Source organism: Erinaceus europaeus, chromosome 19 (genome assembly GCF_950295315.1).
Source record: "Erinaceus europaeus chromosome 19, mEriEur2.1, whole genome shotgun sequence".
NCBI lineage: Eukaryota > Metazoa > Chordata > Mammalia > Eulipotyphla > Erinaceidae > Erinaceus > Erinaceus europaeus.
In genome coordinates, this window is record NC_080180.1 from 960,426 (window position 1) to 1,029,217 (window position 68,792).

Genomic DNA, 68,792 nt, shown 5'->3' on the forward strand with positions numbered 1-68,792 from the left:
ACCGTCTTCCGCATGTGTAAAGATGTGAAGCGGGCCACGTGAGCTTGTCTGACAGTGTTTCTGACTGGACAGTCGACCCTTGGATCTCTTCCTGTCAAAGCCCTCAGGGCCCAGACTTGGGGTCGTCCCCCTCCCGCCCCCCCCCCCAGCTGCCCCGGGACAGGCCAGCCACCCGCTTCTCCCCTCCTGCCTTGGGGGCTTCACCCGCGAGCAGATGGCGGGCCCGCACGGGTCAGGGGCTGCGGCCCCGGGTGCGAGAACCTTGCCCACCACGGGGCTCGGGGCTCCGGACTCGATGGTAGGCTGCCAGCCCCCCGGGCGACCCCTGGGACCCGCGGCCGCGCCTGGCGGCGAACTCGGGTCGGATGCGGGCAGGTGGGGGCCGGGCCCGAGCGGAGTGACCGGGGCAGGGGCCGCCCGTCCAGGGAAGGACGGTAACGGGGGCGCGGGGCGGGGGCGCAGGGCTGGGGGAAGGCGGTAACCGGGGGCGCGGGGCCGGGGGAAGGTCGGTAACCGGGGCCGGGGGAAGGCGGTAACCGGGGCCGGGGGAAGGCGGTAACCGGGACCGGGGGAAGGCGGTAACCGGGACCGGGGGAAGGCGGTAACCGGGGCCGGGGGAAGGCGGTAACCGGGGCCGGGGGAAGGCGGTAACCGGGGGCGCGGGGCCGGGGGAAGGTCGGTAACCGGGGCCGGGGGCGCGGGGCCGCGGGGCCGGGGGAAGGCAGTAACCGGGGCCGGGGGAAGGACGGTAACCGGGGCCGGGGGAAGGACGGTAACCGGGGCCGGGGGAAGGACGGTAACCGGGGCCGGGGGAAGGACGGTAACCGGGGCCGGGGGAAGGCGGTAACCGGGGCCGGGGGAAGGCGGTAACCGGGGCCGGGGGAAGGCGGTAACCGGGGGCGCGGGGCCGGGGGAAGGTCGGTAACCGGGGGCGCGGGGCCGCGGGGCCGGGGGAAGGCAGTAACCGGGGCCGGGGGAAGGACGGTAATCGGGGCCCGGGGCGCAGGGCCGCGGTAGGACGGTAACCGGGGCCTAGGCCGCCCGCCGCTGGGAGCGGGGCCGGGAGAGCGGGGCGGCGGGGCGGCGGCGGAGGAGGCGGAGCCGGTTGCGCGCTGCGCCGCGTCCTTCCGCCCGGAGCCGAGAGCCCGCGCCCGCGCCCGCGCCCCGCCCGCCCGCGCCCGCGCCCCGCACCCGCGCCCCGCGGCCGGCTCGGCAGGGCGGCGGCGGCCCCGGCGGCCCCGGGCGGCGGCGGCGGAGGGATCCGCGGCGGCCATGGCGGCCCCGTGACGCCGCCGCCCCGCCCCGCCGCCGCCCTGCCCGGCGCGATGGAGAAGGCGCCCGAGCTGCTGCCCAAGGGCCGCGCGGCCGGCGGCGCCCGGAGCCCGGCGGGAGGGGCGGCCACCAACGGCGGGCGGGCGGCGAGCGAGCCCGACAGCGGCGGCAGCGACGACGAGCACGGTGCGGCCCTGCCCCGCCCGCCCCGCGACCCCCGCCCGCCGCGCCGCCCACTCAGCCCGTGTCCTGCCCTTGCGTTGCCTTGCAGATGTGGGGATGCGAGTCGGCGCGGAGTTCCAGGCGCGGGTCCCCGACTTCGACCCAGGTAGCTGCCGCGGCCTGCGCCCCTGCTCTGCCCCCCCCGCCTGCGCCCCTGCTCTGCCCCCCCGGCCTGCGCCCCTGCTCTGCCGCGGCCTGCACCCCTGCTCTGCCCCCCCCCCGGCCTGCGCCCCTGCTCTGCCCCCACCCGGCCTGCGCCCCTGCTCTGCCGCGGCCTGCGCCCCTGCTCTGCCCCCCCCCGGCCTGCACCCCTGCTCTGCCACCTCCCCCACCCGGCCTGCGCCCCTGCTCTGCCCCCCCCCGGCCTGCACCCCTGCTCTGCCGCGGCCTGCACCCCTGCTCTGCCCCCCCCCCGGCCTGCACCCCTGCTCTGCCCCCCCCCGGGCTGCACCCCTGCTCTGCCACCCTCCCCGCCTGCGCCCCTGCTCTGCCGCAGCCTGCACCCCTGCTCTGCCCACCCCCCCCCCGCCTGCGCCCCTGCTCTGCCGCGGCCTGCACCCCTGCTCTGCCCCCCCCCCCCGCCTGCGCCCCTGCTCTGCCGCGGCCTGCACCCCTGCTCTGCCCCCCCCCCCCGGCCTGCGCCCCTGCTCTGCCACCTCCCCCACCCGGCCTGCACCCCTGCTCTGCCCCCCCCCCGGCCTGCACCCCTGCTCTGCCGCGGCCTGCACCCCTGCTCTGCCCCCCCCCCCGGCTGCACCCCTGCTCTGCCACCCTCCCCGCCTGCACCCCTGCTCTGCCCCCCCCCCCCGCCTGCGCCCCTGCTCTGCCGCGGCCTGCACCCCTGCTCTGCCCACCCCCCCGGCCTGCGCCCCTGCTCTGCCCCCCCGGCCTGCACCCCTGCGCGGCCTGCACCCCTGCTCTGCCCCCCCCCCCCGGCCTGCACCCCTGCTCTGCCACCCTCCCCGCCTGCACCCCTGCTCTGCCCCCGGCCTGCACCCCGGCTCTGCCCGCCGGCCTGCAACCCTGCTCTGCCCCCCCCCCGGCCTGCACCCCTGCTCTGCCACCCCCCCCCCCGCCTGCACCCCTGATCTGCCCCCGGCCTGAACCCCTGCTCTGCCACCCCCTGGCCTGCACCCCTGCTCTGCCCCCCTCCCCGCCTGCACCCCTGCTTTGCCACTCCCCCGGCCTGCACCCCTGCTCTGCCCTCCACCCGGCCTGCACCCCTGCTCCTCCGGCCTGCACCCTGCGCCCCCGGCCTGCACCCAGCCCTGCATCCCTGCGCCCCCAGCCTGCACCCAGCCCTGCACCCCTGCCTCCCCCTCCTGCACCCCTGCCATTCCAGCCTGCGCCCTGCCCCCCACTGGACTGCGCCCTGCCCCCCACCGGACTGCGCCCTGCCCCCCACACTGCGCCCCCGGCCTCCACCCTGCCCCACCTAGCCTGCACCCTGCCCTGCACCCCTGCTGCCCCCTTCTGCACCCCTGCCCTCCCGGCCTGCACCCCTGCTCCCCCGACTTGCAAGGCCCCCGCCCGACCCTTCCTGCCCCGGCCTGTCCCCCCCCCCCCCAGTCTGCTGCTGCCCAGGCGATGGCGATGGCGGGCGGGCAAGGTGAACCGGGGGCCACCGCAGGGCCGAGGGAGGCGGTGCGGGCCGGGCTGAGCACCCAGTGACAGGGCTGGCGCTGGGCGGGGAGGGTGTGGGCGGGCGGGGCGGGCAGGGCTGCCTAGTGGCTGCTGCAGCGAGCAAGCCCGCGGGGGCGCAGAGGGCGCGGTGGGGGAGGCATCGGCTGGACGCCCGACCCCCGGCCCCCCTGGCACTCGGCCCCGCGGCCTCCCGGCCCCCTGACCACTCTGACCCCCGGTCCTCGGCCCCCGGGTGGCCACGATGCGGCTGCAGGAGCAGGTCGCCGGGAGGGCGGGGCCTGCGGAGCGACATTTTCTCGGCAGCTCCAGGCCAACTGGCTCTAGGGCCGGTCACTGGGCCGCAACCGCCGCCCACTGGGCCCGAACCCGACCCAGAGGCCCTGCCCTGCGCCCAGGAGCGACTCCAGGAGCCTCCCCGCCTCCCCCGGTTGGGGGAGGTCCTGCCAGGAATGGCTGCTGCCTATTAGCACGTCCTCCTGTCCTCTGAGGGACAGACCCAGTAGCTGTGCCCACTGAGGGTTTGAGGCTCCTGACCCTGAGTCACAGGGTGCTAGAGCTAAGTCCCTGTGAGAATCGGGTGCACAATCAGGTTTCTTACCCTGGGTCCCCTCTGGTTCAGAACCAAAGCCAAGTGCCTGGAGGGAGAGCCCACAGTGCTGTCAGCTACTATTAGAGTAAACAGCACTTCCAGTGTGCTTACTCAGACTGATACTCAGCCTGGACAGGGGTGTCAGAGTAAAGTGCACTTCCAGTGTGCCCACTCAGACTGATACTCAGCCAGGTCAGGGGTGTTAGAGTAAAGTGCACTTCCAGGTGCTCACAGACTGATACTCAAACAGGACAGGGGTCTTAGAGTAAAGTGCACTTCCAGGTGCTCACTGAGACTGATACTCAGCCGGGACAGCGGTGTTAAGAGTAAAGTGCAATTCCAGTGTGCTCACTTGACTGATCCTTAGCTGGGACAGGGGTGTTAGTGTAAACTGCACTCCCAGTGTGCTCACACAGACTGATACTGAGCCACAACAGGGGTGTTAGAGTAAACTGCACTTCCAGTGTGCTCACTCAGACTGATACTGAGCCGCGACAGGGGTGTTAGAGTAAACTGCACTCCCAGTTTGCTTACTCAGACGGATACTCAGCCAGGACAGGGGTGTTAGAGTAAAGGGCACTTCCAGGTGCTCACTCAGAATGATATTCAGCCGAGCCAGGGGTGTTAGAGCAAACTGCACTTCCAGTGTGCTCACTCAGACTGATACTCAGCCGTGACAGGAGTGTCAGAGTAAACTGCACTCCCAGTGTACTCACTCAGACTGATACTTAGCCGGGACAGGGGTTTTAGAGTAAAGTGCACTTCCAGTGTGCTCACTCAGACTGATACTCAGCCGGGACAGGGATCTTAGAGTAAAGTGCACTTCTAGTGTTCTCATTGAGACTGATGCTCAGCCGGGACAGGGGTGTTAGAGCAAACTGCACTCCCAGTGTGCTCACTCAGACTGATACTCAGCTGGGATAGGTGTGTTAGTGTAAACCACACTTCCAGTGTGCTCACTCAGACTGATACTCAGCTGGGATAGGTGTGTTAGTGTAAACCACACTTCCAGTGTGCTCACTCAGACTGATACTCAGCCGGACAGGGGTGTTAGAGCAAACTGCACTTCCAGGTGCTCACTCAGACTGATACTCAGCCTGTTCAGGGATGTTAGATTAAAGTGCACTTCCAGTGTGCTCACTCAGTCTGATACTCAGCTGGGACAGGGGTGTTAGAGCAAACTGCACTTCCAGTGTGCTCACTCAGTCTGGTACTCAGCCCGGACAGGGGTGTTAGAGTAAACCGCACTTCCAGGTGCTCACTCAGACTGATCCTCAGCTGAGACAGTGGTGTTAGACTGAACTGCAATCCCAGTGTGCTCACTCAGACTGATACTCAGCTGTCACAGGGGTGTTAGATTAAACTGCACTTCCAGGTGCGAACTCAGACTGATCCTCAGCCTGGACAGGGGTGTTAGAGTAAACTGCACTCCCAGTGTGCTCACTCAGAGTGATACTCAGCCAGACAGGGGTGTTAGAGTAAACTGCACTCCCAGTGTGCTCACTCAGACTGATCCTCTGCCGGGACAGGGGTGTTAGAGTAAACTGCACTTCTAGTGTGCTCACTCATATTGTTTTCGACAGGTTATGTTGTTTTCGCCGGGCTGGCTTCATGGGCGGGTAACTGACGACCAGGGACTCATGGTTGAGCTGTAGGCAGTATCTCTTTATTCATGCAGGACGCAGCACAATCTAAGATGAGCTAAGTTAAACTCAAAGTACAGTACAGTACAACTCACAATGCTGTCTTTATATATACTTGCCAAGTAGGGTGGAAACAGGATGTGACATAGAGAGGGTGGAGAGAAAAGTGACTGGCGAAAATCAGAGTGTGACAAGGAGGGGGTGGAGTAGGCGAGAATCCTATCACTGAACCACAAATGCCCTGGAGGGAGGGTGGTACTTGTTAACAGTGGTTATGTAAATAGAATGAAGTGGTTATGTAAATAGAATAGTGTTAAGCAGGGGGGATTTAAACCAAATGAAACAGAAGGGGTCTCATGCATACCAACAATTCCCCCTTTCTTTTTAACTAATGGCCATTGTGGGGTGAACAGAAACCTATATCGTACAGGCGTTTTCAAAAGAACTGGCATAAGACATGGAAAACAAAATAGGTGAGCAGCAATAATCAGTGTGATGCCAAGGGGAGCTTTTCTTGCCTCAAAGGGCAAGGCCTAGCAGGCGAAAGGGCATTTCTTGCCTCTGGGAACGCTTCATGCCTCTGGGGGCATCTCTTGCCTCAAAGGGCGTTTCCTGCCTCTGTGGGCATCTCTTGCCTCTTGGGGCGCTTCATGCCTCTGTGGGCATAACCTAATAAGGAGGGGGAGTTTTCTGCCTCTGGGGCAGAGCCTGCAGGCGACGGGACATGGCCTATAAAGTCCCAAGGCTCTGGCTGAAGTTAGTCTTTGAGAAACACAGCAGCGTGTACCAGTAAGTCCGATGGAAGTGTCAGTTCAAAGTAGATGACCACGGAAGAAAATGCCAAGGGATGAAACGCTGCATGTCTGTCTCGATGGGAAATGTCGGCCACCAGAATTCTGCTTTTCTGTAGAGTGTGAGCTTTGGAGTCTGTGAATCTATTTCTTCAGGTCGTGCCAGGTCTGATCATTGGTTTCCGGGGATGTGTTGTAGTCATTCCATCTTGTGGGCAATGTCAGAGAACAGGATCCAAATGGATTTCCAGGAATTCCATTTGAGTAGATGCTTTTTCATGTGAAGACTTTGACAGCTGAAATTCACTTACTTGTCAAACAAAACTTGTAGCAGATTAGAAGTTTACTATAATAGATAACTCCATTATAATTGGAAGTCCTTTCTAGTATCATTTCAAGGTTGTTAAAACAGTTTAAACTCAATAAAATGTGGAAAGGTAAACAGAAGAACCACGGTTAAAAGCCTCAGACATGAGAATAATTAACATAATCATTGCACTATCTGCCCCACCCATAACTCATACAGTTTTCAGGATTAAACGTTTCAGATTCATGTCAAGACGTAAAAGAGAAATCAAAGGAGGGAAAAAACAATTTTTTGGATTGTTTCTGGATGTCTCTAGAAATCATGGCTGCGCCCAGCATTTTTTTTTTTAAGTCAATGTCAAACAAAAATTCAGTCATTCAAATCATTCTCTTATGAAACGCAACTTGAGCCAGATTATCAAGATCTCACAATGTAGGATTAAGAATCCCCGGAGGACGTCCTAGTCCAAAAAGATCCTCGAAATTCCATTTAGGGTGCTTCTGACTGTTCCTGCTGGATTGCTTCAGGCACCCATTTTTAAAAGCGTCTTCCCATTGAAGAAAGAATCCAATCAGGAGAGTAGAACTAACCATGTGTCTCCATACTTGGGAACTACCAGGGTACTGGAGAATGCTCCTCTAACTAGTAGTCCTTCTCCATGGGAAACATGCAAGAAGAAGTCCAGAAAGTCCCAGGGGAAATCCCCATGCATATCCCAAGGTCTACGATCACGGTCATAAAGAACCAAACTGTGGCCCGGAGCAAAATGTAGTCCTTTTCCTCAGGAAACATGGGAGAGGGAATCCAGAAAGTCCAAGGAGAAATCTCCGTGCATCTCCCAAGCTCTATGATCCCGGTCATAAGAAACCAAAGTTCCCGGTCAGGGAAACAAAGTTTGGCCCAGAGCAAAATGTTCCAGAGATAGAGTAACTGTCTCATGATGAAACAGTAGAGGCTTTGGCAAACCTCTTCATAAGTAGAAGAGAAGACCATAGTGCATAGGTAGGCAGAGTCTTCACTTATCTGGGAGTTGCACAGGTCCGGTCCCTGTTCAGGCGCCATATGTTGTTTTCGACAGGTTATGTTGTTTTCACCGGGCTGGCTTCATGGGCGGGTAACAGACGACCAGGGACTCATGGTTGAGCTGTAGGCAGTATCTCTTTATTCATGCAGGACGCAGCACAATCTAAGACGAGCTAAGTTAAACTCAAAGTACAGTACAGTACAACTCAAAGTCACATAGACTTTACAGACTGTTGCCTTGAGGACTATACAATGCCAAATAGCCCCTCTGTTTGGTGGGTCATGCCTCCCGCCTCCCCCTCATTATGTACCCTTGCCCCTTTCCCCACCCAAGCAGGGAATGTTCCTTTACACACCAATCCTTCCCTTCACACCACACTGGCTTTTACTTCTCCCCTACTTGTCCCTTCCTATTTTGTTATATCATTTAGGCTTATGCCCAAAAGGTTTCTGCCCCATGATAGTCTACAGACTTTGTGCATCTTATGCAATTACTAGATAGAAAGATAGAAAAGATGTAGAGATATTGTGAAGAGATGGTTGAGCAGGCTGCGCTTAAACCTATGAGATGAGTCTCTCCAGGTAGGTCTCTCTCTCTAAAGAGGGGTTGAGCACAGGAGGACGCATAAATCTCACAAGGTTCGCAGCCATTTAAGCCTCCCATCCTCCACAAAGTCCTACATCTTCCCACCTGAGCATGGCATTCCTCTAAAACATTTAAGCCTGCTCCATTCCATTTTTCTTTACTGTGTCCATTTAGTTATAAAGGGATAGGAGGAGATGTTGCTGAGGAGTTATTCTGATGCAGTCTCCACCCCCAGGTTTTACTACGCCCCCGCGAAACCCTAGCATTGCCCCCTTCAACCAATCCTGGCCCTACACGTCACCCCTGGTTGTCGCCCAATAAAAAGCCCCTCACCCCCACCTCTCTCTCTGGGCTCTCAGCTCTCCCTCTCTGAGGTCTCGCTCCCTGCTCCCCCCCCCCCCGTGGTCGGCCATTGATGGCTGGCTCCACGTGGTCCGAACCAAACCCCCCCCATCCTATAATAAAGATTTGTGTACCCCTCTGCTCTGGACGTCCGCTCTCTTCTCCGCGGTGCAGCCCAACACCAGACCACCACAACAACACACTCAGACTGATACTCAGCCAGGACAGGGGTGTCAGGGTAAACTGCACTCCAGTGTGCTCACTCAGACTGATACTCAGCAAGAACAGGGGTATTAGAGTAAAGTGCACTTCCAGTCTGCTCACTAATACTGATACTCAGCCAGGACAGGGGTGTCAGATTAAAGTGACTCCCAGTCTGCTCTCTCAGACTGATACTCAGCCGGAACAGGGGTGTTAGAGTAAACTGCACTTCCAGTGTGCTCACTCAGACTGAGACTTAGCCGGGACAGGGGTGTTAGAGTAAACTGCACTTCCACTGTGCTCATTCAGACTGATACTCAGTGGGACAGGGGTGTTAGAGTAAACTGCATTTCCAGGGGCTCACTCAGACTGATCGTCAGCCGGGACACGGGTGTTAGAGTAGTGCACTCCCAGGGTGCAAACTCAGAGTGATACTAAGCCAGGACAGGGGTGTTAGAGTATACTGCACTTGCAGTGTACTCACTCAGACAGATACTCAGACTGGACTTGGGTGTTAAAGTAAACTGCACTTCTAGGTGCTCACTCAGACTGATACTCAGCCTGGATAGGGGTGTTAGAGCAAACTGCACTCACAGTGTGCTCACTCAGACTGATACTCAATGGGGACAGTGGTGTTAGAGTAAACAGCACTTCCAGTCTGCTCACTCAGACTGATACTCAGCCGGGACAGGGGTTTTAGAGTAAACTGCACTTCCAGTGTGCTCACTCAGACTGATACTCAGCCAGGACAGGGGTTTTAGAGTAAACTGCACTTCCGGTGTGCTCACTTGACTGATCCTCAGCCGGGACAGGGGTGTTAGTGTAAACTGCACTTCCAGTGTGCTCACACAGACTGATACTGAGCCGCAACAGGGGTGTTAGAGTAAACTGCACTTCCAGTGTGCTCACTCAGACTGATACTGAGCCGCGACAGGGGTGTTAGAGTAAACTGCACATCTTATGCTCACTCAGACTGATACTCAGCCGGGACAGGGGTGTTAGAGCAAACTGCACTCCCAGTGTGCTCACTCAGACTGATACTCAGCCTGGACAGGGGTGTTAGAGCAAACTGCACTTCCAGGTGCTCACTAAGACTGATCATCAGCCACAACAGGGGTGTTAGAGTAAACTGCACTTCTAGTTGCTCTCTCAGACTGATACTCAGCCAGGACAGGGGTGTTAGATTAAAGTGCACTCCCAGTGTGCTCACTCAGACTGATACTCAGCCAGCACAGGCGTGTTAGAGTAAACTGCACTTCCAGGTGCTCACTCAGACTGATCCTCAGCCGGGACAGGGGTGTTAGAGTAAACTGCACATCCAGGTGCTCACTCAGACTGATCCTCAGCCGGGACGGGGGTGTTAGAGTAAACTGCACATCCAGGTGCTCACTCAGACTGATCCTCAGCCGGGACAGGGGTGTTAGAGTAAAGGGAACTTCCAGGTGCTCACTCAGACTGATATTCAGCCGGGACTGGGGTTGTTAGAGTAAACTGCACTTCCAGTGTGCTCACTCAGACTGATCCTCAGCCGGGACAGGGGTGTTAGAGTAAACTGCACATCTTGTGCTCACTCAGACTGATCCTCAGCCGGGACAGGGGTGTTAGAGCAAACTGCACTCACAGTGTGCTCACTCAGACTGATACTCAGCCAGGACAGGGGTGTTAAAGTAAAGTGCACTCCCAGTGTGCTCACTCAGACTGATACTCAGCAAGAACAGGGGTGTTAGAGTAAAGAGCACTTCCAGGTGCTCACTCAGACTGATACTCAGGCTGGACAGGGGTGTTAGAGTAAACTGCACTCCCAGTGTGCTCACTCAGTTTGATACTCAGCTGTGACAGGGGTGTTAGAATAAACTGCACTCCCAGTGTGCTCACTCAGACTGATACTCAGCCGGGACAGGGGTGTTAGAGCAAACTGCACATCTTGTGCTCACTCAGACTGATACTCAGCCGGGACAGGGGTGTTAGAGCAAACTGCACTCCCAGTGTGCTCACTCAGACTGATACTCAGCCGGGACAGGGGTGTTAGAGCAAACTGCACTTCCAGTGTGCTCACTCAGACTGATACTCAGCCGGGACAGGGGTGTTAGAGTAAACTGCACTTCCAGTCTGCTCACTCAGACTGATACTCAGCTAGCCCGGGACTAGCTGAGCCCCACTCCCTCTCATCTCGGGCTGGACAGGGAAGGAAGCCCCAAGGAGTGTGCAGCAGCTCGCTGGGCTGTTTGACAAGACAGGCGTGAGCCCGCCGCCACTGCTGTCCCCATGCTGCATCCTGGAATGGACGTGGAGGGTGGCCCTGTCTTCCCCGAGGCCGCTCGCAGCCGGGTCCAGGTCTCCAGGGAGAAGCGCCCTGGGCAGTAGGGCTGCCCCGTGGTCCCTGCTTGTCTGCTTGGCTCTCAGATTCGAGAGGGGGAAGTGAGAGGCCCCAGGGCCAGGCCGCCCTCCCTTCAGAGAGCGTCGGCGCCCAGAGAGTGTCCGGGCTGTCTGGGTCTCTGCGGCTCCCTGGGCACAGTGACCTCGGTGAAGCCCAGCTTCTGTTTGTAAAGCGGTCCGGTTTACAGATCCCTCAAGCAGGGTCTATGAGCCCTTCTGTCAGCTGAGATGGTCTGGAGCGGAACCCATGTTTACAGGGCAACGGAGCTGTCATCCCGCACACCTGCCTCACTGAGCCAGTGGATCCACTCACCGAGCGGCAGGGGTGCCTCCCGGGGGGTGGGGTGTCGCATGTCAGGTGTCACAGGTCAGGTGCGGCAGGTCAGGTTTCGCAGGTCAGGTGTCACAGGCCAGGTGTCGCAGGTCAGGCGTGGCGGGGTGGCAGCCGCCACTGTCACCGCCCGCCCGGCGCCCTCCAGGGCCCTCGCCACCCGGCTCTGCGGCCTCCCCGACAGCGGCGCCACGTGCCCAGGAGCGCCGTGCGTAGCCAGAAGGCCGTGTGCGCGCTGGCGTCATGACGCGGAAGCGGGGCCAGTGCTGCGGGGCGCTGGGCGGGCGGGTCGAACCCGGGGCCCTGACTTGGGGTGAGTCCTGGGCGCCTGGCATGTCTGCTCCGTGTCAGTGCGAGCACTTCGCGTTCGGGGGACGGGCTGTGGGAGAGGAGGAGAGAGACAGAGGGAGAGAGAGAGACAGAAGGAGAGAGAGAGAGGGAGAGACAGAAGGAGAGAGAGAGACAGAGGGAGACAGAGGGAAAGAGATAGAAGGAGAGAGGGAGAGAGAGAGACAGAGGGAGAGAGAGAGACAGAAGGAGAGAGAGAGAGGGAGAGACAGAAGGAGAGAGAGAGACAGAGGGAGACAGAGGGAAAGAGATAGAAGGAGAGAGGGAGAGAGAGAGACAGAGGGAGAGAGAGAGACAGAAGGAGAGAGGGAGAGACAGAAGGAGAGAGGGAGAGAGAGAGACAGAGGGAGAGAGAGAGACAGAAGGAGAGAGGGAGAGAGAGAGACAGAGGGAGAGAGAGACAGAAGGAGAGAGGGAGAGAGAGACTGAAGGAGAGAGAGGGAGAGAGAGAGACAGAGGGAGAGAGAGACAGAAGGAGAGAGAGGGAGAGGGAGAGAGAGAGAGACATGGAGCTGTGCAGACCTGCCCTGCTCGTGGGGAGCGGCTGGAACCCAGGTCCTTGCTCCTGGCCGCTGTGCCTGCCTCCTCCCTGCCTGTCTCCTCCCTGCCTGCCTCCTCCCTGCCTGTCTCCTCCCTGCCTGTCTCCTCCCTGCCTGCCTCCTCCCTGCCTGCCTTCCATTCTTTCTTTCTGGGACAGGAAAAACCAGAGCTCCGCCTGGTGTGCCTGTGGTCTGCTGGCGCCATCCTGCCTCCAGAGCCCCTCCCCCTGCCCTGCCCGGCCCTGCCCTGCCCTGCCCTGCCCCTGCCCCTGCCCCTTCCCTTCCCTTCCCCTGCCCTGCTCTGCCCGGCCCTGCCCTGCCCCTGCCCCTGCCCTGCTCTGCCCGGCCCTGCCCTGCCCCTGCCCCTGCCCTGCTCTGCCTGGCCCTGCCCCTACCCTGCCCCTGCCCCTGCCCCTGCCCCTGCCCCTGCCCTGCCCGGCCCTGCCCCTGCCCAGCCCTGCCCTGCCCCTGCCCTGCCCCTGCCCCTGCCCTGCCCTGCCCCCAAGGCGCAGTCAATAAACGTGTAAGAGTCGCGGTGGCATGGCAGCTCTGCCGACTCTTAGGAACAAGGTCCTAGTAGTCTGAGGTAGTTTTTGAGATAGTTTTCATGCACTTTCCCCACAGAATTTTATAAAATTTATGCTCAAAATGCTTAACTGATCACTGCCACCATTAATAGGTGGTTTTGGAAACGTGAGCGTCTCTGTGAGTCTCTTCTCCTCTGACTTGTTCCAGCTAATGCATCATTGGTTAAAATGAGAATTTGGGTAACGTCGCGTATCTGTTAGATTCGGACTGCTTGAGAGACCTGCCTCCCCCCCTTTTCTTTTTCCTGCCTCCTTCTCTTTCTATGAAGAACTTTTCTGAAGGAGGTCAGAAATAGAACAAACACACATTAGACTACAGGGGGGTTCCTAGGTGAATAGTTTTGGAAGGAGAACACAAGAAAAGCCAAAGGCCTGAGCGTGGGCTCCATAAACCTTTCGTGGCCTGGAAAGTCTTTGTTCACTCCAGCTTGAAGTGAGTGATGTGTTTACTATCTAGCTCTGGATTTTCATTTTGAGCTCATTATTGGTGAGTACTCACATAGCAAAATTAAACTTTGTTCTCTACTTTTTTGGTTTCTCCAAGATCATGATAAAAACTCAGCACTGCTTGAAAGTTCTCCAAATAGCTTTTATGAGTTAAGGAGATCTAAAAGATCTTGAAGAGATTGGACTTAAAATCTTCATATCTTTCAGAAAGGCATGTTCAGTCATCTGTTCAGAATTGATGTGCCGCAATTAGTAATCTTTCTGATTGTGATAGTTTGCTAGACTTTAGCTTGCATCTTGATTCATGCAGAAGGCGGGATGTTTGTAAGGTTCGGATATTTTGTTGGTGAGTAACTTGGATTCTCAGCGTCATCTCTGCATTATATCATTTTGGGACAGCGCCTTTAAATATCATTACAGATAAGAGATCAATCTTCGATCCATGAACTTTATTTTGTAGACTACGATTTTTACAGTAGAAAAGGTGGACTGTCACAGTACACACAGCACCCTGGGAGGCACAGAAACGCTTAGCTAATGTGTCGCTTTCTCCCTTGTAGGGAGCAGTGAAGTCGGAATGGCCATTACAGAAAGGCCACTTCTGTCACTGTCCTCTTTTCAGGGCGCTGGTGGGAGGCATCAGCCACTTGAGTTCAAGCCTCGTCAGCCTGCACTTTTATTTTTAGTTGATTGATAAGGTCAGAGGAGGACAGATGACTGAGGAGCTTTTCCAGAGCAGGCTAAGAAGGGAACCGAGGAGGCGGCATCAGTGTGCAAGAGCCTGTGGTGACGGCCATGCCTCCGGCAGGCGGCTGCTTCTACACGTGATATCCAGTCTACGCGGAGTCACTGACTAGCTCTGCGGGCAGCCCTCGTCCTTCTTTTTAAAGATGAATCGAGTAGAGAGACCAATGGAGGGTGAGGACAGATAGCATAATGGTTATGCAAAGAGACTCTTGCCTGAGGCTCCAAAGTCCCAGATTCAGTCGTCCCCCACCACCCCCGAACCCCCATCTACCACCGTAAGCCAGAGCTGAGCAATGCTCTGGTTTAAACAGAGAGAGAGAGAGAGAGAGAGAGAGAGAGAGAGACACGGATGGAAAAGTTCTCCCAGGGTCACTTCAAGTCGAGCACTGGGGTTCATGGGGGAGTCTGGCTCTGTACTGGTCACATTCTTACCTGTTCTAAAGGTGACTGTCAGTCCCTCCGGGGCATAAGGTGATGGGGTTGAGTCAGGTGGAGTCCAGCTCAGAGGAAAGCACTGCAGTGCTGCATGGGGCTCCCGCTGTTCCCAGAAATGACAGGCCAGCACCCCAGCCACACCCCCAGTCAGCTTGGATGCCCGTTTCCGGCAGGTCAGGCCTCAGCTACAGTGGTGAGAATGTCTCACTGTGGAGATGACAAAAAGATTTAGAGACGATTAGTAGACCTTTTGGGCGGAAGGAATGAGATGCAAGGGAACATATTTGCAGGTGCCATAGAGAATTTGGACCCGGTAGAAAACTCCATGACAGTCCCCAAACTGTTAATCAGGATTGAAGTGGTCTTGAGCTTGCCCCGCCCAGCATGACAAAGAACGAGCCTGTGCGGAAGAGTGGAGCTCGGACATTCACAGAGCCAGGGCTCCTTACCAGCTCTGACAGTTGATTTGATGTCATGGTGATACTTTGACTGTTTTACTCCCATATTTTTATTCTACGCAAGTAAAACCTAAATCTAGCTCATTACTAAAGTTGTTTATTTATTTATTTACTCCCTTTTGTTGCCCTTGTTGTTGTTTTATTGTAGATATTCTTGTTGTCATCGTTGTTGGATAGGACAGACAGAAATGGAGAGAGGAGGGGAAGACAGAGAGGGGGAGAGAAAGACAGACACCTGCAGACCTGCTTCACCGCCTGTGAAGCGACTCCCCTGCAGGTGGGGAGCCGGGGGCTCGAACCGGGATCCTCACGCCGGTCCTTGCGCTTTGCGCCACGTGCGCTTAACCCGCTGTGCTACTGCCCGACTCCCAGTTGTTTTTTTGTAAGATTTTATTTATTTATTAGTGAGGAGGATAGGAGAGAGAAAGAACCAGACATCACTCCAGCACATGTGCTGCTGCCGGGGATTGAACTCAGGACCTCGTGCTTGAGAGTCCAAAGCTTCACCACTGTGCCACCTCCCCAGCTCCCAGTTACTAAAGTTTGAAAGACAGCTGAGGCTGTCCTTTCACTGACTATAAGTGTTCGCTCATCCACTCCAGCTTGCCTTTTCTGGAGTCCTCAGCTGCCGCTGTTGTCTTTGACTCCGCATGCTCCAGCTGCAGTGCAGTGGGTCTTGCTCCTCGGGTCTGGCTTCCTAATACTCTGGTAGTGTCTCTGCTTATCTCCCCAACCTGTTCTTCCAGGAAAGCACATAACTTTAAAAGCAGTTTCGGCTTCAGACTTGACTCACAGCATCGCTCCCTAACGTTTGTGGCTTGACTAGACTGGCGTGATGCGTGATGGAGCTTCCCCCGGTGCCGCAGTCTCTCCCACCCGGTGCTGGAGAGCAAACCAGACCCATGTACAGGGCAACAAGCATGAGTGTGAGCTACCTCTCCAGCCCCTCCCGGGCCCTGAAGCCAGGCTTTTGGCGACCCCTAGTCGGCAAAGCTCAGATCCATCCTCCTCTCAAGAAGTGAGCTCACACACTGGCTTGAGGAAGGCTGCTGGGAGTGGGTGAACGGGTCGGCACTTGACACGCTTCCTCCCTTCCCGCAGCCAGAACACGTGCAGCCGCCACGCACACCTGCTTTCCTCCCCTCTGTCTCCCTGTCCTTTGTGTCTCTGCTTTTCGTTTTCTCCGCCGAGTCTGTTCTAGAGTGAAAAGCAGAGCCACTTTGCTCTTACTGTCAGTGCTTGTAAAGTCCCTGGTACTCAGGACACTTCGTTCCCCTCCCCAGGTGCCACCAAGTACACAGACAAAGACAATGGAGGAATGCTCGTGTGGTCCCCTTACCACACCGTCCCCGATGCCAGACGTAAGTGTCCCGAGACGCTGCTTGTGCCGTGGTGTCTTGCGTTCTCATGACAAAAGAGTTTGTCTTTGTTTTTGCTTTGTTTGATGTAGCTTGTTGTGTCAGAATGTTTTTCCTGTTGAAAGACAGGAGGGTTGATCGTTCCAATTTGTGTCAGGCCCAGGAAGACTGAAAATCCTAGGATCTGATGGCATTGTTGCTTGGACCCCAAGCAGGGGAGGGAGTTACTATGTAGACGCTTGCACAGGCTTCCCTCACGTGTGGAGACGCACAGACATGCCTTCCGGCTTCAGAGAGCCCTCTCTCAGTGCCATTTCAAAGCGGAGAGGGCAAAGGACTGACTTCGGCAGCCACCACTCAGGCCGGCTTTCCCCTCCGAGTCTGGACGGAGACCTCCCGCATCGCCGGCCTTGCGCTTCTTGCCTCCTGGTAGGACTTTAGCGGACCTGACCCCAGGCGGCCACCAGATGTAAGAAGCGTGCAGGTAACAAAACTAAGATTCCCCTCCGTGCAATGACTTGATTTGTCCAGACAGGCCCGCGGGCACCAGCACACGGCTATCCCGGCGGCGGAGTCTGGCCACACCTGCTGGCACAGGGACAGAACCACGCGCTGGGCTCAGAGTCCTCCTGCTTGGTGGTGGTGGACTCCAGCTCGGGGCCTGTGCACCCACCACAGCCTCTGCCCACAGACAGACAGACAGACAGACAGACACGTGACCCAAGTCTGAAAGATTTACTTAGGTTAAAAACTTTGACTTTCAGATCCCTTGGATGAAAAACCAAAGGAGACTTAGAGCAGAAAGCGCAGGAACTGTTCCTTGGCCTGGGTCTGAGTGACCGGCTTCTCTGACTCAGATCTCACACAGACCCACCTCAGCAGGTCGCTGCCCGGCCGTGCGGCATCCTGTGGCACAGCAGTGAGACCAGGACAGCTGGCTCTGTCCGTGCGGTGTCCACGGCCTGTCTGGCTGAAGGCCCCGGGTGCTGCTTTTCAGTCCTGCTGTCCGCTGGGTTAGGCAGGGAGCACTTGAGCGTGTACACACGCACACACACATGCACACGTGCACACATGCACACACACACGTGCACACACACACACGCCAGTTTAATCAGAGTCTGGGTGGAGCCTGGACTCCACGTGCCCCGCATTCTGGCGCACAGCCCGTTGATAAGCACACTTCTTGGCAGCCATGTCATTTTGTGTTTATGGAACCAGACACTCCTGTCAGAGTAGCATCACACATCAGACCTCACATCTTCAGTGCTACGAATCCTAAGCAAAATAGAGTATTGGGGCTTTTTTCTTTTTTTTTGCACCAAAAGTCTGTGTCTTAGGAAAGCATACAGCATCCATGAGAAATAGTTGCTAGGATGATAGGATCACTGTCTAAGTAGCACATTTGTATATTAAGCTGCCATACTGATTCATAATGACAGATTCTTTTAAAATACTGGAAATATGACCAGTGCTATTCTAAATGTTTTATAAAGGGTGGGGGAGATAGCCTAATGGCTATGCAAAGAGACTTTCATGCTGGAGGCTCCAAAGTCCCAGGTTCAAGCCACCACACCATCATAAGTCAGAGCTAAGCAGTGGTCTGGTGGGGGGAAAAAAAATCTAAAAAGTTCTAAATGTGTTCTGAGTACATATTGGCATATTTAATCTTAAGAAGAAAGTGTCTTTTATCTCCGATTTGACTACAGAAACTAAGGACTAGAAAGGCCAAGGTATTTGCCTAAAATCAAAGAGTTAACCAGGCTGAGAACTGAGCTCAGTCAGGTCAGGCTACTGTTTCCGGATACAGTCCTGTGCATCTCTCTTATCTAGTAGGTAGAGAGCACTTAGGAAGCCTTCCCGCAGCAGCTGGGGCTGGGGGCTTGCACCCAGGCCTTTGTGCTGATGAGCCTTTGCCTGCAAGACCTGCCCCAGGATTCGAAATTTCTTTAATTTACTTTTTTTTTTTTTTGCCTCCAGGGTTATCGCTGGGGCTTGGTGCCTGCACCACAATTCCACTGCTCCTGGAGGCCATTTTTTCCCATTATATTGCCCTTGCTGTCATTATTATTATCGTTGCCATTGATGTGGTTTTTGGATAGGACAGAGAGAAATGGAGAAAGGAGGAGAAGACAGAGAGGGGGATAGAAAGACAGACACCTACAGACCTGCTTCACCGCCTGTGAAGTGACTCCCTGCAGGTGGGGAGCCGGGGGCTTAAGCTTCGCACCACGTGCACTTAACCCGTTATTCTACCCCCCGGCCCCCCTTTAATTTACTTTTATGAGCAAGAGATCAGACCCTGCTATTCAGTTGTGACTTGTGATGCTGAGGATTGAACCTGGGCCCTCGGGCTTACAAGTCCTATGTTCTGACGCTCTGGACTAGACTTCCTCCCTGACCTTGGGATCAGAACTGTCTGTCAGCCACCACTTTTCAAAGAAACTTGTGTGTGCAATGCAGAGGGTCAAGGCTTGGCTCCGCGGACTGTCCCGTAAGCAGTCCCACTGATTGAAGCGACAAACTTCTCAGCAGTGCGTCCTGGGGTCGTTCACAGCCTCTCTAAAGCTACTTACTGACACTGAGTCTGATCACTGACAGGAACAAGCGTAGCAGGAATATTCAGACGCCCTCTGTCCAGCAAGCAGGGAGAACCACACTGCACGGGGACTGGGGCTCCCAGTGACTTGCTCCTCTGTGTGGCCAGCAAAACACTAGACGGCCCCCCACTTACGTGACAGCCGACACTGACTGTGGGCCTGCCCTGCCCCACCGCTCAGCTCCTCCAAATACAGAAGACCCACCCATCTGCCTGTTTTACCCACAGTTGGACTAAATTATTTACTATCCACAAGTCCGTCTTTTTTTATATATATACAAAAGGAATCAAAGTGATGCCACTGGATATTGTAGGTGTGACATGTGACGTGGTCATAGAAGAGAAGCCACACCAGCTTCTCTGGGGGCCGGCCCAGGAGCTGCCTCACCCTCCCGTCATAGGTAAAGAGTAGGCCTGGGAAATAGCGTGAAGAGGAGCTAACTGTGCAAACCGCTCTCATTACAGTGGACGAATACATCGCAGTCGCCAAGGAGAAGCATGGCTACAACGTGGAGCAGGTGTGTGAGCGTCTGCTGCCCAAGCACAGCTGAAAATTAACCTGCCCAGAGAGTCTACAGTCCTGGTGAGGGGCACCTGCCCAGAGGGTCTGCAGTCCCGGTGAGGGGCACCTGCCCAGAGGGTCTGCAGTCTCAGTGAGGGACACCTGCCCAGAGAGTCTGATCACCTGCCCAGAGGGTCTGCAGTCCCGGTGAGGGGCACCTGCCCAGAGAGTCTGCAGTCTCAGTGAGGGACACCTGCCCAGAGAGTCTGATCACCTGCCCAGAGAGTCTGCAGTCTCAGTGAGGGACACCTGCCCAGAGAGTCTGATCACCTGCCCAGAGGGTCTGCAGTCCCGGTGAGGGGCACCTGCCCAGAGGGTCTGCAGTCCCGGTGAGGGGCACCTGCCCAGAGAGTCTGCACTCTCAGTGAGGGACACCTGCCCAGAGGGTCTGATCACCTGCCCAGAGGGTCTACAGTCTCAGTGAGGGATACCTGCCCAGAGAGTCTGCAGTCTCAGTGAGGGACACCTGCCCAGAGAATCTGATCACCTGCCCAGAGAGTCTGATCACCTGCCCAGAGGGTCTGCAGTCTCGGTGAGAGGACACCTGCCCAGAGGGTCTGCAGTCTCAGTGAGGGGCACCTGCCCAGAGAGTCTGCAGTCTCAGTGAGGGACACCTGCCCAGAGAGTCTGATCACCTGCCCAGAGGGTCTGCAGTCTCGGTGAGAGGACACCTGCCCAGGGAGTCTGATCACCTGCCCAGAGAGTCTGCAGTCTCAGTGAGGGACACCTGCCCAGAGGGTCTGATCACCTGCCCAGAGGGTCTACAGTCTCAGTGAGGGACACCTGCCCAGAGGGTCTGATCACCTGCCCAGAGGGTCTGCAGTCTCAGTGAGGGTCACCTGCCCCACAGTCTGATCACCTGCCCAGAGGGTCTGCAGTCTCGGTGAGAGGACACCTGCCCAGAGAGTCTGATCACCTGCCCAGAGAGTCTGCAGTCTCGGTGAGGGGACACCTGCCCAGAGAGTCTGATCACCTGCCCAGAGGGTCTGCAGTCTCGGTGAGAGGACACCTGCCCAGAGAGTCTGATCACCTGCCCAGAGAGTCTGCAGTCTCAGTGAGGGACACCTGCCCAGAGGGTCTGCAGTCTCAGTGAGGGACACCTGCCCAGAGGGTCTGCAGTCTCAGTGAGGGGCACCTGCCCCAACAGTCTGATCACCTGCCCAGAGAGTCTGCAGTCTCAGTGAGAGGACACCAGCCCAGAGAGTCTGATCACCTGCCCAGAGGGTCTGCAGTCTCAGTGAGGGACACCGGCCCAGAGAGTCTGATCACCTGCCCAGAGAGTCTGCAGTCTCAGTGAGGGACACCTGCCCAGAGGGTCTGATCACCTGCCCAGAGGGTCTGCAGTCTCAGTGAGGGGCACCTGCCCTAACAGTCTGATCACCTGCCCAGAGAGTCTGCAGTCTCAGTGAGAGGACACCAGCCCAGAGAGTCTGATCACCTGCCCAGAGAGTCTGCAGTCTCAGTGAGGGACACCTGCCCAGAGGGTCTAAGTCTCAGTGAGGGAAACCTGCCCCGACAGTCTGATCACCTGCCCAGTGGTCTACAGTCTCAGTGAGGGACACCTGCCCCGACAGTCTGATCACCTGCCCAGAGGGTCTGATCACCTGCCCAGAGAGTCTGCAGTCTCGGTGAGGGACACCTGCCCAGAGAGTCTGATCACCTGCCCAGAGGGTCTGCTGTCTCGGTGAGGGGACACCTGCCTAGAGAGTCTGATCACCTGCCCAGAGGGTCTGCAGTCTCGGTGAGGGACATTCTGCCCCGACAGTCTGATCACCTGCCCAGAGAGTCTGCAGTCTCGGTGAGAGGACACCTGCCCAAAGAGTCTGATCACCTGCCCAGAGAGTCTGCAGTCTCAGTGAGGGACACCTGCCCAGAGGGTCTGATCACCTGCCCAGAGAGTCTGCAGTCTCAGTGAGGGACACCTGCCCAGAGAGTCTGATCACCTGCCCAGAGAATCTGCTGTCTCGGTGAGGGGACACCTGCCTAGAGAGTCTGATCACCTGCCCAGAGGGTCTGCAGTCTCGGTGAGGGACATTCTGCCCCGACAGTCTGATCACCTGCCCAGAGAGTCTGCAGTCTCGGTGAGAGGACACCTGCCCAAAGAGTCTGATCACCTGCCCAGAGAGTCTGCAGTCTCAGTGAGGGACACCTGCCCAGAGGGTCTGATCACCTGCCCAGAGGGTCTGCAGTCTCAGTGAGGGACACCTGCCCAGAGGGTCTGATCACCTGCCCAGAGGGTCTGCAGTCTCAGTGAGGGTCACCTGCCCCGACAGTCTGATCACCTGCCCAGAGGGTCTACAGTCTCAGTGAGGGACACCTGCCCAGAGGGTCTGATCACCTGCCCAGAGGGTCTGCAGTCTCAGTGAGGGTCACCTGCCCCGACAGTCTGATCACCTGCCCAGAGGGTCTGCAGTCTCGGTGAGAGGACACCTGCCCAGAGAGTCTGATCACCTGCCCAGAGAGTCTGCAGTCTCGGTGAGGGGACACCTGCCTAGAGAGTCTGATCACCTGCCCAGAGGGTCTGCAGTCTCAGTGAGGGACACCTGCCTCGACAGTCTGATCACCTGCCCAGAGGGTCTGCAGTCTCAGTGAGGGACACCTGCCCAGAGGGTCTGATCACCTGCCCAGAGGGTCTACAGTCTCAGTGAGGGACACCTGCCCAGAGGGTCTGATCACCTGCCCAGAGGGTCTGCAGTCTCAGTGAGGGTCACCTGCCCAGAGAGTCTGATCACCTGCCCAGAGGGTCTGCAGTCTCAGTGAGGGACACCTGCCCAGAGAGTCTGATCACCTGCCCAGAGAGTCTGCAGTCTCAGTGAGGGGACACCTGCCTAGAGAGTCTGATCACCTGCCCAGAGGGTCTGCAGTCTCAGTGAGGGACACCTGCCCCGACAGTCTGATCACCTGCCCAGAGGGTCTGCAGTCTCGGTGAGAGGACACCTGCCCAGAGAGTCTGATCACCTGCCCAGAGAGTCTGCAGTCTCAGTGAGGGACACCTGCCCAGAGGGTCTTCAGTCTCAGTGAGGGTCACCTGCCCAGAGAGTCTGATCACCTGCCCAGAGGGTCTGCAGTCTCAGTGAGGGACACCTGTCCAGAGGGTCTGCAGTCTCAGAGTCTGATCACCTGCCCAGAGAATCTGATCACCTGCCCAGAGAGTCTGATCACCTGCCCAGAGGGTCTGCAGTCTTGGTGAGGGACACCTGCCCAGAGAGTCTGATCATCTGCCCAGAGAGTCTGATCACCTGCCCAGAGGGTCTGCAGTCTCGGTGAGGGACACCTGCCCAGAGAGCCTGATCGCAAACTCTGGCCCTTCAGCACTGAGGACTTTGCTCTTGTGAACACAGTTCATCCCAAGGGCTTGAATATTTCTTCTTTCCGTCCTTGTGTTCCTTATTCTGCCTTGAGTTCCAAAAAGCAGCTGGGCCGCCTCAGGTAAACTTCGGCACATGCAGTACACTTATGGGGAAAGTCTTTTCAGCATGACTAAATTCTCTTTGGACTTGTCATCCCAGTGATCTACAAATCAGCTTTTTTAGTTTAAAATGTTTTTTGACTTTCAAATTTCCGAGGAAGTTGCTCACAGACCTCCTTTAGCGGAGCAAGCTAGAGGGCTGTGTGGTGTCTCCTGGGGAGAGACAGCAGGCAGGTGCACAGCTGCAGGCCACATGGGCTCTGCCTCCTCCACCCTGGGCTGAGAGGGGAATGACGAGCACAAGGAAATAAAAGGAGATAAGAGAGACGGCAGAACACTGCCCAGCTGTGTCTCTTGGTGGTGCTGGGGATGGAGACACCTCACAGCCCCCGGCATGAAGGTCGCTGCAGAACCCTTTTGTTGTGTCCTCAGCCTGTTTGTTTATTTTTTCCAGAGCCTCAGGTTTGAGAGCCTTTTGCACGACCACTGTACTGTCTTCACCCCCCTCCCTAACCACCACCATCCTTTTGTGGAATTTGAAGCTTCTAATTAATGCAATTAGTTTTTCTATTTTTTTATATTTATTTATTTTCCCTTTTGTTGCCCTTGTTTCATTGTTGTTGTGGTTATTGTTGTTATTGATGTCATCGTTGTTGGATAGGACAGAGAGAAATGGAGAGAGGAGGGGAAGACAGAGAGGGGAAGAGAAAGACAGACACCTGCAGATCCGCTTCACTCTGAAGCGACTCCCCTGCAGGTGGGGAGCTGGGGGCTCGAACCGGGATCCTTACATTTTGTGCCACATGCGCTTAACCTGCTGTGCTACCGCCCAACCTCCTGCATTTAGTTTTAATCCTTGAATTTCCTTGTTTGCTTGAGAAAGGTGATTCTTGGTGGAGGGAGAAAACATATTGGTCATGCAAAAGCCTTTCATCCTTGAGGCACTGAAGTCGGCAGCTTCAGTCTCCCCTTACCTTCCTCCACACCAGAACTGAGTAGTGCACTCCTTAAATAAAGTAAAATGAAAAAGAAAGAAAGAAAGAAGTGTCTTTACATGCTTCTTAAAGAGAAGAAAATAATTCTTTTGTGTGACTGTGTATACCTTTATTTTTATGATATTTATTTATTTGGTAGAGACATCCAGAGGGAATAGGGAGAGAGAAGGTGGCCAGGCGGTGGCACACCTGGTTGAGCGCATATGTTACAGGCACAAGGACCAGGTTTGAGCCCCCAGTCCCCACCTGCAGGGGGACAGCTTCACAGTTGGTGGATCAAGGCTGCAGGTGTCTCTCTTTCTCTTTCCCTCTCTAGCTCCCCCTTCCTTCTCGATTTCTGGCTGTTTCTGTGCAATAAATAAATACAGATAATAAAAAATCCAAAAAAAAAAAAAAAAAAAAGGGAGAGAGAAAGACACCTACAGCCCTGCTTCACCACTCCCAAAGCTGTGGGGTGGGAACTCGAACCCTGGTCCTTGTGCCTGGTAACACGTGCGCTCAACCAGGTGTGCCACCACCACGTGGTGCACATTCATTTTAAAGAATTAACTGAAGTTCAGAAATTTCTCTTTCTCCCTTTCTTCATTTCCCACGTGTTTACGAGCTCATCACACACGAACTCTGCTGAGAAAATTCTGTTGAGAATTGAGAAGGCAGGATGTTCAGGGATTTTAAACTGTATTCAGGAAGATTGAGAACACTCACATGTTGGTGGAGCACACGTGGGCAGAGAGACAGAGGGAGCAAGGGGGGAAGGGGCGAGGGAGCGAGAGATAGGACGAGGGAGAGAGAGGGAGCCCTTACTCACATGCTGTCAGGATCACCTAGGCAGAGAGCCAGTCACGGCCGTGGGACTAGTTCAGATAGCCGCCCAACCTCAGTCACGGCCGTGGGACTAGTTTAGATAGTCGCCCAACCTCAGTCACGGCCATGGGACTAGTTTAGATAGCCGCCCAACCTCAGTCACGGCCGTGGGACTAGTTTAGATAGCCGCCCAACCTCAGTCACGGCCGTGGGACTAGTTTAGATAGCCGCCCAACCTCAGTCACGGCCGTGGGACTAGTTTAGATAACCGCCCACGCCTCAGTCACGGCCGTGGGACTAGTTTAGATAGCCGCCCACGCCTCAGTCACGGCCGTGGGACTAGTTTAGATAGCCGCCCACGCCTCAGTCACGGCCGTGGGACTAGTTTAGATAGCCGCCCAACCTCAGTCACGGCCGTGGGACTAGTTTAGATAGCCGCCCAACCTCAGTCACGGCCGTGGGACTAGTTTAGATAACCGCCCACGCCTCAGTCACGGCCATAGGACTAGTTCAGATAGCCGCCCAACCTCAGTCACGGCCGTGGGACTAGTTTAGATAGCCGCCCACGCCTCAGTCACGGCCATAGGACTAGTTCAGATAGCCGCCCAACCTCAGTCACGGCCGTGGGACTAGTTTAGATAGCCGCCCAACCTCAGTCACGGCCGTGGGACTAGTTTAGATAGCCGCCCAACCTCAGTCACGGCCGTGGGACTAGTTTAGATAACCACCCACGCCTCAGTCACGGCCGTGGGACTAGTTTAGATAGTCGCCCAACCTCAGTCACGGCCGTGGGACTAGTTTAGATAGCCGCCCAACCTCAGTCACGGCCGTGGGACTAGTTTAGATAACCGCCCAACCTCAGTCACGGCCGTGGGACTAGTTTAGATAACCGCCCACGCCTCAGTCACGGCCGTGGGACTAGTTTAGATAGTCGCCCAACCTCAGTCACGGCCGTGGGACTAGTTTAGATAGCCGCCCAACCTCAGTCACGGCCGTGGGACTAGTTTAGATAGCCGCCCACGCCTCAGTCACGGCCGTGGGACTAGTTTAGATAGTCGCCCAACCTCAGTCACGGCCGTGGGACTAGTTTAGATAGCCGCCCACGCCTCAGTCACGGCCGTGGGACTAGTTTAGATAGCCGCCCACGCCTCAGTCACGGCCGTGGGACTAGTTTAGATAGCCGCCCACGCCTCAGTCACGGCCGTGGGACTAGTTTAGATAGCCGCCCAACCTCAGTCACGGCCGTGGGACTAGTTTAGATAGCCGCCCAACCTCAGTCACGGCCGTGGGACTAGTTTAGATAGCCGCCCAACCTCAGTCACGGCCGTGGGACTAGTTTAGATAGCCGCCCAACCTCAGTCACGGCCGTGGGACTAGTTTAGATAGCCGCCCAACCTCAGTCACGGCCGTGGGACTAGTTTAGATAGCCGCCCAACCTCAGTCACGGCCGTGGGACTAGTTTAGATAGCCGCCCAACCTCAGTCACGGCCGTGGGACTAGTTTAGATAACCGCCCACGCCTCAGTCACGGCCGTGGGACTAGTTTAGATAACCGCCCACGCCTCAGTCACGGCCATAGGACTAGTTCAGATAGCCGCCCAACCTCAGTCACGGCCGTGGGACTAGTTTAGATAACCGCCCACGCCCCAGTCACGGCCATAGGACTAGTTCAGATAGCCGCCCAACCTCAGTCACGGCCGTGGGACTAGTTCAGATAGCCGCCCAACCTCAGTCACGGCCGTGGGACTAGTTTAGATAGCCGCCCACGCCTCAGTCACGGCCGTGGGACTAGTTTAGATAGCCGCCCAACCTCAGTCACGGCCGTGGGACTAGTTTAGATAGCCGCCCAACCTCAGTCACGGCCGTGGGACTAGTTTAGATAGCCGCCCAACCTCAGTCACGGCCGTGGGACTAGTTTAGATAGCCGCCCAACCTCAGTCACGGCCGTGGGACTAGTTTAGATAGCCGCCCAACCTCAGTCACGGCCGTGGGACTAGTTTAGATAGCCGCCCAACCTCAGTCACGGCCGTGGGACTAGTTTAGATAGCCGCCCAACCTCAGTCACGGCCGTGGGACTAGTTTAGATAGCCGCCCAACCTCAGTCACGGCCGTGGGACTAGTTTAGATAGCCGCCCACGCCTCAGTCACGGCCGTGGGACTAGTTTAGATAGCCGCCCAACCTCAGTCACGGCCGTGGGACTAGTTTAGATAGTCGCCCAACCTCAGTCACGGCCGTGGGACTAGTTTAGATAGCCGCCCAACCTCAGTCACGGCCGTGGGACTAGTTTAGATAACCGCCCAACCTCAGTCACGGCCGTGGGACTAGTTTAGATAACCGCCCACGCCTCAGTCACGGCCGTGGGACTAGTTTAGATAGTCGCCCAACCTCAGTCACGGCCGTGGGACTAGTTTAGATAGCCGCCCAACCTCAGTCACGGCCGTGGGACTAGTTTAGATAGCCGCCCACGCCTCAGTCACGGCCGTGGGACTAGTTTAGATAGTCGCCCAACCTCAGTCACGGCCGTGGGACTAGTTTAGATAGCCGCCCACGCCTCAGTCACGGCCGTGGGACTAGTTTAGATAGCCGCCCACGCCTCAGTCACGGCCGTGGGACTAGTTTAGATAGCCGCCCAACCTCAGTCACGGCCGTGGGACTAGTTTAGATAGCCGCCCAACCTCAGTCACGGCCGTGGGACTAGTTTAGATAGCCGCCCAACCTCAGTCACGGCCGTGGGACTAGTTTAGATAGCCGCCCAACCTCAGTCACGGCCGTGGGACTAGTTTAGATAGCCGCCCAACCTCAGTCACGGCCGTGGGACTAGTTTAGATAGCCGCCCAACCTCAGTCACGGCCGTGGGACTAGTTTAGATAGCCGCCCAACCTCAGTCACGGCCGTGGGACTAGTTTAGATAGCCGCCCAACCTCAGTCACGGCCGTGGGACTAGTTTAGATAACCGCCCACGCCTCAGTCACGGCCGTGGGACTAGTTTAGATAACCGCCCACGCCTCAGTCACGGCCATAGGACTAGTTCAGATAGCCGCCCAACCTCAGTCACGGCCGTGGGACTAGTTTAGATAACCGCCCACGCCCCAGTCACGGCCATAGGACTAGTTCAGATAGCCGCCCAACCTCAGTCACGGCCGTGGGACTAGTTTAGATAGCCGCCCAACCTCAGTCACGGCCGTGGGACTAGTTTAGATAGCCGCCCACGCCTCAGTCACGGCCGTGGGACTAGTTTAGATAGCCGCCCAACCTCAGTCACGGCCGTGGGACTAGTTTAGATAGCCGCCCAACCTCAGTCACGGCCGTGGGACTAGTTTAGATAGCCGCCCAACCTCAGTCACGGCCGTGGGACTAGTTTAGATAGCCGCCCAACCTCAGTCACGGCCGTGGGACTAGTTTAGATAGCCGCCCAACCTCAGTCACGGCCGTGGGACTAGTTTAGATAGCCGCCCAACCTCAGTCACGGCCGTGGGACTAGTTTAGATAGCCGCCCAACCTCAGTCACGGCCGTGGGACTAGTTTAGATAGTCGCCCAACCTCAGTCACGGCCGTGGGACTAGTTTAGATAGCCGCCCACGCCTCAGTCACGGCCGTGGGACTAGTTTAGATAACCGCCCACGCCTCAGTCACGGCCGTGGGACTAGTTTAGATAGCCGCCCAACCTCAGTCACGGCCGTGGGACTAGTTTAGATAGCCGCCCAACCTCAGTCACGGCCGTGGGACTAGTTTAGATAGCCGCCCAACCTCAGTCACGGCCGTGGGACTAGTTTAGATAGCCGCCCAACCTCAGTCACGGCCGTGGGACTAGTTTAGATAGCCGCCCAACCTCAGTCACGGCCGTGGGACTAGTTTAGATAGCCGCCCAACCTCAGTCACGGCCGTGGGACTAGTTTAGATAGCCGCCCAACCTCAGTCACGGCCGTGGGACTAGTTTAGATAGCCGCCCAACCTCAGTCACGGCCGTGGGACTAGTTTAGATAGCCGCCCAACCTCAGTCACGGCCGTGGGACTAGTTTAGATAGCCGCCCAACCTCAGTCACGGCCGTGGGACTAGTTTAGATAGCCGCCCAACCTCAGTCACGGCCGTGGGACTAGTTTAGATAGCCGCCCACGCCTCAGTCACGGCCGTGGGACTAGTTTAGATAACCGCCCACGCCTCAGTCACGGCCGTGGGACTAGTTTAGATAACCGCCCACGCCTCAGCTGCTCAAGCAAGCCACCCCACACCTGGTGGCACCCCATTTTTGTGCACCAGTCCCCCCTGCACACGTGTGCCCGGACCTGAGTCCCCCCAGGCATCTCCTGTCGTTTGTGACCTTTCCGTCTTGTGAGGCGGAAGAAGAGAAAGAGCAGAGCTCCTCTCTGTTGTTTGTCATGTTCTCCTTGGCTCGGCCTCGTGTCTGTGCCTCACGCCTGTGCTCTGCCGCCAAGCCCGCTCCCCAGCCCTCAGGGTGAACTATCGGGGCCCCCGGGAAATGGGCCAGCGGGGAGGATGGTGGCTGCAGGTTCTGCTCCGATTTGGTGGGGTTATCAACGTGCCTCTGAAGAACGCTTTGCGCACAGAACGCCGTTAGAAGCGCACGCTGTAGAGATCGCTAAAGACACGCTCTTTCTAGGGGCCGGGTGGTGGCACACATGCTGCGGTGTGCAAGGACCTGGGTTCAAGCCCCCAGTCCCCACCTGCAGTGCCACAGGTCTCTCTGTGCCTCTCTCCCTCTCTGTCTTCCTCTTCCTCTCAGCTTCTGTCCAATAAACAAAGACACAGTCTTCCTGGAGGTGCCCGCTGAGCCCGTTAGCGGGGGAGGTTGCGTGTTTCTCAGCCGCGTGCGCTGAGCCTCCTGGCCCTGTGCCGGAAGCTGTCGTGTGATTGGCTGTCTGCCTGCTGGGCATCTTCTGCTCAGCGTCTTTTTCTCTGTACAACAAGTGAGTAGATGTGTCTGAGAGGCTTCATCTGGGCCCGTGCAGCTGCATCCGCAGACACAGTCGGCACTCGTGACGGTGAGAGCCTCCCTGTCCTGAGCCCCTGGCTGAGCCCTCGACGGCGTCTCCCCACAGTTGGGGTCAGGGCTGCAGGCTCTCACCCGACTTGTGTCCAGCTGTCTGAAGGGTGGTCGAACAGAGGGCTGGTTTGTCTCCGAAGGCGCTGGGCATGCTCTTCTGGCACAAGCACAGCATCGAGAAGTCCCTGGCTGACCTCCCCAACTTCACTCCCTTCCCCGACGAGTGGACGGTGGAAGACAAAGTCCTGTTTGAACAGGCCTTCAGCTTTCACGGCAAGAGCTTCCACAGGATTCAGCAGATGGTAAGGCGCCCAGCGTCCCTGTGAGTCTCCCCCGTCACAGGGAGCATTTTCCTCTCTGTTTTCCTGTCTGTCTGCAGTTTAAGAGAATTGTCAGTAGTAGATCCGCTCGCTTTTTACACAGACAGGAGTACATGTGAGCTGGGCTGGTGAACCTGTACTGAGGTTTATTCTGGTGTAAGTGTGCGGTAGTCACTAATATGCGTGTGCCGCTGAAATCACCAGTTTCAGCTTTATTTTAACTGTTTCATTTTTGAACTTTAGAATTTAAAAAAAAAATCATGCTTGTTGCTTAATTTGATAAGAGAAGGGGAAGGGGAGGTGGGGGAGAGACCTGCAGTGCTGCCTCACTCCCCCTGAAGCTCTCGCCTGACACTCAGAATAGTCACTCAGAAACGCGGGTGGCAGCCATCACTGCGATGCTTAGCTTCACCTCGCGGGGCCGCTGTGGAAACATTTCTCGGGTGGGGGTAGACAGCATAGTGGTTATGCAAAGAGACTCTCGTGCGTGATGCTCCGAAGTCCCAGGTTCAGTCCCTGGCACCACCGTAAGCCAGAGCTGATCAGGGCTCTGGGAAAAGAAAAAGGAAGGGAGGGAGGAAGGAACTCCTCATCTATAGCTCTGTTTGCTAGGTCCCAGAGAATATTTTTTAAACATTTACTTATTTGTTTATTGGACAGAGATGGAGAAAAATTGAGAGGGAAGGGGGGAAAAGAGAGGGAGAGAGAGAAGATGAGAAATCAGACAATAATACCAAAGCTAATGTTTGTTCAGTTAGTCAGAGTTAAATTAACTCATTGAATTAAACTTGCTAATAATACATGTTTTTTCCCCCCAAGCTTCCAGATAAGACAATCGCCAGCCTTGTAAAATATTACTACTCCTGGAAAAAAACCCGGTCGAGGACAAGCCTGATGGACCGCCAGGCTCGCAAACTAGCAAACAGACACAACCAGGGGGACAGGTAGGCGTCTCCGCTCACTGCCCAGAGCAGAATGGTCCCGCAGGGGCCGGGCCGGGCAGGCTGAGCCATGAGCATCTCGGGTCTCTGTGGCCAGCGGGCACTGCCAGCTGAGCCCCCCGGAGCTGTCTCTCCTAGAACACGGTGCTTCCTTTCAGTGCTGGGAGGTTGGATGGACACAGTGGACTGAGGAGGTGTGGGAGCACACTCTAGAAGGTTCTCTCTCCACAACTGCCTGTGTGGCGGGAACCCACATTCTAAATATTTTGTTCGTTTATTAGATAGAGACAGTGAGAAATCAAGAGGGAAGGGGGAGCAAGAGAGGGAGAGACAGGCTGGGTGGTGGTGCACCTGGTTAAGCACACATGTTATCATAGGCAAGGACCTGGGTTCAAGCCCCTGGGCCTCACTTGCGAGATGGGGGTGAAGGGGCTTCATGAGCGGCAAAGCAGGACTGCAGGGGTCCCTGTCTCTCTCTCTTTCTCTCAGTCTCCCCTTTCCTTTCTGTCCTGTCAAATAAGTTTAAAAGTCTTTTAAAAGGGGGCCGGGCAGTAGCACAGCGGGTTAAGCACACATGGCACAAAGCACAAGGACCGGCTCAAGGATCCTGGTTCGAGCCCCCGGCTCCCCAACCTGCAGGGGGGGCTCACTTCCCAGGCGGTGAAGCAGGTCTGCAGGTGTCTGTCTTTCTCTCCCCTTCTCTGTCCTTCCCTCCTCTCTCCATTTCTCTCTGTCCTATTCAACAATAATGACATCAATAACAATAATAACTACAACAATAAAACAACAAAAGTTAATAAATAAATAAATAAATATTTTTAAAAAACAACCAGGGTAACAAAAGGGAAAAAATGGCCTCCAGGAGCAGTGGATTCCTGGTGCAGGCACCAAGCCCCGGCAATAACCCTGGAGGCAAAAACATATATATTTTTAAAGATTTCTCTATGTATCCAATAAATAAGTAGATCAAAATTAAGACAAAGAAAAGAAAGCAAAGGAAAGAGAGAGTGAGGGAAGCAGACACATCAGCAGCCCTACTTGCCCTGTGTGTGAGGATCGGACGCTTGAACCCAGGCCCTCGTGCACGGATGTGTACACTCCTCCCGGCCCGACCTCCTTCCTGTCTTTGCCTGCCCACGGGAAATAAACGAAATAAATGTCTTGTCAAATTAATATGTGCACTTTCTGTCTCTAATAATAGCTCTGTTGACATGTCCTCCCTGCCGGGTCTCTAGAGCTAGAAATACTGGCATAAGGGAATGTTTCTAAACGCGGCAACAGGAAACTAACTCCCCTTCCCAAGGGCAGCTCTTGTCCTGCTGGGGGATAATTGGTAAAAGGACTGGCATGGCTGGCACAGACAGCTTGCTGAGAGCAGAGAAGAGGGCTGGAGGGGTCGTGCGGGCGCCCCGGCTGCATGCCTGCCTTGCTGGGTGCGGCCCGGGTTCGAGTCCGCGCCCTCCAGTGGGCGCGGCTCTGGGGCCCGGTGGCTCTCCCCCACCCCCAGCGACGTCTCGACTTGGGCGCGAGGCTGCCCACTTCACGTGCTCTAGTAATGACAGTGCAGAGCGCCGGGTAGAATCCAAAGCAGGTTAAGCTGACTGCCGTTTGTTCTTTCTCAGCGACGACGACGTTGGGGAAACGCAGCCGATGGATGGGAACGATAGCGACTATGACCCCAAAAAGGAAGCCAAGAAAGAGGTACGGTGGCCCTACCCTGGCCGTGGTGGTCCCACCGTGGCTGGGACATGGTGGGCGGCATGGATCCCTGGGGAGACTCACGTGGTCTCAGAGGAAGTGACGGCCGAGCTGACACGGAGGGGTGGGGACCCGCTCTGCCGGCCGGCCGGGGGCCGTCCTCCCACACTGACACAAGGAAAGGACTCGAACCGCCCTCCTGCGGACACCTACCACTGCGTGCAGAATTCAGCCCTCTGGTTCCGCCTCCTGAGCTTCCCGAAAACACTTGGGATGTCCCGCCTCGTGGCGGGCCGGAGCTCAGGGCACGTCTGACAGCAGTTAGGAGCCAGGCGCGCCGGCAGCGGGGAGCCTCAGAGCCGCCTCAGCCGAGGAGCCTGGAGCGCCAGCGGGTGCGGGCCAGGTGGTTGCTGCAAGCAGGCGCCACCGCCTCCCGCCACCGGACCCACGGCTGACGGGGCGCACCTGGGGTAGAGGCGGGGGGCTGGTCCCACTGAGCGAGTTCTCTTCTGAGGGGCTCTGCCGCTGTCCCGGCCCTCACCGGCGTCGTAAGCTCTCACAGTGCAATGTAAGACCTCTTACAGCCACCGAGTGTTCTCCGGTGTCCGAGTCCTTTTGTAGTACTTTATTTTATTGTTGGATAGAGACAGAGAGAAATTGGGAGGGAAGGGAGAGCTAGAAAGCAAGAGAAAAGACAGCTGCAGCCCTGCCTCACCACTTGCGAAGCTTTCCCCCTGCAGGTAGGGACCAGGGGCTCGAACCTGCATCCTTGTGCACTGTGACGTGTGCGCTTAACCAGGCGTGCCACCGCCCAGCCCCTGATTCCTTCATTTCCCCCAGGTCTCTGAGCCACAGAGCCGGTGACCAGCTATGTAAAGTGTCGCCTCCCCAGGCAGCCACCATGCTAACTCGGCCGCTCCCCGGCCCGCCGGACCACATCTGTTCCTAGTCAGAGACGCGCAGTCGGGGAGGCTGGAGCCCTGGCTTCACAACCCTTAACAAGCGCCGTGACTTTGTACAATCGGTCCCCGTCCAGCAGGGCCCTCACACCTGTTTTCAGCCCCGAGGCCTCATTCTCTCCTCGCCAGTGGTCTCCGGGTTCAAAGAGGCCGTGCGTATCAGAGCACTAAGCAAGCACTCAGTACGTCATCGGTGCTGAAGGGACAGTCACGCCTCTGTACCTCAGCAGCCCAGCCGCCCCCTGCCCCCAGACTTGGCAGGTGGCCTTCACGTTCCGTCCCACGGAGAAAAGACCAAACGGGAACTCTCTCAAGCCCCGTCCCCGGCCTCTGCGGCCACCCGCACCTTTTCATTCCAGTCTCTGCGGGAAAGTCACTCCGCAGAAAGACGTTTGTCCTTTGAAGTCAGGCCAAATCACGCTGCGTGGTGTGCGCCCTGGGCTTGGTGCCATCCTCTGTGCCCCCCTCCTCGCCTCCACTGCTCCAGCCCCAAAGACATCACAGAGCTAGCATTAGAGACAGTCGCCTGGTGTCTGCGACTGTCCTCTCCCGTAGGGACTCTGACTGTCATCCTGTGTTCTCATCAGCCCGTCTCCCCGAAGCCCCGCGCCACTCCCCTCCTCACCCTCAGAGTCATTTTCTTTCCAGATCTGTCCAGCCTGCTAAGTGACATGCCCACTGTACGCCTCCTCCCGTCTGTAAAGGTTTTCATTTCTTTCTGTTCCGTGTGGCCCTTTTGCGTATCTTAGGGGTATATATTCGATAGGACAGAGAATCGTGCATATTGGAGAAGCTTCTCCCTGCAGGCAGGGCGGGGAGTGGGGCCTCTGCTTTTGCTGCCCGCCAGCTCAGAGCTGAGTCTAGAGTGACTGTGTCTCCAACGCTACCCCACTGTCTCATGAAGGGGAGGGCGGGTCTCCCCGAGGAGCAGACGTGCGGGTGTTCTCCGAGGCGGGCTTGCAGTGAGGCAGATGAAGAATGAGACTGTGGACAGGGGGTAGAGCATAACGGTCATGCAGCGAGATCCTCCTGCCTGAGGCCCCCAAGTCCCAGGTTCAATGCTCCGCACCACCATCAGCCAGAGCTCTCATCAAGTTTTCCCTGTACAGGTGGAGAGCACAGGCTTGAACCCTGGTCTTGTGTCACACTTTGAGAATACTGCAGAGTAAGGAAATCCTGCATGAGAGTTCCCAGGCCCCCTTATAGAGCTTCCCCGGCCTCACCCGCTGCTCAGACTCCATGAAGGCCCAGGTGGCCTGAGGAGCTGCCGGCATCCAGCTGACTGTCCTTTCTGGCCCTGGGGGCTTGCTGCTCACAAGAGGAAGAAGCGGCCACCCCCCTGCCAGCTGGCTGTCTGCACCTTGTTGTATTCCTGGCTCGCCCTTTTTGTTTCATATTCTTAAAAATCTTTGCAACGGTGGGGCCAGGCGGTGGCCTCCTGGTTAGGCGTACACTACAACGCACAGGGGCCCAGGTTCAAGCCCCCGCTCCCCACCTGCAGGGGGGAAGAAGCTTCATGAGCGGTGAAGCAGGGCTGCAGGGGTCTCTCTGTGTCTCTCCCTTTCTGTCTTCCCCCCCTCAACTTCTGTCTCTGTCCAATAATAAATTTTTTAAAAGGCACCTGCACTTAAGCAGTTAGAGCACTTTCCCAGGTGCCTTAGGTGTGCTGTGTGTGGCCGCCCAGGACTGTTTTCAGCGTTTGAGGCAGAGAAGGCTAAGAGCTTCCTGAAGGGCTTTCTGCTTCACCTTCCTCCCACCAGGGCGGCGCCGAGCAGCCCGTGCCGAGCGGCAAGCTGGGGCTGGGGAGAAGGGAGTACCAGAGCCTGCAGCACCGCCACCACTCCCAGCGCGCCAAGTGCCGGCCGCCCAAGGGCATGTACCTGACGCAGGAGGACGTGCTCGCCGTCTCCTGCAGCCCCAGCGCGGCCAGCACCATCCTGCGGCAGCTGGACATGCAGCTGGTCTCTCTCAAGCGCCAGGTACGGGGCTCGGCCTTTGCGCATTGTCTCAGACACCCGCTGATGTAGGGGGTTTGTTGTGTTGATATTTTTGTTTACTGTGGTGTAGAGACAGTGAATCTGAGAGGGGAAGGGAAGAAACAGGGAAAGAGACAGGGAGGCACCTGCAGCCCTGCTTCACTCATGAAGCTTTCCCCCTGCAAGTGGGGACTGGGGACTCAAACCTGGGTCCTTGTGCACTGTAATGTGAGCACTTAGCCAGGTGCGCCACCGCCTGGCCCCTTGTCTTGTTTTGTTTTACCAGAGCACCACCCATCTGCCTGGTAATGGTGCCCGGGACTGAACGTCAGGCCTCCGAGACTCGGTCATGGAAGGCTTTGGAAAAACCACCAGGCTATCTTTCTGGGTTCCGCACACCTCTTTCTTGGCCTTTCACCTTGCTCCCCAGTCAGTGTCTGTCTCTGAGTGGACATTCCAGCACTGCCGCCTGCGAGCTCTGTGACCTGGGGAACTGACACCCTCCGTCAGAGCTTCCATTTCTGACCGAAGCTGCAGACAGGACTCTCGCTTCTGCAGCTCACGGGCGGCCATTTGTGGCGGGGCCTGCAGGTTGCCGGGCAGAGCCGCTGTGGCGTGTCACCAAAGCCAGGTTGTATGTGGGTGAAGAGTCAGGACCTAGGCGCCGAGTGGTGGCACACCTGGTTGAGAGCGCATGTTACAGTACATCAAGGACCTGGGTTCAAGCCTCCTCATTATTATTCTTACTGGAGACGTTGTTACTTGCTCAAAACATTATAGTAATGAGAAGGTTTGATGGAATGAAATTGCCTTAGACTCTGAGAGGTTTATTAAAAGATACGCAGCCACTGTGACTTCAGACTACCCCTTTAGTGTGGGAAGTGGCTGTCCTCCTGAGTTAAATAGAGGAGGGTTTTGCTGTCCACCTCTTGTTGATCGAGTACTCACTCAAAATTCCACCTACGTACACGGCCTGATGCACATTCTGGGTTGTTCTCTTGAAGGTTCAGAATGCTAAGCAAGTAAACAGCGCACTGAAGCAGAAAATGGAAGGTGGGATCGGAGAGTTCAAACCGCCTGAGGTATGTCATTGAAGAGTCTGCGCGGCTCCGTGTGTGAGGACCCACGCTCTCTGGGCTGGCGGTGCTGTGCTGTCTGGGGTCACAACTGGCAGGCTTTGTCGTGGGCGATCTGTCTGCCCGCGTTTTGCCGTATAGACCATTCGTCTTTGACTTCAGTTCAGTGGCTGAGCTCAGCCACGCCATTTCCTGCCCTGTGAAAGTCATACCCTGCAAGACAATTAGGGGCAGTGTTCAGTGCCGACTAGCAGACCCGGTGAGTGTGAAGCAGGAAGGTCACAGGTGAGCGGGACTGTGCTGAGCTCACGGTTCAGAGCCCTTTCCTGCTCGCAGAGCAAAAGACGGTGACAAGAAGAGGGACAGATGATCACAAAGACTTGGTCTAAGAAACTTGCTCTGCGGTTGGGTTGCAGTTCTCTGCTGGAATTCCTGGAACTATGAAATCTAAAATTAAGGTCCAGATCGATCATTTCTAATCAAACTTCTGTGTATTTTAGCCAGACCTCAGCATATTTGTAATGTGCCGTAGTTGCAGGAACACTCAGCACATGTAGAAGGGTCAGTCAGGTCTTGTTACAGAAGCTTCTACCAGAAAGTCTTTCTCTCTCTCTCTCTCTCTCTCTTTCTTTCTCGCTCTCTCAGACTCTTGTGTTCTGCATTTACCCGTATGTGTCTAAAGTATTCAAATAATCAAACTTGGGTTTTTTTAATATTTATTTATTTATTCCCTTTTGTTGCCCTTGTTTTTTATTGTTGTTGTTATTGGTGTTGTTGTTGTTGGATAGGACAGAGAGAAATGGAGAGAGGAGGGGAAGACAGAGAGGGGGAGAGAAAGACAGACACCTGCAGACCTGCTTCACCGCCTGTGAAGCGACTCCCCTGCAGGTGGGGAGCTGGGGGCTTGAACCTGGGATCCTTAAGCCGGTCCCTGCGCTTTGCGCCACCTGCGCTTAACCCGCTGCGCTACAGCCCGACTCCCATCAAATTTGGCTCTAACAGTTAGTTCCCCCTCAAAATACACACACACACCAAGTCCCAGGCTAACTATCAGTGAAAATACGTGTAGGGACAAGACCAGTGAGTGCTTCAGCGCTAATACACCTGCCTGGCAGACTAAGTCACTCGGACAGCGCCCTGTTCTGCAGTTTGGGTTCAAGCCCAACTCCCACCGCTCTGGGGGAAGCCTTGGTGCTGTGATCTCTGTTGGCCTCGTTGCCTTCTCTGTCTTTGTCTCTGCCTGAGAAGAGAGGAGGAGAGGATGGGAGGGGAGCGGAGGGGAGAGGAGAGGGGAGGGGAAGGAGAAGGGAGGAGGGAGGGGAGGGGAGGAGGAGGAAAACAAACAAATGCATCAGTGCCGGTTTCCACATCAGACTCTTTCAGAAGGAGGAGTCATTGTGGAGAACTGGGGCTTGGTCTGTTTGTTTTGAATACTGTTTCGAGGTGGAGTAATAAAAAAAAACAAACAGTAGGAACTAATAGCATGCCAAACAGATAGACTGATATTCTAGTGACTAGTAACACTCATCTACTTAAGACATAGAATACCACTAAAGGAAAAAAAAATCACTAGCGCAATGTGTACTGTTCTTTATCGAAATTAGTTCAGTTTCATATTTTGTGTGAAAGCAAGAAGCATGGATACATAAAGCTTCACCATCTAAAGACAAAATAGACTGAAGGCAATACGGGACTGTCATAAAGAACGTTAGGCCCATCGATCTGAAACAAGTTGTAGAAATCCCTGGGGAAATGTATCTTAACAAAAGTGTGTCAAGAAGGGAGACACCCAAATGATAGATAATTAGTAAGTAAAATAATTGTTAGCATCTTCCTCATAGGAAAACACTAGACCTAGACGGCCTTACAGGAAAAATCAAGGAAGTGATGCTTGTGTCCTCAGATCCTCGGACAAGAGCAGTGTGGCCCGCACAGCTCCCGCCACTTCCCGACCCTCTGCCTTCCCGAGCAGGTTCCGATAAGCGAACATGCCACCCGCGAGATGAAGCTTTGGACTCTCAGACGTGAGGTTCAGGCTTTGTCCTGGCAGCCCTGTGCCAGAGGAATGCTCTGGGCTTCTCTGCTCTCCCTCTCACTAATTAACCTTTTTTTTCTTAATAAATACACAAATAAGCAAACACTGGTGTTGTTCACAAAGAAAGTAAGCCTCTGAGAAGCCAGTTGAGCTGGCTGAGGTCACTCACTCCGTAGCCGTTGAGCTGCGGCCATGCCACATGCTCACCGCCAGTCGCAGTTCTAGACTAGCGGATGTCAGGCTGCGGCCGTGCCACACGCTCACCGCCAGTCGCAGTTCTAGACTAGCAGATGTCAGGCTGCGGCCGCTGCTGATGCTTCCTGGAAATTGCCATTTGGTCAAAACATGACGTGTTAGGTTCTCACATTTAAATGCAGTTACGGGGGAGATATTAGCGAGCATTGTGTCTCCACCTTTGGTCTGCTATGTCAATAACGACCAAAATGAAGCGGCCCTGCTGCCTGTCCTCATATTGGAGCTGCTCCGTGGCCTCACGTGTCACCTGATCACAAAGATGATCAGGACTTGCCGGGATCTTGGGAACCATTTTTTTCTTTTTTTCTTTTTTTTTTTTTTTTGGATTTAGCAATCTATTGTGATTTTGTAACTGATGTTTTTAAAAACATCAGTCCAGTAAACCATATAGCAAAATGTTCTTTAAACCAGTTTTAGTAGGTAGAGCACCTGAAATTCCAAATAGGGTGTCGTTTCTTCTGCTCTGTATTTGGTAATCCCTAACTTGCAGACTTTCCCTGACGGGCGCAGTCACCAGGGTGCCAGCCTTGCTCCCTTGGTTGTGTCTGTTGTCACGTGAGGGAAATGTGGCGGAGCGCTGTCACTCCCTTAGCTTGGAGGGCCAGCAGAGCTTTGTACCTACAGAAAGGCCGAGGGGGTGGTGTGAGCAGCAGTTTGGTGCTGAGCGGTACATTCAGAACAAGTCCGGGGCGCAGTGCCTTGAAACCCCCTGGGCGGGTGTTGTCCAGGCGCTGTTCATGCGGCACTGTGCCGAGGGCTGCTGGGAGCTCACCGGAAGTGGGCAGCACTGCGGTCTGGAAGCGTGTCATCTGTGTAGGGAGACGGGAGTTGGGCGTGAAGGCACGAGCTGCAGCGGACTCCTGGGCTGGCGACGGTGGGCCAGGACAGAGCCTCTGAAAGCTGGCCAGAAAGCTTTGCCTTCCAGGTTAGGCCAAGTGGAAAAACCTTGTGGCTTCTTCAACACGGGCAGGATGTGATGAGCGGTTTCATTTTAGGGAATTTCTCTTGGCAGTGTTGTGCAGGGTAACCAGCAGGGCTGGGGAGGCAGCAGGCCGGACAGGCAATGACTGTGAGCCGGAACTGAGCAGGGCTCTAAAGTACCGCGGGGGGTGGGGGGGTGATAGTCGGCGGCGCAGGGGTGCTGGGGGAGAGTGGGTGTTAGCCGGGGCCGTGGATAGCGAGCGGGGACTGCAGGAAACCCCGCCAAGTAGGAGCATGTGTCTCGTTGGGAGGAGGTGAGCGAGCTGGGGTGGCGGCCTGCCCTGCAACTCCGGCTGTGTCTGGTTGAAGGCAGGTGGGGCAGGCAAGAGCTTCCAGAGACACCTGGAAGGAAGAAAGGTGGCATGTGGAGCTGGAAGAGCCTCGTGGACGCTGGGGGCCGCCTTGCACTGCAGGCATGGGTGGAGTATTCAGCACCGGGGAGAAGTTTGACCTGCCGGCCCTTTTTATCACCAGCTGGCTAAGGCTGGAGAGACGGGAGAGAGGCCAGGTTCGCTGAGATGACTCTCGGGCCGTCATGGTACATGAACAGAGCGATCACATGTCGCCTTGGTGTGTATTCATTTTCAGACAGTGGTGCTGTATCAGTGGACTAGGATTCAGCGAGCTAGAGTTCTTTCTGTGGTTCTGCCCAGACAAGTACGGCTACCACAGCATTTTATTTATTTATAGAGGCAGAGAGATCAAGAGAGAAAGGGGAGTAGAGGGAGAGATGCAGAGACACCTGCAGCCCTGCTTCACTGCTCACCAAGCTTTGCCCATCAGGTGAGGACTGGGGGCTTGAACCCAGGTCTATGCACTCAGCTGGGTGTGTCGCCACATGGCCCCCACAGCATTTTTATTCCTGATTCAATACCGATGTACAAATTGATAACAGGGATGCAATCCCACACTGTCCCCACCACCAGAGCCATATCCCCATCCCTCCACTGGAAACTGCAGGTTCTCCCAAGGCCACAGGCAGGGCTTGACTGTTGCTTCTGTAACTGTGTATACTTAGATAGATTTGCCCTTTTTTAAAAAGCACTATTCAAATCTCCCTGACGGTTCCCAGTGTGACCCATTCCTCATGCCAGCCTCCTCTCTGTCACCCTCTTGCAGACCCAGCACAAACCAGGATAAAATTGGCAATCTGACCAGAGGCCAAACTCCAGAAAGCCCAGGAGGGCACCAGGGAAAGGCACCAGCCACTTGCAGAACTGTCAGCAGCCATGGGGCCCGCAGTGGCGCACCTGGTTAAGTTCACACACTACAGTGTACTAGGACCCGGGTTCAAGCCCCTGGTCCCACCTGTAGGGGGAAAGCTTCCTGAGTGATGAAGCGGAGCTACAGGTGTCTCTCTGTCTGTGTCTCCCCTCTCAATTTCTCTGTCTCTGTCTAAAAATAAATAAAAAATAAGATAGCCGGTTAAGCGCACATGGCACAAAGAGCAAGGACCAGCCTAAGATCCCAATTCGAGCCCCCAGCTCCCCACCTGCAGGGGAGTCGCTTCACAGGCTTCACGGTGAAGCAGGTCTGCAGGTGTCTGTCTTTCTCTCCCCCTCCATTTCTCTCTGTCCTATCCAACAACAACAGCTGTAACAACAATAACAATAACAACCACAACAAGGGCAACCAAATGGGGAAAATGGCCTCCAGGAGCAGTGGATTCGTAGTGCGGGCACCGAGCCCCAGGGATAACCCTGGAGGCAATAAATAAAAGTGACTTGAATTTAATTTAAAAAAAAAAAAAAAAAAGAAGAAGAAGAACAGAAGGACAGTGACGCACAGGCCCATCAAAAGAAGCAGGACTTGAGTCATAGAGAGAGTGGAGGAGATCGCTGACGTCTTCCCAGCAGCCGGCCCAGCTTCGGGAGGGTGTGGGAGCAGTGAGACAGACCTGCAGGGCAGAGGGAGAGGAGAGCCGGCTCTGCACTCCTGACCCCTGGGCCTTTCACACTCACTCTGGGTGTTTGGGCCTGTTTCAAGCAGATCTCAGCAGCCTGGGCTTCCTCTCCTCTCACGCCCAGAGGGCATCTGCCCGTCTCCTTCTGTTCTTCTGTTCTTGTCACACCCCTGTGTGCTCCGACTCTCTCTCCCTCTCTCCTCTCTCCTCTCCTCCTCTGCACTTTGGTCCTCCCTGCCCTGTGTGTCCTGCTGTCCTGTGCCGCCTCCCCACTTCTCCTGGCTGCCCCTGGTGTCCTGGGGGTGGAAGGACCCGGCCCCTCCCTCTTGCCAGCTTCCTGGCAGCCTTGCACCCTACCCCCTCCCCGCCTTTTTTCTTCCCCATCTCGTCATCAGGACCTGAGTTCTTGCAGAAGCAGCTTTTCCTCTCCTTTTACGTCTCCCTTTCTCATTCTCAATACCCGATGAGGAAGCTGGTGTCACAGAGCCCTTCCATGCCCTGTCGTGTGAGCTGGGCCCGGGCCTGCTCTCTCGGGCCCAGCTCACACCACAGCCGCCCGCCCGGCACACCCCCCCCCCCCACAGCTGTGTGTCCATCTCTGTCCTCGACTTGCTGCTCAATGACTTACGCTGACGACATGTGACCTGGTGTCCAGTGTCCTGGGAGAAGCCCTAAGCCTGGGCTTGGCTTCCGCAGAGATAATGGAGATGGGGAAGCGTGTGGCAGGACTTGGGGGAGGGAGACCGTTCTTATGGGGGGGGGGGACTTCTTTCTTTCTTTCTTTTTTTTTTTTTTTTGCTTCAGAATAAAATATTTGGGGACTTGGGCCCAGTCTACCCCGTTCTGGTGTTAAATCACACAACCCTGGTTTGGCAGGACAAAGCTCTGGTCACGAATACAAAGAGGAGACAGGTCCTCTCTAGAGAAAGCCTAGTCCCCGAGAGGGAGGAGTGAGCACCGCGCCTGCACTGCAGATGGGAACATCGTCCTTGGAGAATGGTGCCCGATAGGCTTCCTCAGGTTTAAGCTCTGATTCAGAATTTAAATGTGAATGTTGCTCATTTTCCTTTTATGATCTTTGCTTTTCGGTTAAAGGTAACTCAGAACGTATGGTAAAAGTGGAATCTTCCTAAGTCGGAGTTTTAGTAATCTCATGTCTGTGATTTGAGTGAAAAGTTAAAAAAAAAGATAAGCACTTTGGAAAATGTCTGTCTTCATGTCCTCATGAGGAAACTTCTCTTTAATTTTGTAGTCAAATCAGAAAATTAATGCCCGTTGGACCACAGAGGAGCAGCTCCTAGCAGTGCAAGGTACACCGAGATGCACAGTCCTGTCGCTACTTCTTTGACTTGTCTCAGGAGGTGGCCGTGTAGTTCTCCCCTGCCCAGTCACCGGTGAAGGGGCCTGCTTGTCCAGAGCCCAGGAGCGCTGCCCTGCCGTGTCCTGTGAGTGGACACTGAGCCCGTGTGCCCTTGGGGTCCTGAATAGCACGTGCTGCGTCTCACCGAGTGGCAGTGACCGTGGCACTTGTGCCTGACTTGCTCTCACAGCTGGGGTCAGTCTTACTCTGTCAGACTCGCTGGTAAAAGTCTTTGCTGTCTGACTCCTCTGGCAGTGTCTCTCTGCTTGGTAAGTATCAGGCGCCGGCAGTCTCAGAGGATGCTGGCTGAACTCAGCGTTCCTTCCTTCCCATCAAAGGGGCGTCACCAAACACGTAGAGACCTGACATAAAACTGTACTCGTGTCATCAAAGAGAGGCCCGGCAGACAGAGCCAAGCAGTGCCACAGCGCGAGTTAGCAGAAGGCTGCTTGGGTCCTGGGGAGAGCGCCGTCTGTGCTGGTGCCCCCGGGCTAATGAGCCCGTAGACTTGACATTCCTCTCGTGGGAATCACGCGGCACAACGTGTTGGTGTGGGAGGTGCTGTTCCCTTCAAGGGAAGACGTCGGGCTCCTGCCCGGCTGAGTCCTCTCTCTGTTTGAGTGCTAGCTGGCCTTTCATCTTGGTGACCTGTGGTGCCAGCGGCGGAGCCCCGTGGACAGATGGCCTTGTTAGAAGACGCCAGATCCCTGAGCAGAGAGGGTTCCAAAGTGACAGTAACGGTGGGGGCTAGAGTGAGGTGGGTGGGCGCCGCGGGGAGACGCCTCCCTGTCTGGCGGGGGGTGGGGGGTCGTGGCGGGAGAGCGGTCTGGACCTGTGGGCATGGCGTGGGTGGTGCCCAGCACCCATGTGGTTGTGCAGCAAAGTTCTGAGCCAGCCCCGACCAACTCAGGCTCTTCGTAATGCTCGGTCAAAGCTGTTTGTCAACTAGAAGCTGCATTTCCAGTGGCCGCTTCACACTTCACACTTGGAACAGTGAACTTCCAGCTCTGGCACAGTTATGAGAGCAGGCAGAGCCTGGTGTCCTTCCCTCCCGGTGTGGGTCCCGAGCCCTGGTTCCTGGTGCTCAGCTGCTGGAAGGTCAGGACGCTGGTGGGCGCTGGTGGAGGAGATGAGCCCTGTGAGGGTCGAGGTTGTGATTTCCACAAGACTGAAGCGGTGGAACCCACCGCCTCTTCACAGCGGCTGTCACACTAAACCGCACGCAAGGGGAGTGGCCGTGGCAGGTCGGCATCTGAGCGCTTGCGGGTGAGGGGTGGAGTCTGCCAGGGACAGCCGGGCACTGCCTCTCCCCGCAGGCACAGTGGCCAGGCCACGCGGCTCTGCACCGTGGAAGGGGACCTTGGACCACACGAGGGTCACGTAGCAGTGACGACGTGATGTTCCGAGGGCTCCAGGGAGACTTTCTTCCTAGTTAGGGTCTATGTGCTTCAACTCTAGGATTTCTGTCTCCAGCTCAGTCTTCTCTTCTGGGGCGAGACTTGTCTCCTGAAGTTTTCTTCTCCTTGTTGTGATCAGACAATACAAGGCTATTCGCACTCGGAACAGTTGTCTTGGGGACGATCAGAACTGCCCTTTTGCCTTGTGTGTCCACACGTGTGTGATGTCAGCGTGTCTCCTACGCCGCGTGACCTCACCGTGACGCCACCTGTGCTCGAGTCCCCGTGAGCTGAGGGCTTGTCACTGTAGCTTTTTTTGTGACCAGAAAGCTCGTGGTGGGGTTTTCTTCTTTTTAACCTTCCTTTCCAATAACCTTTGTGCCATCTCCCTCCCAGGCCCGTCTCCGTGACTCGGGTGGCCCTGAGTCACTGGCTGGTCCGTCTCCTTTACAGTCAGGGACTGTTGGCGTGAATTCTGCCGCACACTTGCTAAGAGCTTTCCTCTGCTCTGCTCTGCTCTGCTCTGCTCAGAATTGCCCACCAGCAGCCTGGAGACAGAAATACTCAGCTGCCGAGATCTAGGACTCTGGTGACAGTAAGCTTCCATGTTGTGACTTTTAAGACTAAAGCACTTCCCAAGGCTTGAGAGAGACATTTCCCAACTGGCCGTGTTGCTGTTGGCCAAACACTAGCCCCGCTTGTTTCTTCTTGTTCCTCCTCTGGACGGGGGACAGCCAGGCTCTGATCAGGTAGGAATGTCTGTCTACACTTGTGCAGCCTGTCACCTCACTGGCTTTAGTTTGATGTATGTGCTAATTTCAGTGAACTTGTTATAAGAGGCCCTAGTTGGACTATTATAAATGCCACTGATATAACGCCCTTAAAACAGCTGCCAAGAATGCTACGTTCCTGTTTGTCATGTCTTCCAGCCCTAAGTGTCTGGGATCGCTACTATAACAGAGTAGTTAACGGTGAGAACAATGACATGCTTTACAGACTTTCACTAATGGAGAAATATCATCCCTGTTTGTAGCTTACAGCACACACACACACACACATACACACACACACACACACGTCCTAAACTGTAGCACTCCTACATTGCATTAAATTAGTCTTGATGTGCATATGATAAATATTCTTTACCTAGCAAGAATTTAAAAAGAAATTAGATTGTATTTCTTCATGTAAAACAGGGAACACTTGTTAGCTGGTTTCAAAAAGCAGCAACGCTATTCAGGGATATTTCAGAGCACAGCACAGCTGCTCTAGTGGGGGGGGGGGGGGGACAGTGGCTCTGCGGTTCCTGTTGCCTCCCTGCCAAATTCACTCCACAGTCGTCTGCACTGGAAGGTGCTTCTCTGCACACAGGGCTGCTCTGGGCAGTGACAGCAAAGGTCTTCAGAGTCATCAGATGTCAGCTTCAGCTGCTAGTTTCACACACACACACTCACACACTCAGAGAGAGAGCGCCAGAGCGCCTTCTCACACAAAGCAGGAAAATAAACGGGCTCCAGTGGGTTCTGACTGTGGCTGAATGTCACCTCTCTGTTGTCCATCTCTCTAGGGGACATGGACTCTAGGTTCATCTTTTTCCCAGTTTTACTTCTTACCTGGAAGAATAAGGAAAGTAGCATACTTCCGAAAGTAGAAGAAATTTGGCAGCGGGGCCAGGAGTGGCGCACCTGGTTACAGTTACCGCATGTCACAGCGCGCAAGGACCCAGGTTCAAGCCCCTGGTCTCCACCTGCAGGGGGGAAGCTTTTCAAGTGGTAAAACAGGTCTGCAGGTGTCTCTCTGTCTCTCTCCTTCTCTACCACCTCTTCCCTCTTGATTTCTGATTGTCTCTACCCAACAATTAAAGATAATAATAATAATAAAAATTATAGTGGGGCCAGGCAGTAGTGCAGCGGGTTAAGCACACAAAGCGTCAGGATCCCGGTTCGAGCCCCCGGCTCCCCACCTACAGGGGAGTCGCTTCCCAGGCGGTGAAGCAGGTCTGCAGGTGTCTGTCTTTCTCTCCCCCTCTCTGTCTTGTCCTCCTCTCTGTTTCTCCCTGTCCTATCCAACAACAAGAACTGTAGCAGCAACAACAACAATGGGGGACAAAAAGATGGCAGCAGGAGCGGTGGGTTCATAGTGCAGGCCCCGAGCCCCAATAGTGACCCTGGAGGTGCAAAAAAAATTATATATATTTTTTACAAAAAGAGATTTGGTAGCTGTTTAAGCTTTAAGACCTTGTACACAGTCAAAGGAGAGAAGACCCTTTCCCCCAGAGGTGTGTCCTCCATCGCTGTGGGACCCGAGGGCAGGGCCCTGAGCCAGATGCAGGGCAGCCCTCCAAGGAGGCCTGAGAGGAGAGGCCTTGTGGCTGTGAGTCCCACTCCCCTGTTTCATGCTCTCCAAGCAATAGAGAGGATGCAAAGGGAATGCATGTTCCCAGGTGGATTTACAGTTTTCAGTTAATCTCCCTTGGTAGGAAAGAGCAGCCCCTGCACTCTGGGCATCACTATTTTGCTATTATTTCAGAACTCGCTTTCTGAAAAGTTTAATTTCCCAGTCTTACTAAACAATATACTCAACACTTTAAGAATGTTTGTTCTAAGAAGCAAGAAGGAAAGGAAAGGAAGGGAGAGAGCTAGAGTGAGAGAGAGAGAAACCATGTCCCTGCCCCCATTTCACTGTCTGACACAGCTTGTCACCATAATGTCCCGGCTTCTGCTGTTAGCAGATTCACCCTCCTCCTCTTTGGAGAAAGGAAATCTGCTTTCATGCCGTGGTTGGGAAGCCGTATGTCACAACTGCTCCTGCAGTTGGCATCATATCACCCAAAACTTCAAACCCACCCTGGTGTTTTTGATTGGCTAGTACAGAGTGCTGCAGCTGGAAAATGTATTCTTTCATAAGATGTCGTGATGGCAGGGTATCCTGACGTAGAATTTACTATCCGAGTCCAAAGGAAACTCTCAAGCTGTCTCTTAAAGATGATAGGGCACCGTTTGCCAACACAGGAAGTCCAGTTGCTGGCTTCTAACTTTCAAAGGGCATTTAGGAAGTTAAATGAAAGCAAGTCTTCCTCCCCGAGAAAGACTGCCCTCTTCCTGGTCATTGCACTCACCTGTGAAAGTTGACCTCTTGCCCTCAAGTGAGCAGCTTAACTCCAAACCTTGCGCCTAAGTCTCTTCTGTCAACAGAGATCTTACCACTGTGTTCAGTAGGCTCATGCTTGAAACAGACCACCTAGTTTATCACAAGCCGGCAAAGACCCCAGTGTGCGCCCTGTGGAGCGCACATAGTAAGGACCAAGCACAAGCACCTGCTTAAGGTACCAGGTTTGGCACCCGTGTCCATGGGGCCACTTCACAGTGAAGCAGGTCTGCGTGTGTCCTGTCGTTCTCCCTCTAGCTCCCCATCCTCTCGCAATTTCTCTGCGTCCCATCCAATTAAAAAAAGGAAAGAAAAGAAAAATGGCCTCCAGGAGCTGTGTGTGTGTTCATAGTCCCGGCACGGAGCCCCAGCAATAGCCCTGGAGGCAAATAAATGAATAAATGACCCCCGGGCCCACACTGGCGCTCACCATCTCCCATCTAGACAAAGCCTGTCTCCCCCATTGCTGCCTCCTGCCCCCCTACAAGTGGTCTTCACCTTGAGAAGATAAAGACAGCTGTCAGCACCCCAGGAGACACAGGACATGGGTGTCCTGATGTCCAGTGTGGTGGTGGGGACTTAAAGCCCCTGGAGGGGACTCGGGGCTGGGCTGTGATTCTCGAAATGCAGAAAGGACACTGGTGACAGGGAAAGGAGACCGCTGTCAGCACTGGGGTCAGGAGAGGGCCGGGGTTGGACGTGGGGCTGACCCGGCGGGATGTGTTCTGCCGGGCGGGGGAGATAGCCTCATGGTTCTGCAAACACTTTCATGCCTGAGGCACCAAAGACTCAGGTTCAGTCCTCAGCACCGCCACAAGCCAGAGCTGGCAGCCATCTGGGGGGGGGGGGTTGACAAAGGTTTTCTGGGGGGCTGACAGAGGTGTTGGGGGGCTGACAGAGGTGTTGGGAGGCTGACAGAGGTGTTGGGGGCTGACAGAGGTGTTGGGGGGCTGACAGAGGTGTTGGGGGCTGACAGAGGTGTTGGGGGGCTGACAGAGGTGTTGGGGGCTGACAGAGGTGTTGGGGGCTGACAGAGGTGTTGGGGGCTGACAGAGGTGTTGGGAGGCTGACAGAGGTGTTGGGGGGCTGACAAAGGTGTTGGGGGCTGACAAAGGTGTTCGGGGGCTGACAGAGGTGTTGGGGGGCTGACAGAGGTGTTGGGGGCTGACAGAGGTGTTGGGAGGCTGACAGAGGTGTTGGGGGGCTGACAAAGGTGTTGGGGGCTGACAAAGGTGTTCGGGGGCTGACAGAGGTGTTGGGGGGCTGACAGAGGTGTTCAGGGGCTGACAGAGGTGTTGGGGGGCTGACAAAGGTGTTGGGGGCTGACAAAGGTGTTCGGGGGCTGACAGAGGTGTTGGGGGGCTGACAGAGGTGTTCGGGGGCTGACAGAGGTGTTGGGGGCCGCTGTAGTTCCAGTCTTAAGAGTCAGAATGAGGTTTCGCTGCCTTTTTATGGGCTGGGTTTTTGTCGCAGGCTGAGGCTTCCTGCCAGCACAGTTCACCACTCCCAGCAGACTGTTTTCCTGTCTAATTTCCTTTGAAAAGAGACCGAGAAAGGGAGACGCCACAGAGCCTGCCTGCTGTGCAAGGCGCCCAGGCAGCAGGCCAAGAGCAGAGTCCTACTGGCAGCTCAGCAGCGTAACCAGCCACCTCTAGCCTACCGTCAGTCACTGCAGTTTTCTTAACAAAAGATTAGTCCCCCGGACAGCTGAGTGTCCAGGCCCTCTTGATTTCTTGGCCTGCAGATACACTCATGGCCCATGGTGGAGCTGTGCTGCCTCACTCAGCCTCACAGTGAGCCTCCCCCCCCCCCCCCCCCGTCCCTGTCCCTGCCCCTGCCCCTGCCTCTGCCCCTGTCTCCTGTCCCTGCCCCTGTCTCCTGTCCCTGTCCCTCCCCTGTCTCCTGTCCCCATCCCTGTCCCTGCCCCTGTCCCTGTCCCCGCCTCTGCCCCCCCCCCCCCCCGTCCCTGTCCCTGTCCCCGCCCCTGTCCCCTGTCCCCTCCTCTGGAGGGTTCCAGTCCAGCACCGTGGGAAGCACCGTTACCCTTTTGCCCATCAGATTGTGGTGACTCAGCCGTTCTTGTTGATGTGTCTGTGTGGAGCCAGCAGCCAGGCGGAAGCTAGTGTGGGAACAGCGGTGCTATGTGTTATAAGCAGAGTCCAGGCCACACACCCAGTGTGCTGGGGAGGGGGAGGAGGTGACACCCCGCATGGCTCACAGGTGACTGGCTGTCAGGGAGACATGTGACTCGAGCAGTGCAGCGCTTCCCGCTGAAGGGGCCGTATGTGAGAGTCGAGGGGGCCCTGGGGAAATAACTGAGTGTGTCAGAAATGGTAAGTTTCTGGTTGTTCAGGCGAAGGCATGTGGCTGGCTCTCCAAACAGGCCTCATTGACAGCCGGCAGTAGTGGGCCAGGCCCGGCCTCTGTCAGGCAGAGGCCTCTGTCAGGCCCCAGGCCCGGCCTCTGTCAGGCGGAGGCCACAGCTCACAGCAGCGCCCCAGGCCCGGCCTCTGTCAGGCAGAGGCCACAGCTCACAGCAGAGCCCCAGGCCCGGCCTCTGTCAGGCAGAGACCACAGCTCACAGCAGCGCCCCAGGCCCGGCCTCTGTCAGGCGGAGGCCCACGCCGAGCGAGTGGCACGCAGGGTCCATTGCTGCTGTCTTGTGTGTGCATGATGTGTGGGCCACAGGCTCTGCCACTGATGCTTCACAGGTGTGTTATTTACTTTGCCTTCCAGGTGTCCGCAAATATGGTAAAGATTTTCAAGCTATTGCAGATGTAATTGGCAACAAGACTGTTGGCCAAGTGAAGAACTTCTTTGTAAACTACAGGCGTCGGTTTAACTTAGACGAGGTATTGCAGGAGTGGGAAGCAGAACAAGGAACCCAGGCTTCTCATGGTGGCGCTCCTGCTTTAGGGGAGGAGACAAGATGTGCTTCTCCTGTGCCCTCAGGGAAGAACGCTGAGGAAGGAGAGGAGGTGTGTTTGTGTATGGGGCTCCGGCTAGTTTGAGCGGAGGAGCCACCGTCTCGTGTGGCGTCCCGTGAGGCTGAGTGTCCGAGGACCGGCCGGAGCGTGAAAGGCCGACGGTGCGCGCGGTCCTAGCCGCTGGCTCTGCCCGGTGGCGGGCGGGCGGGCGCGTTGCGCTTTCACGCTCTGTTCCCACCGGCTCCCGTCGGCTAAGACAGATGCCTGCTCGGTGGCTTCGTGGCTTTTTTCGGTTCTTGGTTTTTGTTTTTTGTGTTTCCGTTTCATTTTGCTTTGTTTAAAAAGGAGCTTGTGCTCCCCCCAAAAGAGAAAAAGGCAAGAAAGAAAAGCCAGACCACCGGTGTCACGTTTCTGTTCTGTTTCCGTTTGATTTGTCGCCTTCCTCCGTGCCGCTGCCCGAGCCGCGTTGCGCGCTGCGGCTCCCGCCGTGCCGGGCCTCCCTCACGCGTGTCTCTGTCTCCCGCTCCAGGCCCAGACGCCGCACGCCCCTCGCTCCCTGGGCCCGTCGTCTCCCGCCCCGTCGGCCCCGTCGGCCCCGGCCCCGTCGTCCGCCCCGACGCCGCCAGCCCCCGTGGCCGTGGCCGCTCTGAACCAGCCTCCGCCCCTGCTCCGCCCGGCGCCGCCCAGCGCCCCGGCCCTCCACCGGCAGCCGCCCCCGCTGCAGCAGCAGGCCCGCTTCGCGCAGCCCCGGCCCGCGCTCCACCAGCCGCCGCCGCTCATCCGGCCCGCTAGCTCGCTGCCGCCGCGCCTCAACCCCAGGCCTGTGCTGGCCGCCGGCGCCGGGCAGCAGCCCCCGTCCCTCGTCGGCATCCAGACGGAGCCGCAGCCCTCGCTGCACTAGATGGAGCTGCGGTCCTCGCTGCAGCAGACGGAGCCGCGGTCCTCGCTGCACTAGACGGAGCCGCGGCCCTCGCTGCACTAGATGGAGCCGCGGCCCTCGCTGCAGCAGACGGAGCCGCGGCCCTCGCTGCACTAGACGGAGCCGCGGCCCTCGCTGCAGCAGACGGAGCCGCAGTCCTCACTGCACTAGACGGAGCCGCGGTCCTCGCTGCAGCAGACGGAGCTGCGGTCCTCGCTGCAGCAGACGGAGCCGCAGTCCTCGCTGCACTAGACGGAGCCGCAGCCCTCGCTGCACTAGACGGAGCCGCAGCCCTCGCTGCACTAGACGGAGCCGCGGTCCTCGCTGCACTAGACGGAGCCGCGGCCCTCGCTGCACTAGACGGAGCCGCGGTCCTCGCTGCAGCAGACGGAGCTGCGGTCCTCGCTGCACTAGACGGAGCCGCGGCCCTCGCTGCAGCAGACGGAGCCGCAGTCCTCGCTGCACTAGACGGAGCCGCGGTCCTCGCTGCAGCAGACGGAGCTGCGGTCCTCGCTGCAGCAGACGGAGCCGCAGTCCTCGCTGCACTAGACGGAGCCGCAGCCCTCGCTGCACTAGACGGAGCCGCAGCCCTCGCTGCACTAGACGGAGCCGCGGTCCTCGCTGCACTAGACGGAGCCGCGGCCCTCGCTGCACTAGACGGAGCCGCGGCCCTCGCTGCAGCAGACGGAGCTGCGGTCCTCGCTGCACTAGACGGAGCCGCGGCCCTCGCTGCACTAGATGGAGCCGCGGTCCTCGCTGCAGCAGACGGAGCCGCAGCCCTCGCTGCACTAGACGGAGCCGCAGCCCTCGCTGCACTAGACGGAGCCGCGGTCCTCGCTGCAGCAGACGGAGCCGCAGTCCTCGCTGCACTAGACGGAGCCGCAGCCCTCGCTGCACTAGACGGAGCCGCAGCCCTCGCTGCACTAGACGGAGCCGCGGCCCTCGCTGCACTAGACGGAGCCGCGGTCCTCGCTGCACTAGACGGAGCCGCGGCCCTCGCTGCACTAGACGGAGCCGCGGCCCTCGCTGCACTAGACGGAGCCGCGGTCCTCGCTGCAGCAGACGGAGCCGCAGTCCTCGCTGCACTAGACGGAGCCGTGGCCCTCGCTGCAGCAGACGGAGCCGCAGTCCTCGCTGCACTAGACGGAGCCGCGGCCCTCGCTGCAGCAGACGGAGCCGCGGCCCTCGCTGCACTAGACGGAGCCGCGGCCCTCGCTGCAGCAGACGGAGCCGCGGTCCTCACTGCAGCAGACGGAACCGCAGTCCTCGCTGCACTAGACGGAGCCGCGGCCCTCGCTGCAGCAGACGGAGCCGCGGTCCTCGCTGCAGCAGACGGAGCCGCAGCCCTCGCTGCACTAGACGGAGCCGCGGTCCTCGCTGCACTAGGCGCGGGCGGCCCGGGGTGGCAGAAGGCCTCCAGCTAGCCTCCTCCCAGAGCGCGCCTTCAGCAAGACGCTCTCATGAAAGGAAAAAGGAAAAAGCAAACAAACAAAAAGATGAAGTGTTCTATATACCAAGGTGGTCTTCCTTTCTTTTTTCTGTCTCGTTTTTACTGTATCTTATCGAAAGTTATATTCCTGCCGCTTCATAGTCAAGGCTCTTAGTCCAGGAATGTTGACTTAGGAATCGTGAAGACTCCGTGAGTTTCTTAAGTTAAGCATGTGTGACTTCCCCTGTAATTTAATTTTTAACAACATTTTCCTTCACCAGGGCAAGAATCATGGCCTGCGTTCACACGTTCGTTTCGAGCAGGTGTTTGAGCAAATATAGCTGTAGACCCCTTTTTTCAAAAATGCGTTGCTTTTTTTTATTGAAGGAATTCAAACCTTACCCCCTTAAAGGAAAGCGACTGAATTAGTGGCAAAGCAATTATAGGAAACCACGGCGAATGTACCACCCCACCAGCCCTCAGTCCACAGCTGAGCCCCCCGGCAGGAAGTCCGTCCTCCCGTCACTGCCCTGCCCGCCAGTAAGAAGAAGGACAATCACTTGATGTTCAAATGAGGGCTTGAGTTGTGTCAACCATGTCTATGTTCCTTGGAATCGTAGTTCTTTTTTTTTTTTTTCCTTTTTAAAGTTTCTAAGTGCTATCTGCATTGTTGCCTACACTTGGGGTCTTAGAAGACTAATTCTGCTCTGTCAGTTATGTGGAGACAGTGGCTGTGGAAGCGTTTACTCACCGCGGCCTTGTGTCTACGTTCTGAACTTAAAGTTCCCCTCATACTCATGAATATGGCCTCCATTTACTATAAGGAGTGGTTTTTTGTTTTTCTGTTTTTTCCCTTTGCTGAGTGTCTCTTGTACTAACTAGCCGGGCACATTGGCGTATTCCTTGCAGTCAACTCTGACTCATGGGTTTGGTTTAGGTTTAAACATCCAAAATATCTCACACAATAAATCTAAGAGCCTGTTCTGTGTTACCTAGAGATGTTTGAGTGTCTTGTCACAACTGTGCTGTCAACTTGAAATGCTGGGCCCCCTTTTTATAAAGAAGTAAGAAAAACTTCAAATCTTCTCAATCCAAACGCATCGTGAGTAAGCCCCTTCCAAGAATGTCCCATAAGCGATAGAGTTCCGACACGTGTCACCAGGTCTCTCTGATGACCGTGATCTCATGTTGGTGCGCGCAGGGGGCCAGCCGGGGCTGAATATCTGCACGCTCACTGTGTCTCACGTCAGAGCCCATTCACTGCTTGATGAACGGTCAACATCTGAGGTCCTCATGTATGTCCCCGAGGTCATTGTTCTCCAGGTACTGGACAGACGGTCCCTACCGCTGGCTCCACGGCCTCAAGAAGCTGTAGGTGCCCACCCAGTGATGATTTCAACTCAGAAATGCGGTCCTCTCGACACGGCCGAAGACTCCTCGGATCATATCTCAGAGAGCTCCTGCTCCCTGGAGGGCCACCGGATGATGCCTGAGGAGAATTCCTGTGAGAGCCTGTGCTGCTTTTCACGTGACAAGCCGTGGGGGGAGCATCCTGGATCTTCAGAGAACATGTCTGTGGCGTCTCCAGTGCTCAGGCTGTCTGTGTCTGCGTCTGCGTCTGCCATGCCCTCGTCCAGTCCCATGGCCGCACCTGCAGCTCTCCATGGGTGTGACAGCACACCCGGCCAGCCTCTGTCTGCTGTCACCTGTCGTGACCCTCCTGCAACCTGTCCCCTCCCGCTGGGGGAGGGGCCACGGTGTTGTGCCCCCTCCACAGGGCCTGACCCGGCGGCAGCGCACAGGAAAGAGCCCCGCCTGCTCCGCAGTGACCTGGCCGTGTAGATAGTGGATGTCTGTTGTGTGCTTGGCATCTTGTAAATACTTTGCACGTCTTTTGTTTCCTTTTTTGCTTCTCAGTGTTCAGCCTGGAAGACTGATGTGCTTGCTGCTCAGTCAAAGGATTAAACAGTTAAAGATGTGTATGTCTTCTATTTTCATATCCGTTTCTGTTGTGTGAGGCCTTGAGGACCCTCTGCACTGTGAGATTCTGAATATCAATTTTATAAAGACACAGAAACCAGAGACCTTCTCGTGTTCATTAATTTCAGGTTATTTCCTTTTAAAAAAAATCCAATCCCAAATGTTTTTTTTTTTTTTATGACGAACTAAAATAAATCGCACTGTTGATATGTCTGGTTCTACCAGCGGTGAACATCTCACTCTGATTTCCTTCCACTTTAATGTCGGTAGTCAGCAGAGGTGAGGTTGAGTTGCAGTCAGAGCCCTTCTCCTAATCTGACAGTGAAGCCAGTAAATCATGCTTTTTTTTTTTTTCTTTAAGAATCAGCTTTAATGTAGACCCACATTCTTCTTAGGAGCAGACACAGGGAGGAGGCAGAAAATGTGGCGGCTGCAATTTTCCAAAGTAAGAATACTGCGATGGTATAGTGCTGGGTTTAGGTGTGAAAGTTGGCTCCTGATATTGAGAACACGCATCGCCCACAAGCTCCACTCACGGCGGGTCCCTCAGCCCCACAGAGACAGAGAACACCGAGCGAGGGGTCTTTTCTTTCTGCCCCCACGTGAGTGACGGGTGCGCTTCCACCGCAGGAAAGATGAACTGGCCGTCGTCCCCTCCTCGTTTCAGTCGGGAACAGCGAGCGCGAGGGAGAGGCGCCGCAGCACACGAGCTTCCTCCACTGTGCTGGGGCTCCCAAGTGGGAACTGGGCTCAAACCCAGGCGGCACCATGGCATGTGCCCGGCCAGGCGCGCCATCTCTGAGCTCTCTATGAAACGGAGCGTGTGCCTGACCCGGGTCACAGGCGCCCTGTCTGAAATCTCTCCCTGAAGGTAGACACCCCCCTCCAGGAGGACAGACACTAGGTCCATGGCCTTGGCACCAACCTTTTGCAAAGTCCAACAAAACTAAAGCCTGGGCTCTTACTTTCTGTCCCGGAGGCTGCGTGATCCTCTCCAGGCTGGTAGCGCCGTGCTCTGGCTGGGCTGTGCCGAGATGCTTCCTCCAGCGATGACCAGAGCTGCAGTCTTCACTGGCCAGCAGATAGCCAGCATAATGGTTTTGCAAAGAGACTCTCATGCCTGAGGCTCCAGAGCCCCCACCACCATAAGCCAGAGCTGAGCAGGGCTGTGGTTTTAAAAAATATACTGGGCCCCACCCACAGCAAGCCAGACACCAAGTGGAGATGGCAGTGATCACTTTAAAACTAAAAAAATAACAATAATCCAGGGCCGGCAGTAGTGCAGCAGGTTAAGCGCAGGTGGCGCAGAGCGCAAGGACCGGCGTGAGGATCCCGGTTCGAGCCCCCATCTCCCCACTTGCAGGGGAGTCGCTTCACAGACGGTGAAGCAGGTCTGCGGGTGTCTGTCTTTCTCTCCCCCTCTCTGTCTTCCCCTCCTCTCTCCATTTCTCTCTGTCCTATCCAACAACAACAGCAATAATAGTAAGTAATAACCATTAAACAACAAGGGCAACAAAGTGGGGAGAAAAACCTTTCTTCAACAAAACGGCTGATTCAAGCAGGCCGGGAAGGGAGAGAGTGAGGGGCCAGGATCCCCGGAGCAGGAGCAGGATGTGCGGCTCAGGGTCCAGCAGCGCTGCTGTTTCAAAGCGGGTGCTGGGTGCTGGGTGCTGGGTCTGTGCTCGGGAGGTGAGGCCTGAGGGAAGCACGTGGAACAGAAGGACCGTGGTCTTCCTGGGACTCTAGAGCTCAGGTGTCACGTGGGCTGCACACTGCGGGGACAGTGTCCACTCCAGGGCCCACGGCGACATGTCCCAGAACTGCCCAGGCTTGGAAGCAGCTGAGATGCCCCTGGGGGTGCAGTGGGTAAACTGGAACAAAGGGTCACCTTTGAGGAAAACAGGTCTGTCTAACAACAACTCCCCGTCCGGGTCAGCCCGCTCTCAGGCAGGGTGGGCTTCTCAGGCTTATTTGACAGAGGCAGAGGGGCTTGGTGTCGCTGGTCCACAAATACAAAGCAGAGAAGGCTCCGCGGCAGGGCCCCTGAGTTCTCCCCTGGCACTCCGGGCGCCCACCCCTGCCCGCGGGGATGGCCGGCTACTTTCACCTTCTGCTGAGCCGCCCCCCCCTGCACTGCCGTTAGCACCGGAAGTTAAGTTAGAGGCACAGTCCAGAGCCCACGGAGATGTCCCAACAGGAGACCCTGCTGGCTCTCAGTAGCCCTTGGCTCAGGGCGCTTGGTACAGGGGCTGCAGGATCAAGACCGCCTCCACCAGGGGGCGTCCTCCCGCTCGGTCTACAGCAAGGGTTTCCAACCCCTGGTCCACTTACCCAGCAATGAAACAGCCTGATCTTGTCTTCCTGCCTTCTGGGAATAATCGTGCGTGTATTTAACTTATTAATTTAATAAGTTAAATTTAATAAGACACACAGGAGGAGGGACCAAGAGACCAGAGCACTGTTCAGCTCTGGCTAGCTGATAGTAGTGCTGGGGATTGAACCCGGGACTTTGGATTCTCAGGCATGACAGTCTTTTTGCATAACCATTATGCTGTCTCCCTGGCACTCTTAAGGTGTTCAGGTGAAGCTCATTTAAAAAAAAATAGGGGGCCGGGCGGTAGCACAGCGGGTTAGGCGCACATGGCACAAAGCTAAAGGATCCCGGTTTGAGCCCCCGGCTCCCCACCTGCAGGGGAGTCGCTTCACAGGCAGTGAAGCAGGTCTGCAGGTGTCTGTCTTTCTCTCCCCCTCTCTGTCTTCTCCTCCTCTCTCCATTTCTCTCTGTCCTATCCAACAATGACATCAATAACAACAATAATAATAGCAGTAGACAGCAAGAGCAACAAAAGGGAAAAAGCAGCCTCCAGGAGCTGTGGGTTCACAGTGCTGCATCGAGCCCCAACAATAACCCTGGAGGCAGGAAAAAAATAGTCTTTTTACTTCTGTGTAAACGTATAGCTACAACCCCATCCTGCTCTTAGCTGTGCAGGTGAATTTAGTCTGACGGCTGGGTTTTGTTGGTAGCACAAGAAATACTTGGAGAACATAAAACTCCTCAGACACGTCTCCTTTAAGTTGCTTCCTCTGACTGCACCCCAGTCATTTCTTAGAGAGGTGAAGAGGGATAGTGACTAGATGTCTGAGAACCAAACTTACCTGGTTCAAATCCCACCCCTTCCAAACTAAGAATTTTGCAGTTGAGGCCAAATTGTTCAAGAGACGAGTTTTCTCACCTCTAAGACAGTTTGCTGTGAAGTGGGAGAACAAAGCTAAAGCACTGAGCCCAGCACCGGCGTGTGTCAGGACTTGTGAGTTTGAGCCAGCTAGACAGCTCACTTGGATAGCCTGCCTGCTTTGTCATACACAGGACCCACATTCAAAACCCTGCTTCACTGCACTGGAGGAAGTCCTGTGGTGTCTTCCTCTCTGTCTGTCTCTGTCTCTGTCTCTCTTTCTCTCTATCTCTGTGTGTGTGTGTGTGTGTGTGTGTGTGTGTGTGTGTACATACACATAAAAGTGGCCTAGAATAGTGAGGCCCCGGCAGCAACAACAGAAACTAAGTATTAACAAAGACTTGAGTAAAATCTGTGATTGTCCGTCTGCTTTCTTTCTGCATGAGTCTGTAAGTCCTTCCGACCACCTTCAATCTGAGAGGCTAAGGATGGCGTCTCTCCTGACGGACGGGCTCCTAGATCTGCCTCTCGAAACTTGTGAACAGGAATGTGTTTCTCAAACATGGTCTGGGGCAGATCCAGAGTCCCAGCTTGGGTGGTGCTGGCGGTGGGGAGTGTCTGGCTGCATAGCCAAGAGTCCAAGTCTGGATTTGAGGTGACTGGGGCTGCTCCCCCAGACCCCCCCCCCCGCCCCTCTCTGCCAGTGGCACGAGGGTGGCGACCCCAAGCCACAGCCTGTCCCCTGAGCAGTGCAGGAGCCTCCCTGATGCCTGCTGGGTGGAGTGGAGCGGGTGTGGGAATCCCACGGTTTCCAGCGGGCTCTTCTGGGCGGGTCTGCACAGAGGTCGCCCGGCTTAGCGGGACAGGGGTGCTGGGGAGGGAGAGGGACCCGAGGCCTGGCCCACCGGCCCCTAATGTCACTTCTCTGGACCTCGCAGTCCTAGAGTGCGTGACCACCAGCGCCGTGAGGCTGCACCCAAGCATGTCGTGGGGAGCCCCTCAGGTGAGGGCCACAGGCACCCAGGTGGTGGGATGGCTCCCAGAGGACCCGTGAGGGGCGGACCCCCGGCTCGGGACCGAGCTCCGCAGGAAGGACCATCAGCCGGCGCGGGCCAGGCCAGGCCTGCAAGGGCGCTGGGGGCAGAGAGCCTGCGGACTGGGGCGCAAGGGTGCCAGTGGGCTGCAGGCAGGCGGGGGCGAGCCCCTGCAGTCCCTCCTCGACTCCTGACCCCAACAGGACCCCACCTGGCCAGAACCCCCGGCTCCCACCGCATCCCCACTGCAACCCCCTGAGCGCACGCTGACCCCGTCCTCCCCAATGGCCCCTCATCCCCCAGGGCTGCGGACTGAACGGCTGTCCTCTGCCCCGCCCCTCGTGCTAGCCCCGCCCACGGGGCGGATCCCGAGCGCGACCACGCCCCTCTGTGTGGCCCCGCCCACACCGAGGCCCCGCCCTCCCGTGGCCCCGCCCCTGCCGGCCGCGCGGCGCTGGTGGAAGGAGCCGAGCTGCGGGCAGGCGAGGACCGCAAGTGAGTCCGGGGCGCTGCTGGGTTCGATCCCAGGGCCGCGGGCGGGGAGCTGCGACTCGTCCTCTCCCGGAACCGAAAGGGGGGCTCCCGCCCACAAGCCCCCAAGTGTCCCCGCCAGGGGTAGGGGTGCCGGCGGGGTGTCTCGTGGGGGCTCGCAGCGGGCGCCCGGGGAGCTGGAGGTCTGGCGGGGGGTCGTCTGCAGGGCGCCTCCGCGGCGGGGCTGGGGTCGCCTCGCGGGGTCTGGGGGCGACCTCCGCGGGGCCCGGCACCTGGGCTAAGGACGAGGGGGTCAGCGGGGAGGGCGCCCCTGGCCTGGGGGTGTGATGGGGTCAGCGGGGGGGGCGCCCCTGGCCTGGGGGTGTGATGGGGTCAGCGGGGGGGGGGCGCCCCTGGTCTGGGGGTGTGATGGGGTCAGCGGGGAGGGCGCCCCTGGCCTGGGGGTGTGATGGGGTCAGCGGGGGGGGCGCCCCTGGCCTGGGGGTGTGATGGGGTCAGCGGGGGGGGGCGCCCCTGGTCTGGGGGTGTGATGGGGTCAGCGGGGAGGGCGCCCCTGGCCTGGGGGTGTGATGGGGTCAGCGGGGGGGGCGCCCCTGGCCTGGGGGTGTGATGGGGTCAGCGGGGGGGGGCGCCCCTGGCCTGGGGGTGTGATGGGGTCAGCGGGGGGGGCGCCCCTGGCCTGGGGGTGTGATGGGGTCAGCGGGGGGGGCGCCCCTGGCCTGGGGGTGTGATGGGGTCAGCGGGGGGGGGCGCCCCTGGTCTGGGGGTGTGAGGGGGTCAGCGGGGGGGGGCGCCCCTGGTCTGGGGGTGTGATGGGGTCAGCGGGGAGGGCGCCCCTGGCCTGGGGGTGTGATGGGGTCAGCGGGGAGGGCGCCCCTGGTCTGGGGGTGTGATGGGGTCAGCGGGGGGGGGCGCCCCTGGCCTGGGGGTGTGATGGGGTCAGCGGGGGGGGGCGCCCCTGGCCTGGGGGTGTGATGGGGTCAGCGGGGGGGGCGCCCCTGGCCTGGGGGTGTGATGGGGTCAGCGGGGAGGGCGCCCCTGGCCTGGGGGTGTGATGGGGTCAGCGGGGGGGGGGGGGCGCCCCTGGTCTGGGGGTGTGAGGGGGTCAGCGGGGGGGGGGGCGCCCCTGGTCTGGGGGTGTGAGGGGGTCAGCGGGGGGGGCGCCCCTGGTCTGGGGGTGTGAGGGGGTCAGCGGGGGGGGGGGGCGCCCCTGGTCTGGGGGTGTGAGGGGGTCAGCGGGGGGGGGGGGCGCCCCTGGTCTGGGGGTGTGATGGGGTCAGCGGGGAGGGTGCCCCTGGCCTGGGGAGCCCCAGCCCCTCATCAGATGCCAGGGAGCATGGTGCCCGCAGCCCTCCGCCCGTCCTGCCCGCCGTGCCCACGGTTCCCACCCCTTATTTGGCGAAGTGACACTTTCCTTGGAACTCGGTTGGGGCCCCAGGGACAGCCGCTCCCCGCCCTGCCCGGGACCCCAGGACCCGCTGGCTGCGACGGGTCAGGACGGATAGGTGCTGCCCATCCGCACCACCCGTGGGATGTGAGCACCCTAGCTCATGGGGAGACATGGGTTCCCAGCACCCTGCCTGCCATCAGCACCCTGGCCCCTCCCACGAGCACCCCCATGGGGGGCAGATTCACTCTGAGTTCCGCCCTGGTCCCCCCACCCAGGTCAGGCAGGGTCCCTGACATAAGGTACCGCGTCAAAGCCACAAGTGGCGAGTCTTGGGGTGTGAACGTGTGTGAGCATGTGGCCCAGCTGTCACAGGACGTGTGTCTGTATGTGTGTGTGTCTGTGTGCTTGTCTGTTGTGCATGCATGTGTCCGTGTACACACATGTGGTAAGGGTGTGTATCTGTGTGTGATCTTGTGTCTGTGTGTGATGGGGTGTGTGGCCTGGTACTGTGTGTACATGTGTGTGATGGTGTGTGTGCATACATGTACTGTGTGGTCCAGTGTGTGATGGTGTGTGCATACATGTACTGTGTGGTCCAGGTGTGTGATGGTCTGCACATGTGTACTGTGTGGTCCAGTGTGTGATGGCGTGTGTTTGCACATGTGTAGTGTGTGGTCCAGTGTGTGATGGCGTGTGTGTGCACATGTGTACTGTGTGGTCTGGGTGTGTGTCTGTCTGTCTGTCTGTCTGTGTGGCAAGGACTGTGTCCTGTGTACAGGAGTGCGGTGTGTGCATGTCATGAGGGTGTGTGCTTGTGTGTGGGGCCTGGGGGTGGTGACCCCCAGGAGGGGCTGGCTGGCCTCCAGCTGCAGGCTGCACACCGGAGGGATGCAGGGTGCTGGTGAGGTGCTGCTGGGTGCTGCCTGCTCACCTCTGTGCCCCCCCTCCCCCCGGCTGGAGAGTCGGAAGTGGCTTTGTGGCTGGGTGAGCTCTTTCCTCTTGCTGTCAGCCTGGGCGGGAGGCTGTACACTTGGGCTTGGAGCACCCCCACCCCAGGCCCAGAGGGGCAAGAGGCTCCTGTCTGAGCACTTAGGGACCCGCCAGGCACAGGAGCTGCAGGTGGCCCAGGCCCTCGTCCTCGGCAGCCATCAGCTCACCCACCCTGGAGCCTGCAGAGGTGGTGACCTGCCTACTCTCCTTGTGCTGGGGGGTGGGCAGTTTGGAGGTAGCCCCTTCCAGCCATGGGAAGGGCGGTGACAGACAGACAGACAGCCGAGGCCTCTGTGTCTGTCCCCGCAGCAAAGGGTCATTCCTGCTGGTGAATTCACGCTCTGGCCATCTGTGCTCACTCTGTCCCCCTGGGCCTGCACCCCCCCCCCGCCATTCCCCTGGGGGTGTCTGTGTCCCCTCAGTCACCAAGCAAGGGGCCCCTGGAGTGGCCACGCCTGTGCCCCAGATCAGCTGGGTGACTTGGTGTCAGCAGAGCAGCTGCAGTGTGGCAGGGAGGCCTGAGCGTGTATGTGACCGCTGGACTCAGCTGCCGGGACAGATGGCTGGACACGTGCAGGGGCTCTGGAGAGACAGGGTGCTCCTGGCCCTACTGGAACCCCCAGCAGAAGGCAGCTTAGCCTAACTGTCTGTCAGCCTGACATCTCACTTCTCCAGGGGTGGAGGGGGGGAATAGGGGAAAGAGGGGACCTCCCCCTCCCGCAGTCCCCACAGACCAGCCTGGTCTGAGAATTCACCAGAGGACCCAGGGGACAGAAGGCCTCAGAGACTGCAGACACCTGGGCTGAAGACATATCTGTCCTTCTGGCCATCAATGCCCAGGAGACCCGGGAGAGAGTGAGGCCAGCTGCCTCCCAGGTGAGACCGAATGCGGCCGTCAGCAAGCAGAGACCCGCCCGCTGCCAGGCAGGAGAGACTGGACACAGACCTGCGGTGGAGATGGGGCCTGTGGGGAGCAGGGAAGGGGGGCCCCCAGCCCCCCGGGGCAGGGGCAGCATGTGTCCTAGTCAGTATCCAGGTGTGAGCCTCACCTGTGACACTCGGAATGCTGCAAGCTGGTGCTGGACGCTGAGACGTCTCCTGGAACTCCACTAGCCCAGCTCTGGGCTGCTGCCCCCCCGTCAACCTGGCAAAAGCCCAATTTTAATTAATTAATTAATTGCCTCCAGGGTTATCGCTGAGGCTTGGTGCCAACACTGTGAATCCACAGTTCCTGGAAGCCATTTTTTCCATTTTATACGATAGAGACAGAGAGAAATTGGGAGAGGAGGGGAAGGTAGAGGGGGAGAAAGACAGAGACACCTGCAGACTTGCTTCACCACTCATGAATCTTACCCTTGCAGGTGGGGAACTAGGTGCTTGAACCCGGGTCCTTGTGTGGGTCTTGCGCTTAGTACTGCGTGCATTAGACTGGGAGTGCCAACGCCCAGTCCCCAAAAGCCCGATTTTAATTTGATGCCCCAGCACTGGTCACAGTTGGGGCTCCTCAGAGCAGGTGCGGGGCTCCTGCAGGTCTCTGGGCAGAACTCCCCCAGCAGAGCCATGGCGGGTGGGTGTCCCTGAGTGACCAGAGTGGCTTTGACGCGGTACCTTACATCAGGGACCCACTTGCCCCCCCCAGGCCCTGCCTGACCTGGGGTGGGGGGACCAGGGCGGAACTCAGAGTGAATCTGCCCCCCATGGGGGTGCTTGTGGGAGGGGCCTGGTTGCTGATGGCAGGCAGGGTGGTGGGAATCCATGTCTCCCCATGAGTTAGGGTGCTCGCCGCCCACGGGTGGTGCGGCTGGGCAGTGGCTCCCGGCCACCCATGGGTGTCCCACCCCTTCCCTGCTCAGGGAGCCTCGCTCTACACCCAGTCTGCTCTGCATTCAGGGGCTGGAGTCCACAGACGTCTGAGAAACCAGGTCCCAGAATTTATGTGTCCAGTAGAAAACCAAGGTGCCCCCTCCCCTGCAGCCTCTGACTCCTCCTCTAGAAGACCCCTCTCCCGTCCCCTCCCCCATGTCCCTCTGTCCCCTCCCTGTCCCCAGACAAGCTTCTGGAAGGCTCCACCACTTGCACTCCCCCCCCTCCTCCCTGGCACCTGCTCTGCTGCTCAGCTCACACTCTGGAAGGTCCCACCTGTCACAGTCCATCCCTGTCTGTCTCTCTGTCCTTGTCTGGCTTCACAGCTGTCGTCTCCTGGGGGCTCTCTCCTCTGTCAGGACACCCTTGCCACATGTGTCTCCATGTGTGTCTTTGAGGATGTGTCTAGTAGACACTCGGCCCTTATTTTTTTTTAATTTATTTATAAAATAGAAATAGTGACAAGGCCATAGTATAACAGGGGTACAATTCCACACAGTTCCCACCACCAGAGTTCCCTGTTCCGTCCCCTCCACTGGAAGCTTCCCTGTTCTTTATCCCTCTGGGAGGATGGACCAGAATTCTTTATGGGGAGCAGAAGGTGGGAGGTCTGGCTTCTGTCATTGCTTCTCCGCTGGACATGGGTGTTGGCAGGTGGATCCACACCCCCAGCCTGTGTCTGTCTGTCCCTAGTGGGGCAGGGCTCTGGGGAGGGGAGGCTCCAGGACACACGGGTGAGGGCGTCTGTCTGCCCAGGGAGGTCAGGGTGGCATCATGACAGCATCTGCAGCGTGGTGGCTGAAAGGAAGTAAGATATAAAGCAGAACAAACTGTTTAATAATCAGGAACCTAAAGGCAAGACTAGAGCAGATGAGATTTGGGGGTCTCCGTTTTGGAGAAAGCTGGTTGGTCTATTTTTAGGGCTATTCCAAGGAGCCCATGACTTTACAAGTTTTTGCAGGTGGACCCAGGTTATTATCTGGGGAGATGGTGTCATGATTGGAAAAAGAACTAGAAAGCCGAATCAGGGGAGAGAGGAAAGTGTATAAATGTTGTTGACTGTAACCCCGTCAATCTGAGCTGGGGCCCGTAGTCAGCACAGGAGCCTGTGTGGCCTCTGCATCCCTGCAGGTCTGAGCTCACACTCTGTTGACCTGCTTTTAATTAACTTGTTTCCCTTTATTTTTAAATACTATTTTTATTTATTATTGGATAGAGACCGAGAAATTGAGAGGGAGAGGGAGAGGGGAGGAACAGAGAGACCCCTGCCGCCCTGTTTCACCTCTCATGAAGCCCCCCTGCAGGAGGAGACTGGGCCTTGAACCCGGGTTCTTGCACACCGTCATGTGTGCGCTTAGCCGGGTGTGCCGCCACCGGCCCTCAGGTTCCCTTTCTCATGGTTGTGCTTTAAGACTCTCTAGCTCAGCCTGTTTCTTGTGAGCGTATTCCGTCTCACGTTGTGACTTGCGTTTTCCCCATTAGACAACACTAGGACGTCACGCACGTAGTTTCTCTGCTCTCAGACTGAGTCTGATTCTCCCATTTCAGATGGCGGGGGGGCCCCCTGGCACTGTGGTGTAGAGGTTCGAACCCAGACTGCGCCCACGGCAAGGTACACACCCTACTGAGTGAGTTATCTCTCCGCACCGAACTGTTTCATTCTTTCACAGAGCAGGAACCATTGTGTAAAATGAAGTCGAGCTGGCCAGTTTGTCCTCAAGTGGTGTCGCTGTGGATGTCGTGTAGTAGTGTGGCTTAAGCCCAACGCCGTTTAGACTTCAGTGGTGTCTTTTAGTTTAATAGTGTTTGTTTGTTTGTTTGTTTCCCTCCAGGGGCGTCGCTGGGGCTTGGTGCCTGCACTATGAATCCACTGCTCCGGGTGGCCATCTTTTCTCCACTGTTGTTGCCATTACTGTTGTTGTTGGATAGGACAGAGAGAAATGGAGAGAGATGGGGAAGACAGAAGGGGAGAGATAGACACCTGCAGACCTGCTTCACCTCCTGTGAAGCGTGACCCCCCTGCAGGTGGGGAGCCGGGGGCTTCAACTGGGGTCCTTGAGCCAGTCCTTGCGCTTTGCACTATGTGCGCTTAACCCGCTGCGCTGCCACCCGACTCCACTTTTTCTTTTTTTGCCTCGAGGATTATCACTGGGTATTGGCAGTGTGGGAAACAGTGTGAAAACACACTCTGTCTACACCTTAAAACAAGGACTGACAGACCGAGAGTCATGAGCAAGGCAAAGTCTACTTCTGTGTATATAAGGGTGCAGGGTGTAAGCCAGCAAGCTCACCAAGGGCAATCTTCGGGGCCCTTTTACATTCTAGGTCTCGGGAACAGGCTGTCCTCTTCCCATTTGGCGAGTGGGAATTGGCTCGCAATCTAACGTTCGGGAAAAAGGGGATGGGAACAGATATGAGGAGGGGGCTGGGGAGTCTAAGCTTACAGTATGACTAGGATGGAAAGGAAGCGTGAGGAGGGGGCCGGGGAGTCTAAGCTTACAGTGTGATTAGGATGGAAAGGAAGCATGAGGAGGGGGCCGGGGAGTCTAAGCTTACAGTGTGTCTAGGATGGGAAAGGAAGCGTGAGGAGGGGGCCGGGGAGTCTAAGCTTACAGTGTGACTAGGATGGGAAAGGAAGCGTGAGGAGGGGGCCGGGGAGTCTAAGCTTACAGTGTGATTAGGATGGAAAGGAAGCGTGAGGAGGGGGCCGGGGAGTCTAAGCTTACAGTGTGTCTAGGATGGGAAAGGAAGCGTGAGGAGGGGGCCGGGGAGTCTAAGCTTACAGTGTGACTAGGATGGGAAAGGAAGCGTGAGGAGGGGGCCGGGGAGTCTAAGCTTACAGTGTGATTAGGATGGGAAAGGAAGCGTGAGGAGGGGGCCGGGGAGTCTAAGCTTACAGTGTGTCTAGGATGGAAAGGAAGCGTGAGGAGGGGGCCGGGGAGTCTAAGCTTACAGTGTGACTAGGATGGAAAGGAAGCGTGAGGAGGGGGCCGGGGAGTCTAAGCTTACAGTGTGACTAGGATGGAAAGGAAGCGTGAGGAGGGGGCCGGGGAGTCTAAGCTTACAGTGTGATTAGGATGGAAAGGAAGCGTGAGGAGGGGGCCGGGGAGTCTAAGCTTACAGTGTGACTAGGATGGGAAAGGAAGCGTGAGGAGGGGGCCGGGGAGTCTAAGCTTACAGTGTGACTAGGATGGGAAAGGAAGCGTGAGGAGGGGGCCGGGGAGTCTAAGCTTACAGTGTGATTAGGATGGGAAAGGAAGCGTGAGGAGGGGGCCCCGGGGAGTCTAAGCTTACAGTGTGTCTAGGATGGGAAAGGAAGCATGAGGAGGGGGCCGGGGAGTCTAAGCTTACAGTGTGATTAGGATGGAAAGGAAGCGTGAGGAGGGGGCCGGGGAGTCTAAGCTTACAGTGTGATTAGGATGGGAAAGGAAGCGTGAGGAGGGGGCCCCGGGGAGTCTAAGCTTACAGTGTGATTAGGATGGAAAGGAAGCGTGAGGAGGGGGCCCCGGGGAGTCTAAGCTTACAGTGTGATTAGGATGGGAAAGGAAGCGTGAGGAGGGGGCCGGGGAGTCTAAGCTTACAGTATGACTAGGATGGAAAGGAAGCGTGAGGAGGGGGCCCCGGGGAGTCTAAGCTTACAGTGTGTCTAGGATGGAAAGGAAGCGTGAGGAGGGGGCCGGGGAGTCTAAGCTTACAGTGTGTCTAGGATGGAAAGGAAGCGTGAGGAGGGGGCTGGGGAGTCTAAGCTTACAGTGTGATTAGGATGGAAAGGAAGCGTGAGGAGGGGGCCGGGGAGTCTAAGCTTACAGTGTGATTAGGATGGGAAAGGAAGCGTGAGGAGGGGCCGGGGAGTCTAAGCTAACTTTGAAGTAAAACAAGGCGTGGTTGTGGTCACGGAGACGTGTACAACCGGGGTCTGTAGTCAGACTGGATCAGTAAACATCAGTGAAAAGGCTACGACCAACTGGGCCGTTTCTCACCGCAGTATGAATCCTCTGCTCCTGGAGGCCATTTTTTCCATTGGCTAGGACAGAGAAATTGAGTGAGGAAGGGGAGATAGAGAGAAACAGAGAGACACCTGCAGACCTGCTTCACCGCTTGTGAAGCGACTCCCCTGCAGGTGAGGAGACGGGGGCTCAAACCGGGATCCTGACACCGGTCCTTGCGCTTTGCGCCACGTGGGCTTAACCCGCTGCGCTGCCGCCCGACTCCCAGTACTATGTCTGTTTAACCAGGTGAGCCACTACCGGGGCCCTTTAGTTTTACTCTTGATCTTTTTCTGCCTGAGGTGCGTCTACCATCCATTCATTTTCGGATGAGTTTATTGGAAGAGACCAGAGCAGCGCTCAGCTCTGGCGGACATGGGCCGGGGGTGGGGGCCCAGAAGAGAGAGGCCTGGGGCCCGGCCGGGGCTTCCTACTGAGCCTTCCACCCCCAGCTCTGCTCCTGGAGGCCACATTTAGATGCTGGTCATGCAGGCGTGAGCCTGGTCTCAAGGGGCACCTGGAGGGACCCAGCACACCGACCGTCATCCCCCTGGGGCCTGGGCACCGCAACCAGGGGCCAGTGAGAGAGGGCCACGGTGCTCACCCCTCCCGGGGTGCTGGGGCAGTCAGCCCAGCCGGGCTTGTCTCAGCCACACTGTCGGCAGGAAGCGGCCAGAGGAGAAGGTGCTCTCAAGCCACAGGGTGTGATGAAGCCTTCTGCTCAGCTCGCCTGCTCCACAGACAGGAAGCTCGCTGCTCCGCTGCCCTCCCTCCCCTCCGTGGCCACCCCCGGGCCAGCGGGGACAGGCACTAGGTGGAGGGAGCAGGAAGTGTGGGTGTGGAGCTGGACCCTGGGGCTGTGAGCCTCGCTCTAGCCCGCAGGACAGACAGGACAGACTAGAGGCTTCATCTGCAGAACCGTGAGCACAGCCTCCTGCACCCCTGC

General features: G+C 56.8%; 2 protein-coding genes and 1 long non-coding RNA gene across 8 annotated transcripts in view; all 3 read left to right on the forward strand.

Moving 5' to 3' along the window:
- Positions 1-1,181: 1,181 nt before the first annotated feature.
- Positions 1,182-51,788, forward strand: RCOR3 (REST corepressor 3). 5 transcript variants are annotated; one of them, XM_060178383.1, is made up of 13 exons: positions 1,388-1,458; positions 1,544-1,600; positions 15,715-15,906; positions 16,172-16,249; positions 19,308-19,360; positions 29,756-29,917; positions 30,755-30,879; positions 32,499-32,577; positions 35,291-35,512; positions 36,514-36,591; positions 43,012-43,069; positions 50,400-50,641; positions 51,120-51,787. In XM_060178383.1, the coding sequence occupies exons 4-13, from the start codon at positions 16,207-16,209 to the stop codon at positions 51,489-51,491; spliced, it is 1,434 nt and encodes a 477-aa protein (XP_060034366.1). In that variant the 5' UTR covers positions 1,388-1,458; positions 1,544-1,600; positions 15,715-15,906; positions 16,172-16,206; the 3' UTR covers positions 51,492-51,787. The 5 variants fall into 5 exon arrangements, with proteins under 5 accessions (XP_060034369.1, XP_060034365.1, XP_060034367.1 ...); XM_060178386.1 differs by lacking the exon at positions 15,715-15,906 and having other exon boundaries at positions 1,182-1,458; XM_060178382.1 differs by lacking the exon at positions 15,715-15,906 and having other exon boundaries at positions 1,183-1,458; positions 35,294-35,512.
- Positions 10,217-10,521, forward strand: LOC132534584 (uncharacterized). Its single transcript, XR_009546285.1, has 3 exons — positions 10,217-10,287; positions 10,410-10,437; positions 10,500-10,521. It is a non-coding gene; the product is annotated as an uncharacterized LOC132534584 (long non-coding RNA).
- A 16,455-nt stretch (positions 51,789-68,243) lies between the features above and the next one.
- The window catches only part of TRAF5 (TNF receptor associated factor 5), an 18,826-nt gene continuing 18,277 nt past the window's right edge, over positions 68,244-68,792 (forward strand). The window contains exon 1 of one of the 2 annotated variants that reach the window (XM_060178380.1): positions 68,244-68,550. The gene's annotated coding sequence lies outside the window, so the exon portion shown is untranslated. Of the gene's footprint in view, positions 68,551-68,633; positions 68,767-68,792 lie in introns of those variants that run through there. The other variant, XM_060178379.1, reaches the window with a different exon arrangement.

What these genes read in the sequence shown, in the direction of transcription:
- RCOR3 (XM_060178386.1), top strand. Translation starts at nt 1,326, where the DNA reads ATGGAGAAGGCGCCCGAGCTGCTGCCCAAGGGCCGCGCGGCCGGCGGC. An exon ending in GGTCCCCGACTTCGACCCAG is followed by an intron (nt 1,601 to 16,171) that starts GTAGCTGCCGCG and finishes TCCCCTCCCCAG; the next exon opens with GTGCCACCAAGTACACAGAC. An exon ending in TGGTCTCTCTCAAGCGCCAG is followed by an intron (nt 35,513 to 36,513) that starts GTACGGGGCTCG and finishes GTTCTCTTGAAG; the next exon opens with GTTCAGAATGCTAAGCAAGT.